Here is a 70,617-nt window from a genome sequence, read left to right on the forward strand (position 1 = left end):
AGGATGGGTTTGCAGGTTGCGCGTAAGCTTGGGTATGGAAAGGTGGATTTGGAGCTGATGCCCTTACAGTGACTAACCTGATAAGATCGGCAAAGGAAGGCATGGCTCCGTTGGATCTTGTTATTGATGATATCTGTTCTATGAGTAGGGAGTTTGATAGCTTCGATTGTGTTTATATTAAAAGGGTGGGAAACTGTGTTGCTCACCTTATGGCGAGGCAATATCCACCTGGTGGTTTTGAGCAATTATATGTTGATAACTTTCCGCAAGGGGTCGTCTCCCTTGCCGAGCTTGATGTTGGCTGATTATTAATACTAATTTATGCTGTTGGAGCCTTTCAAAATTTAAAAAAAAAGTCCTCAAATCTCTAATTTAGAAGTGAAGACATATCCACTAATTCTACCTACTCTCAACTTGATGAACTCCCTCTATTTCATGATAATTGAAACACTTTGACTGTTTTTATTATTATTCATATATAATAAATTTGATTATTGTGTTTGGGTAAGGTATATAAAGTAGTTTGTTTCATGTAAAACATTTTTTGATAGATATTAACGTGAAGTTTCGTAATACTAAATTTTTAATAACATTTAAGTATATTAATAGTCAAACTCACATTTTGACATGCGTGATAAATTTGACTGTATTTATTATTACTAGTACACGTGATCATCATTAAACCGGATTTTGTTTCCCGTGTCACTTGACTTTCTAGTTTAGTTATTTGGTCCCACAAATAAATTCCGAGGTTGGGAATTTTGGGATTGAGAAAATATACTACCTTTAAAGGTTTTTTCCAGTATTTATGTGTCGTATTGATGCACTTTGATCAATTATAATGATTTACACATATGGAAAAAAGCATTTACATGGATACGAATTAAAATTGTATCAATTTGTAGTTTTTTTTTTTTTTCTGACAAAATCAATTTATAGTTTTTGAACATTAACTTTTTGTGATTTACACTTATTGAAAATGTCTTTTGAAAAAAAAAATGTCTTTTGAATTTTTAAAACCCCCCAAAAAATGTAATGTGTAGTTATTGATCCTCTTTCAAAAAAAATTTAATTTTTTTACAAAATATAATATGTTGTTATCTAATTGGAGGTTATTGCAAATAATAAAATAAAAAAGTGCACAAAAGTGAAGAATTTGGGTTTTGAAGTGCTCTAGTAAGAAGTTAGAAATAAATAAATAAATAAAGGAAATTTGATTCTAATAATTCCACCTTTAGATTATTTTTTAATAATCCCACCTTTATAGGAAATCCTCTTCTATTGGTCCCTAACGTGTTGGTAACTAGTATTGATAGGTTAAGATGCTTCGTGTCGCTTTGTGATTGGTTGAAAAAATTATTTGGAAAAAAAAAACTAAAAAAAAAAAAACCAGCCCACCTCCAACCCCCACGCCACCACCCTCAACCCTCTCGGCAGCCCTCCCTCCCCACCCCCAACCTTCCGACAGGTCACGTCTCCACCCATACCGCCGGAACCCCTCATCCCCACCCCATCCAGCGAAAATCGGTCCCCCCTTCCCCTAAAACCACCCCGATTCCCACCCTCCACCCACAAAAATCACAAAGTTGGTTTCGGGTGGGGGGAAAGGGGACGGGGGTAGGAATTGGGGTGGTTTTAGGGGAAAGAGAAACCGGTTTTCGCTGGGTGGGGGTGGGAATGAGGGTGCCGACAATGGAGGTGGGGGAGGAGGGGCTGCCGGAGGGTGGGGGTTATGGTGGTCGTTGTGGGTTGGGGATGGGCTGGCTTTTTTCTTTTTAATTTTTAATTTTAAATTTTTTTGACCAATTATTTAGTAACACGTGTCACTCAAATAAAAAAAAAAAGTTTACCCAGAGAACTAATTACCGGTCATAAGGGATCAATAGATGAAGATGCCCAATAAAGGTGAGATTATTAAATAATAATCTAAATATGAGATTATTTACCGCGAACCGGTTAGAGTTGGAATTATTAGAATCAATTTTTCCAAAATAACAAATGTTAAATTATACTTCCTCTGTTTCAAATTGGATGACACGTTTTGACTTTTGACACTATTCATTAACTTTGCTTTGACTAACCTTTGTGATTTATAGGTATAAAAAATACACGGTGAGATCTTATTAGAGGAAATATAATAGATGGCACCGAGAGAAATGCAAGTCAACAAAAAAATGTTTATATAGAGACATTTCTATAAATAAGTAAACAACTCTTATTAAATGGAGTTACACTAAAATTGATTTATTTACACTGAGATATTTTTGCTTATTTTGATTGGGTGCATAAGCAGAGAGCCATTTGCATGGAATTGGAGATTACGGAGTACAGTACAAATTACAAATTCTTTCCTTACGCCCATAGTTAACCCAAACCTATAGATTTGGAATCAAAATTTAATTTGTAGAGATAGACAGAGATTGCTAGAAGTAGTAATCCAGGGTTTTCTATTCGATTCTTGTTACCACAATTCTCTGCAATTTTCAAAGAATCTCTCAAATGGCCATTCTTCTGAATCCCTTACGAAAACCCCATCAATTTCTTCTTCTCCACCCTTATAAACCCCCCTTAGCCAATTCACTTGCAATTATTCTTTATTCTCATCTTTCATAAATACTTCAAAGTTGAATTGGTACGTTTAGTTTTGTTAATTCAAGTTCTGAAATGACTATATAATCTTGAAATGCGGTGAATTTGCATTAATTTATTGGGTTAAAAACTTCTAATTTATCAAAAAAATATTGTTTTTTGTAGTTCAATTGCTGATTTATCATGACTGGGGTTTGAAATTTGGTTTTGTGGATTAAAGGGTATTTTAAATTTTGATTATGTGGTAGTCCCAGTTGCTGATTTTGATATTGGCTTTTCGCGGTATAGATGGTTGGGAGTTCATTTTTTTGTTGTTGTTTGGCAGCTGAAGAATTTGATTTGATATCGGGTTATTAATATTAATTGTTATATTATTTGATAATGTATATGGATTGCTTTTGTTCTTACTTATGATCTTGTTATCTAATTATATGTGACTATGAATTGTGGTGCTTATGATCTTGTTAGGTGATTCTTCTTGTTCATCTCTAAGTTTCAAAATTGAAGGACAAAATGTCTGATGGTAGATGTTAAATATGTGTTTTATGTTTTGTGTTTCAGAAATGGCTGTTCCTGAAGTAGACAAGAAATTGCTGGAACAATTGGAAGAAATGGGATTTTCATTAGCTCGAGCAATTCGGTCACTTCATTATTCTGGTGAGTTAGTTTTTCTTTTGTAACTTTGTTAACAATGTTAGGGAGCAAGTTTAGTCATGTGGACTTATGTCAATGAAGTTTTTGGCTATTTCAAAGTATAAATTTGTTGCTTCAAGTAAGAACATTTCGCATATATGTTCAATAATTTTTGTTAGTGGTTATGTTTTTGATTACTTAAGTCCTATCAAATTTGCAAATTAAGCTACAATACTATCATTTTCTCATCATTGTCACTTTTTTTTTACTGTAATGTTGCCTTTTGTTCTTTCTTGCTCTTGTTATGTTGGATGATTGCCTGCTTTATATAACAGTGGAAGGAAGTGGGTTTGATACTGTAACTCTAAAAGGGCAGTTGTAAAATCGACTTTAGAACTAGGAGTGTTGAGGATAGCTGTCTACTTAGTTTAGCTCACAGTTCTGGCATCAAAATATTTATCTTATTTATTCATCTTTTCTCAGGAAATTCTAGTCTGGAAGATGCTATAAATTGGATAGTTGAGCATGAAAATGACTCAGATATCGATGAGATTCCTTTGGTATGATATCAATTTTTAATTTTTGTTTTTGCTTAAGGATAATTCCCCTCACTTTCTATTTTATGAAGGTACAAGCTATGCTGAAATGCCTAATAGTTTAGTTGTGCTCTGTACTGCTGTATGTTTTCATGAGAAATATGTCCCCACCAATAAAATAAATAGCTATATCTGTTTCCTTGATTATGTGTATACGACTATACGTAGGGTTCGAATACTTTGTAGGACTCTAAGTTTCAACTTTATCATAGCGAGATATAATAAAGACCCTATCCACTTTTGGTGCCTATTCTTTCCCAAAGATGAGACTAGGAGAGTTGCATGCTAAAACATGAGAATTTTCAAACATGCTCTCAAGCTCTCACATTCTCTTGTAAATTTAGTAAGATATTCTTTTGTCATTTTTTCAAGGGTCCTTCCCTTGCATCTTATGTCAAGTTGTCAACTATTTACCTACAGAATTACAGATTTAATGTTTCTCGTCGATTGGCTTGTAAGAGAAAAATCATGTTGTTTGAGAGACCTATCTTGTGTCTGGTACCATAATAACTCCAAATTTCCCCCCTCAAAGCTTATTATCTTCGTTACAAGTGATCCACTCACCCTGAAATAACCTTGTTGAAATTCTCAATTGATGTTTTTTTTTTTTTTTTTTTTTTTTTTGCTACAATCAATAGGGATTTGATATTCAACGAGGCCGAACTGAATGATAAATGATTGGAAATTTTCTTTATCATTTGCCTATCTTGAGATCTTTCCCCTTCTTCTAGTTCTAGTTTATGTTTTTCAGAGGAAATATATGATCAAGGATTGAGGAAAGTCTATTATTATTATCCATATCTTTCTTACTGATTTCTATGATGAATGATAGAACAAGATTGATTAACTGAAAGGATATATTTATTAGAACATATTTGCTTGAAATCTCTAAACTTATGGCCAGATATTATATACAAGTCAGTGATGTACTTTGTACAAGTATAATTGTGCTTTGGGCCCTTTAATAGTAACTTCTCAAGTGCACCCAGGTACCTGTGGATATTAATTTGGATGCTACCAAACCATTTCCTATCACAGAAGAAGTGAAGATCAAGGCCCAAAATCTGAGGTTGTATGTTGGAATTTGGCTTAAATTCTTCTTCTCTGCTGTATGAATATTCTTTGAAGCTTTATTATAAGAAAAGATTTTATTCATGGGCAAAGACCTTATACTTTCATTACTATTTTGCATCTACTTAAGGATTGGAGCCAACCAATTGAGCAAAAGAAAAGAGAAGGAGCTGGAAAGACAAGGAGAAAAGGTATTATATTACTATGTTGCCTATTTATGTACTCTTCATTGACAGTGTCACAACTTGACACCCATGGTGGTCCTTATGTAATATGTAGATTTCCATTTCCTCAAGTTCCTATTTAAAGAAAGCATTGGCAAAAGGTTATTTTCATAATTGCTTAAATTATACGATAGAGCTAACTTGTATGGAAGATGGAACTATTGGTTGTGGAAGAAGCATGCTCTTGTAGGTTGCTGTAGTCTAATCTCTGGAGGATCATGCTGATAACTGATTTTTCCTTCAGTACCATGCAATTTTATATGCTCTGTGCATATCCTGATCTACATTGGTTCATCAATCACGTGTATTAATACAATGCTACTAATATGACATTACATGTATTACAAATTTACAGGAGTATACCATGGGCCTATCCTGATCTACTTAGATTTATGAAGGTTCCCATACATGTCTCTGGGATAATATTACTAGGTACTTGGTATAATTGTCATTTGGCTTAGGACATCAGAAATGTTGCTTATGAGGAACTCAGAAATTTAGTAAGCTTAATAGCCCCAATATTTTTATTTGCATCAACATTATGCATCGATGCTTGTTAAATATTTGGATGGGCCAGTTGAAATTTTTGTCAAACCTCAACTTAAGGTTTGTCATTTGATTGTTTACCTTATACACCCGTTAGAGTCCTGATTGGGTGGGTGAGATTAACTTACTCAGACATACGAACATGTATCATACATGGCTATGTGTCCTGGTGCCAGCTATACTATGAACCAGTCCCGCGAATTTGATCCAAAATGAAGTATCAAGTGTCCAATTGTCCATACCATATTACCATGTCTGAATGTTGATTGGTTACTTAAGGCAAAATGAAGATTTTGATTAACGTAGTTAAGATATAAGCCTAATGAGTAGTGACTTGTAGGTGTGTTCCATGCACCTTTTGAAGGTCATCATGTTGCTTATACAAGTTGTTGCTTGCCTAATGTATTTATGGACAAAAATTGTATGAGAGGTGTTATATAATGCTCAAAACTTATTAAAGTAATGGATAAAAGCTTTATAATTTTTTTTTTTTTTTTTTAAAGTTGAGGGAACTAGACCTTTAAGTGTTAACTGCTATCAATTTAATACAGAAAGAGGCTATTTGCTGTTATTTAATGTGTAAGTGACTGTTGTAGTGATTTTACTTACAGAAGCAGTGAAATGTTCTTTTTTGCTATTGGGGTATGCAAATTAACAGTTTGGTGCTGCAGGAGAGGATTCAAGCTGGGAAGAGAATCATGGAAGCAAAGAAAACTGCAGAAGAAAATGCAAGAAAAAGGTATCTTGTAAGCTAGTTGGTTTGTAAATAATCTGCTTGTGCCTACTATCTTGATATCGTCTTCCAAATGTCTATTTGAGACTGTCATTCTCTGCTTCAACAGAATGATAGCTTTACGTGAAGCAGAAAAAGAGGAGGAAAGTAAGGCAAGGGAGAAGATACGCCAAAAGTTAGAAGCAGATAAGGTCCTTTTCTGATTCCAGTCATCTTCCTGCTTTATCTTACACTTGTTACTAAGTTCAGTCTGATTAAGTCACACCTAAACCATCATCCTGCTTTCTATTAGTCTGCCTAGATCATGTGGACTCCACAAAGAATTGCATTTGATAGTGGTATCTTTTCTTTATGAGGATGGCTTGTATTAGTATGTTCACAATCTGAAGTTATTGACACGGCATATTCATTGCTTCATGTTAAATCTTGATACCTCTTGACAACTTGGTCAAAAACCACATTTAAATATTCAATGATCTGTTTACCTATACCAACTACCAAGTCCAGAAAACAGTTTTGTTTTGATGCCAAAGGCTTTATTGGTATAATTGACTACTTGTTAATGAGAATTTCTGTTGCAAATAGTGTCTAGTCATGGACATATATGATACTTTTGTTATTGGTAAGAGTTACAGGCAGAAAGAAGGTCAAGGCTTGGGATATCACCTGTAGTCACTTCATCAGTGCAATCAGCATCGACGGCATGTCATGTGGTACAGAAAAAATCCGCAGAGGTTTGCTTTACTTGCTCTCTCTTAATTTGGAGAGGAGTGCTGAGTAGGAGTTTGCAATTTCTTTATTTGTAGGTTTTGGCCTACAGTTAACGAATTCTTTCTAAAAGAATGCTATATTTCTTTATCATCTATGTGTAATTTCAAAAGTTCTCTACTGAATCATACTTAGGTTTCAAAGCCTGTTACATCTACTAAAAAGGCTAAAAAGGCGGAGCTTCTGTGTGACTGTTTAAGAAGTCTAAGGCGCTACCATAAGGTTAGTGGCTTGGTTTTCCAATTTTTAGTTAATGTGTTAGAAGCAGGATTAAGTGATTAACTGAGTAATTTCCTAAACCCTCCTTTCACTTTCACTATAAAGGGGTTATGTAATTCAAAACAAGACCAATTTCTTCTGTTCATGACTTCATTTATACCATGAATACTGTTTTATTTCAGATTCAGAGCCAGATATTTGGTATGGTAAAATGAAAAAATGAAAAGTGGCTAATATGATTTTCTTGAAATGGTTCTAGACTGATATCATAAGATAGTGCCTGATGTTGACATCTTGTCTAACTTGAAAAAACAGGCTTTGAATATGATCAGAATGATTTTATCTTTAATAAATTGAATTTTCTTATGGTTCAATTTTGTAAATTGTATGAGGTTCATATTTTGACATGCTTAGGTAAAGGTAGTATATTCAGTGAAAGATTGCTATTTCAGGCCTTTTAGGGATTGTGAGACTTTGTGACTTGCTTTCCAAAACCAAAATAAAAGCATGTGTGCCTAATGCCGTTTGAAAGGGATTTGAATTGCCATAGAGATCATGAAATTTTGAGTTGGAGGGAGGCAGGGCAGTGTTCGAAAACAAGCTTGGTAAAGGTTACCTCTGCAATATGCATGGTAGCACATTCCGACTAATTAGGGACATGTGTTTCATATAGGCATCACATGTTTGTTGGATGTTGCCGAAGCTTACACCTCCAATCTTCAGATTCAATTCTAAAAAAGCTTCTTGCTCAGTTTTGATAATTTTATGGCTAGTCAAATTTCTCTTGAACTGAAAATGAAACCACTAAAAGTGCTCTTTTCTTTCATTAGAAAGTTAAATGAATACCACAAGCAATACTTATTTGAGTTTCCTTCTCCAAAACTGAATTGCTTCAAGCCACTAGTTCAAAAGCAATATTTAATCTGCCTAGTCAGGAAAAAACTTAAGCATTTCAAACTTAATTCAAACCCCTTATGTTTAGCTCCATTATGTGCCAGTTCTTTAATTGGTAAGCTTATCCTTCTTTAACAACCGGATATAGCTCACTCATCATGCCAGATCAAGTATAATTTTTTTACTGTTGATTCTCAATATTGATTATCTTGAAGAATATCATTTAAAACCACAGTATTTTCTCGATAACTTTTGTTGAGTTGGAAGCAGTGAACCTGTGATTACTGAAATTCTTCATGTTACACATTTCCATAATGTTTTCTTTTATACATAGTATTAAGTCTGGCTATAGAAACATAAACCCTTTTCTATTTTTTCTATGATTGTAGGATGAAGATGCTAGAGTAAAGAAGGCTTTCCAAATTCTCCTAATATACATTAGAAATGTCGTGAAGAATCCTGATGTAGAAAAATACAGGAAGATACGGCTCAGTAACCCAATTTTCCAGGTATGCACTTCACATATCATATGAAAACTCTTTGGACCCTTTCAGACTGCCTTGGGAGTTTTAAATTTTAATGCATCATAGCCTCAACTAGAATGGTTTACATAAAGTTGGGAAATATGGTACTTGTAAAGGAAATGGTAAAGAAATTGCAGAAGCTTAGATAATTAAAAACATATTTTAAACTGTTTTGCGAGGCTTGCGACAGTTCCTGTAGTTGTATGGAAGAAAAATGATTGGAATCCTGGAGTTCTATCAAAAGTTATGAACTACTATCAGCTCAATTAACCCAATATATGCCGTGAGGCATGTATCAACTTATGTTCTTGCCATATGTATGATTTAGCTAATAGTAACCCTTTTTTGTTCCAAAAAAAAAAAAAAAAAAAAATCAGGAAAGTGTTGGCAGTCTGATTGGAGGTGTCAGATTTCTGGAACTCTGTGGATTCGAGAAAACCAACAGGGGGCAGTTCTTATATCTTCCTCGGGAAAAGGTTGACAGGGTGACACTAAATTCAGCCTTGTCTGCATTGCACTCCGCAATAACAAATCCCTATTTTGGACTATTCTCTGTTGATAGTGTTGAACTGCCTTAAGTGCATCGACGAGGATATCTAGGCAGACAAAAACTTGATTCAGAGCAGAGTTGATCATTGTGGCATAAGCTGTGAGTGACCAAGTGTAAATATAGTTCAGGAGCTATGTTACATATTCGTCCATGTCTTATTTCCGGAAGCTTGGAAAGAGAGGCTTAGCTTTGTTGTTCAGAAACCTTTCATCACTTCTTAATCATTTGGCAGTCATTTCTCACTTATCATTGTAATATATTTTCTTCTTACAATACATTATACAACAAGAATCCATCGTCAGTTGACTACTTGTATTACATATATATATCAAAATGAACATTAATGGACGAGATCTTCATTAGCGTGTATAACGTATTGTTTAATAACATATATGAATGCACATTCCTACTTTCTTGTTCAAGCTTAATTGTAAACAAATTATAAATTTTTTTAAACACAATTCTTTAATTTAATTATTAAACATAATCGTGTTTTTTTCAAGCTCAATCTCCATATTCACTAATCACTAGTCTTAGTTCATTAAGTATGAGATTGATAACTATAAGAGATATCAAGAGATCATATATCTCTTGGTATCATTGTTATCATCATATCTTGTTATCTTGATGGCTTGATGCAAACTCATAATGGCTTGAATGCAAACTACAAGTAGATTGGTACACTTTTTACAACTTACACATGTAACTTTACTTAGACTTTTATATAACATAAATTGTCCTTCGTTATTTTTTTCATTGCCACAAAAGTTACAACAATCTTAGCGTTATTATCAAAACACATTGTTGCAGTGTTCACACTATTTTTCTTGAGTATGTTCACAATCATCTTCACAAATTCATCATCTTCTACCTCTACAAAACATAAAACATGTACTTGACAAACGATTTGCCTAATATGGACGGGAAGGTTTTTAAGTTACAAAAACAAAGTAACTCTTATCAATATAAATCATTTAAGTATGGGAAGGTTTTCATTTTAGGTGTTACATATGGCTTTTCAGAATAACCTTACTCTGGCTCTCTTGTAGTGTATATTAGAAGTGAATAAAACAAGACGAAGAATTAGACAATTTGTGGGAGGTATATTTATTTCTAATCCTAATTTGGCATATCCATCATATTTTCTTTTTGTCTTTTGTAATAGGTACACGCTCCTGACGCTTGTGTCTGAGTCTATATGTCATCTAATCTATCCATTTCAGTGGCAGGTATGTTTTACAATGCTTTGGTCATTATTTGATATTCACCTTTAAAGGAGTTGATATGTAACCTTGCCTGTGTTTTATTGGTGCCATTCTAGCATTTCTTGTCGAGAAGATAACAACACAACTCTCTCTCTTTGACCGTCAAAAGTTAAATGGTTGTACTGTTGTTTTAGAAATGTCACTTGCTCATAAACATTTTAGAGATAAAAATTTGCTGTTGATTATAGTGAATGCATTCCTCATCATTATTGATAAGTAGATGGTAAGCTGTTCACAAAGAAAAAATGGAAACTTAAGCTTATTAACAGTTTATTTTCATAGACAAATACTAATTTATCATTGTTATTATTATTTTTTTATATACTTAATTTTAATTATAGGTATCACAACTACCTGCTACATTGTGTTAGAACTTAGAAGAACTGGGCTGATGTTGATATTGGTATATGTTGTTTTCTTAAAAATTATGTCAGACGTTTCCTTTGAATTTAATAGAACTCACCCATTTTTCATTTTATAATGACTGACTTATGGGTTATGAGTGTAAGGTGGATCTGTTAATACACCCATTTGCGAGGCTCCATGGCCTCATGGGTCCTGGAAAAAGGGTTTCTATTCCTTAACTTGTTTAACTTCTTTCTCAGAGACTGTTCTTTTTATAAAGGAACTTTTTTTTTTTTTTTTTTAATTTTTTTTATATATATAAAGTCTTCTACTTTTCTTAGTGCTAGTTGAATGGGATTTGTGTTTTCTTGTTGTTGAGAAGTGAGTACTCAAACTATAAAGCCTTCAATTATGCTTAGTGTAACCTTTCTAATATAAAATATCATAATCACTGATTTCTAGTTTCTCTTATAAAGAATGTCTACATTCCGTTACTCTTCTCAAAAGGAGTGGACTACATTGATGCTCCAACTCCATATATCATCGGCCTTCATTCAAATGTTGATACATCTGGACTTTCAATGGATGGTGTAAGTTGTTATTATCGAATGCAGTTCCTTTTCTCTACTACAATTACCCCAATGCCTCTGTTTTTCTTGACTTATTAGTGACTTTAAACAGTTCAGTACTAAATATTTCTTTTCTGAGGAAAATTTAAAGCAGATTTCAGTTTCTTGTATAGGTTGTTACCGTTGATATTGATCATAACTGTATCTCTACGTCAGAGGAGATACCTCCTGTTTCGGGTGAAAACAATGGGACCTTGCCGAAGGTCCGCTGAAATGGAGAAGGCTGGATTCGGTCCAAGTTATGTTGGGCCGAAGGTTTCCTGCACAGTAAACACACGTAAACTAGCCTCGGGGGTGTTGCCGAGGAAGGCCCCTCCGATGCTAAAGTCAGTACAATGTGTAAGAAGAGGACACTATGCAAGAGAGTTTGGTGCTTGAGGCTTTTATGGAATATATCAGAATATATGAATGAACATTGAATCTATATCTGAATAAAAATATGAATGTATCAATAATGATGGCTTTTATACCTCATCATACATGGAGAGGTTGGGCCTTAGCCCAATTGGCTTGCTTTGTGGGCTGACCTTTGACTTTAGCACAATTGGAGAGTTGAACCTTGACCTTGGGCTTTTAATTGGATCATTTAGTGCTTAGGCCCAATTGGACTAAATTGGACCCAAACACCTCCAATACCGAACCAGAGTTAAGCTTGTTGCATGCTGGTATAAAAAAGCTATTGTATCCAGATATGATGAGTATAGACGAGGTAAATACTGGCTTTGGAGAACTATATATGAGAAGCCCTAAAGTTGGTGCCAAACCTTGGGGAAAGGACCATGACCTTCAACTAAGGTGATATTACCATTCCCAATATGGTGCTTATTAAATAAAATGAATCTAGAAAACTTTCTTTGGTAGTGTTGATTTGTTGAACTCTTGAGTTTCCTCTGTAATTTTATTATATCTTATCATTATCAAATCAAAGCTTCTCAACCCTGGAAACAAGTTCCTTTCAATACTATATTTTCATGATTAAGAAGCTTTAATATGATAATAGTAAGATATCATACTGTAAATTTGCAACTTGATTTACAGATGTTAATACTTTTGACATATAATCTGAGTTTGAAGCATCAGTTCTGCAAATGTCTGCTTGTTTTTGTCTCATTTCTCAAACATGCCCACTTGACTGTGTCTCTAAAGAATAGAGTTTTAGTGTGGAAATGTCTTATATACTGTATGTGAATTGTTCCTGATGCTTCATTATTTGATGAGATCAGTGTAAGATGTTGGGTTGAAGAGCATTTTTATAGCTTATGCAAGAGTTGTTTTCCCATCTTGTTCTGACTATTCTACCCTTCTTTGGTCTTCCTTTTTCAATTGGAGCCTCACTTTTTCATTTAAAAAAATATATAGTACACTACTAATCTAGATTTTAGATGTAAGAATAGTGAGGAGAGTGATTGCTAATGTTGAAGATGAGTTTTGTTTGATAATAGCTTAGATCTTTGAAAGTGAAATTAAGGGTGTGGAATAAGGAAGCTTTTTCTGCATGGACTTGACGATTTCATGAACTTTAGATGTTAAATATGACCGTTAGAGCATCATTATTGGTGAACAAAAAAAAATGGTTCATGGGTCACTATCACCATTTCTCTCTCATCCACATCAACCCAACAAACCATTTACAATATTCACTCTTAACAATGAACACTAAACAATGGTTCATCATCAATACTCCCTACCCCACCTTATTTTATTTTTGTAAATATAATCTATTTAATTCATAATTATAATTTATTAACTCGATGTCAATGTAATTAATTGACGTATTTAATTTTTTAATCGTGATTACTAATTAAGAAATTATCGCTTTTTTTTATCAGCTTTTTTAAAAACTAATTCTTGTGATCAATATTTTTAAACAACAACGCAGCTAATTTTAATTAACATAATTAAAAAAAAAAGAGGTACAAATCGTGATTATAGTACTACAACTATAATCAAGTACATTTTTTTTTAAAAAAAAAGAACTACTACACATCGTTTTGTAAGATGTCCTTAGGGATAACCATTTGTTGTAAACCTAATTGCGTAAGTTCTCGTTGTTACCAAATTTATTCCATATATGTGCGACCAAGTCGTTTTTTAGCTGCAAATGAGTCTGTTGATCCTCAATCTCTGTTCTACGAGTCAAGTATAAGTCGATATCCACAATACGATCAGTACGGTACTCGGTAATGTCCTCATTAGCGTTGCCTCCAGCATTCATAAACTCATTGGTATTAACGTTATTTTGATACGTCTCTCGTTCATCTTCAACGATCATATTATGTAATATAATGCAGGCGAGCATGATATTGTGGAGTATGTCGGTATCCCACGCCAAAGACGGCTTTTTAATAATGGCAAAACGAGCTTGAAGGACCCCAAATGCGTGTTCAACGTCTTTCCTTGCAGCTTCCTGGTGTTTTGCGAATAAACGATCCTTACGAGCTTGTGGACTCGTAATGGATTTCACAAAAGTAGCCCATCTAGGGTAGATTCCATCAGTAAGATAATACCCATTCGTATAATGATGACCAATGACTACGAAGTTCACAGAAGGTGTTCGACCCTCTAAGACGTCTTCGAACACAGGGGATCGATGAAGCACATTAATATCGTTGCAGCTACCTGGCATCCCAAAGAACGAATGCCATATCCATAGATCTCTGTCCGCAACTGCCTCCAGTACGAGAGTTGCAACTCCTGCTCTTCCTTGATACTGCCCCTTCCATGCGTGTGGACAGTTCTTCCACTCCCAGTGCATACAATCAATGCTGCCTATCATGCCAGGAAATCCACGTTCTTCCCCAATACGTAGCAATCTTTCCATATCTGCGATGTTTGGACGGCGTAGGTACTGATCACCGAACTGGTTGATGACACCTTCTGTAAACTTTTGGAGTGCCAATCGTGAAGTAGCCTCACTTATACGGACATACTCATCACAAGCGTCTGAAGCACACCCGTAAGCTAGTTGTCTAACGGCCGCAGTGCACTTTTGAAGTGGAGACAACCCAAGACGACCTGCCGCATCTCGCCTTTGTTGAAACAAAGGTCATGTTGGGTCACTGCGTTGAGAAGGCGCTCAAACACATGTTTACGCATTCGAAACCGGCGCCGGAACAAGGAACTTGGATAAACTGGGACTTCCGCGAAATAGTCATTGTATAACCGTGCATGACCTTCTTCGCGTCCCCTATCCTTTCGGGGCTCAGTAGATTTGCGTCGGCGTTGCTGAGCGGCAGGTTGAATAATTGGTGGAATGTACTCATGCATTACGTGTTGTATCATAAGACACACTTCATTACGTTGTTGAACTCTAAGCTCCCTTCCCTCATCATCCGAGTTAGATGAAGATGAAGAGGAATCGGTTGAGCTTAAGTTGAAACTGTTTGAATTCATTTTCTACGTAAGAAATGTAAGATAGAGTGAGGTTTTCTAATATTAACTGCAAACGATTTATGTGTTTGTGTGTAAAATAAATGAAAGAATGGTGTTTATTTATAGTGAACTAATTTGTAATTCTTCTTCAGAAATAACTGAATATAAAGAGACAAAGATCACATGGGCTATGACAAATACTGGATTAGAACCACACAGAAATTGAATGGACAAGAAGGGTTTCACATGGGCTAACAAAGGGGAAATTAAGATACTGACACAATTATATATAAAGAGACAAATTGATATAATTGAATAAAGAGACAAAGATCACATGGGCTATGAAAATGGGATAGTGGAAAAGATCCATTTTAGTGATTAATTGATAAAGTACAAATAATTGGAAATGAGTACAAGAGGTTGAACTGGAATTGAAAACTTATCACTACTGAAAATGAAGATTACAATGCCTAAGCATCATTAGTGAAACTTTTAATTTTGTTCTGAAGTATTACTATCATTTCGTCTTCCCAATGTTCTCGGTTTACTTTCTGTTCTAGACGAGCTAGTTGCTCCCAGTGGATCCTATGTTGTTCTAGCTCAATTTTCCGTTGTTTCCTTGCCTCCTTGCGCTACTGTATTTCAAGACTCTTCATTTCTGCTTCGTTTGACACATTCATCGAATCCCCAAATAGCTGCAATCGGGTGTTGAATGTTTCTAATTCCTTAAATGCTTCACTTGATGGAGCTTTACCCTTCAACCTCGACTTAGCCTTTTTAATTCCTTCAGCACGAGCTACTCTCTCATCACCAACACCCACGCTGGTCGGTGTGGTAGGTGAGGAATTGTCACCCTCATCCCGTGTCCTCTTCCCACTACTTCCGCTCCCTACAGACTCATCCGTCAGTGGATTTGAATGTGGATGTCCCACCGAAGGCTTGAATGTTTGTTGGTCCAAGAAAGACCGGAATTTGTCAAACTTCCTAAGTTGGATCCATTCCTCGTAGAAGGTGAATCGTTCGAACGAGTTCTCATGGATTTTGTGGGCCTCTTGGATAACATCATCTTCGTTATAGCCACTTCCCTTTCGCTTCCGGGCCTTATCATAGCTTCCGCACCACTTTAACACGGCTTCAGAGATTCGCATCCACCTTCCCTTCAAACTACTAATAGTTCGTAGGGATATTTCAACTGGATTCGATACCCTGGTAGCATCGTATGCGTCCAAGACTCTGTTCCAAAATTGACCCTTCTTTTGATTTGTGCCGATAATTATGTTGGTGCTGATGTTCATGTAGGCGGATATAAGAGCCGCAGTTTCTGATCGCGACCAACTTCTATTGTTTGAACAACCAACACAAAATTCCGGAGTTGATTGGAGTGGTTGCTTTAACATTTGAGTGAAGTTTTGATGGGGGGAAGGAGTTTCATTTCCCTCACCATCATCCTCGCATTCTTCATTTGCCTCATCTTCTTCAGATAAGACATTGCTCGATTCCCAAATATTGGGATTCGGTTGTTGTGACGGAAAATAACCAGATGCAGCACCATATTCACCGTAACCCATTGGTGTCATGGATGGATGTGGGAAATTTGAAATGCTTTGAGAAAAATTAAAATTCTGAGGGAAATTTGGTGGATTATATGGGAAACTTGACTGGGGTCTTTGAGGATAAACACTAGAAAAAATATGGGGAATATTTGTGGGTGTTTGTGAAAAATTAGGGGGATTTGGATAGAAATTGGCTTGATTTGGGATAATATTTTGACCCAAAATTTTTTTTTCTGCTTTCTATTTGTATTGGGGTTGGTATTAGCATCCATAATTATAATTTATAATTGGAAAAAAAAAATTAATATTAATAGTAATAATAATAATAATAATAATAATAATAATAATCTTAATAAACAGAAATAATAATAATAATAATAATAATAATAATAATAGTAATAATAATAATAACGATAATAATAATAATAATAATAATAATAATAATAATAATCTTAACAATCTTAATAAACAGAAATAATAATAATAATAATAATAATGATAATAATAATAATAATAATAATAACGATAATAATAATAATAACAATAATATAATAATAATAATAATAATAATAATAATAATAACGATAATAATAATAATAATAATAGTAACGATAATAATAATATTAATGATAATAAATAAAAATAATAATAACAATAATAATATTAATATTGGTAAAAATAATAATAATATTGGTAATTAGTGAGGGGATTTTTGAAGAGAAAAATATAGTAGAAAAGAAAATGGATTTTTAAAGTTGAAGAAAGTATATCAATATGGGTGTCTATTTATAGAGGGGAAAAAAGAAAGCCGTTGGTAATTTTTTTTTTTTTTGGATTTGTATTTTGTAAAATATATCCGTTGTAAAATTACAACGAATATATTTAAAACTGACAACACGTGTCAAGCAGCGGCGCGCTCCCTTGAACAAAATTGAATTTGTTCCTCTGACTAATTGCAGCAACAATCGAACTTGCAACCACTCAAGATGAACAAACTTAGAGTTTGCCATTAAGCCAACCATTTTATTGTTCACTCATTGTGAACCATTTAATTGTTCACCCTTAAGGGTCCTCTTAAAAACAAGTTACTTCCCTTTTTCCCTTACTTCGATGCAACATAGTGTTTGAATAATACTAAGTTAGATTGTTAGCCAACTAAGTTTTGATTCTCCCCCTCCCCTCTCAAATTGTTTGCTTATCACTTAGTATTTCTTACTGACTCTACCTTTCCCTGTAAATTGTTTTAACGCTTCAATGTAATGTTTTGATGTTCATTAAACTATAGTAGTATGTAATACTCTACTGAACAGGGGTGAATCCAATGTGGGTCATTGAACTCACTAATTTTTTGAAAAAAATTGAAAAGTTTTTTTTAAAAAAACAAAATAAAAACCGAAAAAGGGTTAAATAGAATACTTGTGAAATGTATGACAAGAAGTAAAGTTGCAGTCCAGTAGTTATTTTTACTTCCCATCAAACACGAGATCGTGGGTTCAAAACCCGTACCTCACATTTTTTTTCCCTTTTTATCCTACATCCTCACTTCCTGCCTTCCTCAATCCTCAAGACAACAGAACATACACTTCCTCATTCTCCCAAATCGTAAAACCCTAACCCTGTCCCGACTGTCCGCCACTCCACCGTTCCTCTGTCCCGCAGCCGACGCGTCACCAGCCAGCCATCAGGTCCTCCGACACCGACAGTCCGATGGTCCGATTTCGCTGAGGTAGTGTCGTAGTGAGGTCAGTCATCACTCATCAGTGAATTTCATATTTTCATTCGCTAATTGCCTAATTTAATTTACGATTTGGGGATTTTTGATGTGGGTTTTCTGTATATGATTTAATTATGTCATTTTTGTTTAAATTTGTGTTTTTGTGCCAGTTTTTGCTCGGAATGTTGATGGGGTTTTGTTATCTACTAATGGGTAATCAGTATTAGCTGAGTTTTGTGTGCATGTGGATTGTTTTGAAGTTTAATTGGCTTAATTTATGTGGAATTTGTGCTCAAATAAACTACTTGCTATCTGTATAATCGTTTTGTTTGCTTAAACAGAACAATCTCGTCTAGAAAAGTAGAAATTGAAGATTGGTTTTGAGTCTTTTGATTGTGTTTAGTTATAGTTTTGTCTAATTGTCTTCATTATAATTTATAAGTCCCAAATGATTTTTTAGAATATGATTAGTCGATTAGAAACTGGAGATTTGTTTTGATTAGCCGATTTTGGGAATTTTCCTCTGGAAACTGAAGTTGTGACCGGATATTTGACTATTTGAGTTGAGTATTTGAGTCCTATAATTTTTGTTTAATTGATATTGATTATCTGATTTTCTGTTTAACTGATATTGATTATTGAATTTATTATCATTCATTCATTCTGCATTTATCATGTATGTGTAGCAGTAACTGGTGTCGTGCGTTGTGGACTCGTGGTGGTAGTACCTTTGGCTATCTTCTTCACCGTTAATTAGGTAAATTATGAACGCTTGATAGTTATTTTATAATTCTCCAATCAAAATTTTACTTCTATTATATGTAATGTTGAATGATCAAGTACTTGAATTTTCAATTCTGCTCTGTCATTGTTGGTATATGATTTTTATTTACTACCATTAAACCTATTAGGAGCTCTATTTTTGGCTTTGGCTAATTATGAACTATATTATGTTTGAGTTTTGTTGCTTGTGGTAAATCAAATCTCTTCTAGTGAAGAATTTTCTTGGGTAGTTTGGTTCTCTGTGTTTAACCAGCTTTATAAAATATAAATACCAAATGATATGTTCAATTTGCATGTTTATTATGAACCTTTGAAGTATTGACAAGGTCAGAATATATGGGGTTTTTAATCTTTTGTTTAGCGTCGATTAATTTGGTAACTAGTATGTTACTATGTTTGGTGACTTATGAATCTTAAAAATGATATGAGTTGCCGATCTTTCCATGAGCTGAATTTGTTGAATACTTGAATTGACTTGATTTGCTTTTGCTTTTGAATTGTTGAATTTTTCATTTTTCTTATGTGTAATCTATTTGTAATCCATAATTTGAACTTATATTTTTCATTCCTTTGTGAATTACAATTCTGAACTTCCGAAGTTTTGAACCCACACTTCGGATATCCCGGAGACGCCACTGATCGACACACTCCCACCAACATCAACCAAAAATGGCAGCATCGCTACTCAAAGCCCGGCACTCCAACCACCACATCACCACCATTTTCTGCCATTCCTCCACTCTCTCCACCATCACCACTGCCAAACCATCGCATCACAAAGAGCATAGCCAAAACCAAGTATACCTCAAACCCAGCAACATTATCGGAAGCTGGGAACCCCCGAAAAACCCTAAGGAAGCACAAGCCAAACTCGCCTTCCTTCGCCGCGACTATGCTAAGCAAGTCAAGGAGCTCCGCAAGGAGTATATCCATGAGATAGAGTTGCAGAGAGAGGAGCAGCTGCGCAAAGATGAAGCGCAGAAAGTTGAGATTCTTCAGCAAAGGGAAGAGCGGAATAAGTCTAAGGCTGCTGCTGCTCAGGCTCGTGCTGCCGAGCGTAAGGCTTTCGAGGAGGAGTTTCGCAATACTTTGGTAATGTTGTTTGGTTCTTAGTCTCCTTGATTGTGTTGTGATTTTTGTTGTTTGTGGAATTTTAGGTGTGAGAATTAGGGTTTTGTGTGTTATTGATTAATTGATTGTTGGGGAATTGTCTTTTGAGGATGATTTTTAGGTTAGTGATAAGAAAATGTTGTGAAATTAGGAGGATCATCACCGTTTTCCTATGATTTTGAGGATGAATTTTAGGTTAGTGATGTGAAAATGGAAGGATCATCACTATTTTTCTATGATTTTTAGGTTAATGATGCAGAAATGCCTTTAAATTGGGAGGATCATCACTGTGTTTCTATGATTTTGAGGATGAATTTTAGGTTAGTGATGTGAAAATGCCGTGAAAATCAGAGTATCATCACTGGTTTCCTATGATTATGTGAATGTGTTGAAGTGGTACACGACCTCAATGATGGGCTTTAAAGGTTTGATTACTTAGTTTGCCAAGCAGCGTAAATTTGGTAACAAAATTTTTATTTGGTATTGTTGTTGCACAAATGAATTGAATGAATGTAAGCGAATGACAAAATAGGAAAACATAGCTAGGGAGTAGAGACTATGGATTTGGACTCTATATTTTAAGTATGGGTTTTGATAAACATGTTTGAAATCTAATACGGAGTAGCTTAGGTTAAAATTTCGTAAAAATTACTGCTCGTACTACTAGGGCAGACATAGTCAGTTTGATACATGCCTCCTTGAGATGTACAGGCAACTTATGATGTCGTTATGAAAACTACAGTTATTTGTGTTTTTTATTCTAATCCTTGACTTTCAGCTTAGGCTCTCCAAGGTTCATGCTGGATCTAATTGGTTGGAACAGTGCTCAAGTAGACTGTAAGGTCTAATCGTGGTTATTAGCCCATAATATTTAATGTGATATGACCGTCACTACACCTCAATAACATAGCAACGAGCAATCTGTTAGCAACCCCCTTCATAAGTAAAGTGAACATTCTACCCAATGAGGCAATGACATTGCAGCGAGCAATCCATTTAAGGTCTAAGGTAAAACCCTTCATATGTCATTTGCTAGACCTTTAAACCTAGAATTGTAAAGATTACAGAAAAGGGTTGAAGACTTAAAGGAGAACATGAAGTTGGAGGTGTTGGTCACCTTAGCGCAGTAGAAGATGTTTTAGACTGGGTTGAAAATTTAGGCTACCTATCTTTGAAAACAATGTTTGTGAGGTCATTGATCTGTTTCTTGTAGTGATAGTAAAAATTGTAGTAATTGGATTTCGTTTAAATGTATTGATGATGGATTGCTTTCTGAGAACTTTGGCTTTACCATGTCAGCCTACCAATGAACTTTGGCTTTTTAAAGGAAGCAAAACAGAGTATTGGATTAGATTATTTGAAAACAATTAATGATTATAGTGGAAATTTTTTGAAGGGGGTGAAAGGTTCTCTTGTTAATCTAGGTCAAAGTGTTTAATGTGGGAAACAACCATAATTTACAAGCCAATGCTTATTTATACTATACTCTCAATCTATATACTAAATTAACAGGTTTAAAGATATACCCTTATATGTTGTTACTTAGTATCATGATTTAATGTATATACAAGCTTCTAATGAGTTTAAAGATCCTAGCATCATTGCTAGCTAATCAAAAGATAATAACAATAAGTTGGATGGTAAAAGTGACATTTATGAATTATGAGAACGCTTTTATGATATAAAGACTTCTTCAATCTAAAGTTAGTTGTTTTCCATAACCAGAAGTATGAATGTTGGTGTATGGAGTTTACTGTTAAACTTTGTTTAGTTTCATGTAATAGATCACTTTTTGATGCATGAAAGTTCTCGTGATACTTCCTAAGATGGTAAAGAAAAAAGAGCTACATGTTCCATCACAGTTTTGTTGCTAGTTAAATGGCCCCGTTTTCAAGTACAGTGATGAATTTCTATAACTAGAAGTTGCTTTCCACTAGGAAAAAGTAAGTTCCACCATGACTGATGGATAGACCAGAGCGAAATAAAATGTTGCCAACATTGAAGCATGTTCACATAGAGAGTAAGAGAGTAGTTGTGCATTATAGTTCCTTAAAACCTGTATGAGTATTCTAATTTATCATATTGATGGTCTCATTTACGATAATTACATAAGCATTGCATTCTGTATTGGAATTGCATTCAATGAAAATTGAATTGAGGGATTAGGTGGATGTATATTCTTCTACCTAGCTTGTTATTGTTCAACTGACTTGATAATACTTCGTTGAATGTGTTTAACTGTATTTTATATATCTAATTTTAGACTTGAACTTCTGTAGATGAAAGAAAGAACAGAGAAGCTTGAATACTGGAGAAAGAGAGAAAAATCAATAGAGGAAAAAAGGAACAGTAAAAAGGAACTTATCCATAGGCAAAGTGGGAAGTGGATTGAGGAAGGAAATATGGAGGCAATGATAATGCGAGCAATAGTTGATCATCCCACCCAACTATAGATGCTGGCTGGTTTATGGGGTCATTCATGCAGGGCTGGCAGCTGTTCAACATTTCAAACTGTGCTCTCATTGGTTTCGAGTCGATTGATACAGTTTGGAGTTGTGTATGTTGTCCCATAAAATTTGCACAGTGCTACCCACACTGTTGTGATCTTGTAATCCATCTTATTACTGAGGTGTTTCGAATCTATCTCTGATCTAGGGACACAAATTTTCCTATAGCTATGCTGTTACAGCCTTAACTAGAGTGGCAGTCTGTCATAGAGTTTGAGCTTTTGGTGTATTTCTTTCTCCTATGATGAAAATGGTAATTTTGACTTGGTGCTGTTGTAATAGACGTAGTTGGTATTGGTAATGACAATTTTTTGTGTAGCTTGTGCTGATAATAATTTTCCAGTTTGGTTACAAGTAAAAATTATTCTGACTTACGGTGTTTTCAATGATGATTATAGTGATGAAAAATTATTCTGACTTCCGGTGTTTTCAATGTATTACCAAAATGTACCACCTCTAGGTACTAGCGGGATTTTCATTGCATAATATTAGGTACATACACATAAGTGAGTAACACTTGGTATTAAATAAGGACAGTAGGGTATTTCAATGGTATTGTTTTGGGAAAGCCTCGACATTCATGTCAACTTGTATAGTAGAGGACTTCACAAAATCACAAGTTTTTATCCCTTGGTATGTGTGTTTGTCCTAATTAAAAATCGTCTTAAGCAGTAACTACCATGATTGAGTACACCCTATATGAACACCTATTGTATGTCATATTTGTAATTGCTGTATTATTTTCAATAAAAAACACAATGAGCATCTTGCAGATATCTATGCTGCTTTATCTGTCTCTTGAATTTATCTTTTTGACCATAAGATAAACACCAAATTCTACATGAATTGGGTATTCTTTTTAAGATGAAATATGTTTATGAGGGTGAAATGGTTAAAATGTCATTCTTTCTATTATGTGTGATTCAATTTTATTAATTTATGTTATCGGGATAAGTCATGGCGTGTACGCTATATGGTTGCAAATCAACTTTATGAGCTGTGTGAAGCAGTTGGACCTGAACCTACGAGGTATCTATTGACTATTTTGCTACTATCATCCTTTTTATGTCCATCATTTGCCTCAATATATCTTGTTGGTTATTATTATCCTGTTTAGGTCGGAATTGGTGCCTGCATATGTTCGGCTGCTTCGTGACAATGAAGCAGAAGTACGTATAGCTGCTGCTGGGAAAGTGACCAAATTTTGCTGTATCTTGAATCCCGAACTTGCAGTTCAGCATATTCTCCCATGTGTCAAGGTATATTTGGATAGATGTCAATGTAGGTCGTTTAAATGATTTTATATTATTCAATTGAAGTTGTTGCCTTGTGTGTCTTATACATTGGTTGTTGAGCTTCCTGATGTACAAGCTTTTATCTATGCAGGAGTTGTCATCAGATTCTTCTCAGCATGTTCGTTCTGCTCTGGCTTCAGTTATAATGGGAATGGCACCAATTCTAGGAAAGGTGAGAAATCAATTTACTTGTGCTCTATATTATTTTACATAAGTATTATTTTGTAAATGACGTGTCACCATTAATTGCAAGAAGTGAACAAATATCTGAAAACACAATATCGAGTAAAAATATTTCATATGAACTTGGATGAGGTCAATGATTATACAAACTCATTTACATGCATCTCAGCAGCTGTGTATAGCTGCATACCCAATCAAACACAGTTAAATATAGCTGCATATACTGAAGGGTTCTTATTAGGACAATTGCTGATAAAGATTGGGGAATTTCCATATTCATTTTTTAACATAAACTCAAAGAAAACCTAACAATTAGGTCATATCTACTAGTTGAAACTAATTCGGATAATAGCAAACTACCTTAAACATGATCAATCTATCAAATTGATAAATTCATGACCAAAATTCTGTCATTTGATTTAACCATATTTATTTGTTATCGTAGAATTAATTGACCCCTCTACTAGTTGCCTTTCTTCCAAATCAATTTACTCTCGATTGAGGGAAATTCAATTACTGACCATTGGATCCTATTTGGAATTTGCTTCTTACAGAGGAATTTAGCTTTCTTGTTCTAACTAATAGAAGTAAAAGGTTTACATTGGAGTTCCAAACATGGATAAATGATTCAAATTGAATTTTGGAAGAATATGAACTAAACAATAGAAAAATGAGTTTATCTGCTCAGAATTTAGCTAATTGAAAATCCATTACTTAATCTGAATATGAGGTGTAATATGAACCTTGGTAAGTGCACTCGCAATCTCATGTCTGACACAATTTGTGCTGTACAAAGGGGGTGATTATACATTTGTGAGGTATGTATTTGTTACAAAAAGGTTTATGCTGTCTGGGAGTCAGATAATGATTTGGCAATTTTTGTAGAATTTTTGTTTGCTGGTTATTGCTGTTTGATTGGTTTTCTACTTGTCTTCATTTCATTAATTCGATGTGGCTGTAATGCCCTTTCATCCTTGAAAGTTGTGCATACGTTATCTTAATTGATCGTGCCTTTGGAAAGAAGCCAATTGAGAATATGCTATTAGTTTTTCCTATGGTGTTCAGTTGATCTCCTTTGCTTTTTTTTCTTCCAGGATTCTGTTGCTAAGATCTGCCTCATATAATTTATGTTTTCTTTTATTCTGCAAGCTTTTTGGAGCTGTTTTATTGTTAATTATTCAATAGGAATTCCATTGATTGTCCTTCAATTGACTCGACCTTCTTGTACCTGGTCACAGGATGCTACAATTGAGCAGCTTCTTCCCATCTTTCTCTCTCTTCTGAAAGATGAATTTCCTGATGTACGCCTGAACATAATCAGCAAGCTTGATCAAGTGAATCAGGTTTGTACAAAGCGTTTATATATCTATTTGTTTTTTCTGTTTCTATATTTGGTTAGACCATTTTCTCTCAACTCATTTGCTTTGCTGTGTGCTTTTCTTTTCCCTTGATTTTTTTATGCGTCGTAATTTTCTTGTAACTTAATTCACAATGCTTCATAGTGCAGGTCATTGGAATAGATTTGTTATCACAGTCATTACTCCCAGCAATTGTTGAGCTTGCTGAAGATAGACATTGGAGAGTTCGATTGGCCATTATTGAATACATACCTTTGTTGGCCAGTCAGTTGGGCGTTGGATTCTTCGATAACAAACTTGGTGCTCTATGCATGCAGTGGTTGAATGACAAGGTTTGTGAAACTAGCACCCTTTTAAAAAAAAAATTGACATGACTTATTCTTTTCTTTCTTTCTTTTTTTTTTTTTGATTTAAAAAAAAAATGTAAACAGCTCAACATAATGCAAGTCAAATGCCTAGTATAAAATCACATGAGCCGATAAAGGCTTCCTTAATAGTTTGCAAATTGGGAATTGTGGACCCTGAAATTCTTTATATTGATATACAATGGCATGATACTTGGAGTGGATACTGTTTTTTATTCAATTTGTTGAAACATTAGGCATTTGCTTTTCAGGTCTATTCAATTCGTGATGCTGCAGCAAATAATGTTAAGCGCCTTGCTGAAGAATTTGGCCCAGAATGGGCAATGCAACACATAATCCCACAAATGTGCTATTTTTTTTCTGTTGATTGGTATAACATTTAACTTTTGACTTCATGAAGAAAATTTAAGTTTTAAAGTGCTGTTCTCATTTAGTTATCTTCCTGTATGTCTACATGTCATTGCTAGAGTTTTCTCTGGCCTGCACTTATCTTTTCTGCTCTGCAAATAGATGATAAGAGAAGGAAACATTATGTTATGAAGTTAAACCTGCACACAAAGTCACTCTTAAATTTGCACCTGGAAATTGACTTCAAAAAAAAAAAAAAAAGGTTATAAAAAAGTAAATGCAGATCTATATTTGATTTTATAATGTTTATATGATATTCTGTATAATACCATGACTCCATGAGTGACAAAATATATTATTCTAAATTTCTAATTACCTTATTTGAATATGGAATGTATATAGAAAGTCTCTTGAAGTATTCTAATATTATAAAAAGAAATATGATTCACTGTGAACCTGTGACCACTCAAGTATGTTGTAAATATCTTAGCGACGTGATGTAATATTTTTCAACAGGTTCTAGACATGGCTACGAACCCGCACTATCTGTATCGGATGACAATTGTACAAGCAATTTCCCTGCTTGGCCCTGTCATGGGTGCAGAAATTACATGTTCCAAATTGTTACCAGTAGTTGTAACTGCATCAAAGGACAGGTATCTTGCTTTACTGCTCTCTTAATTATCTAAAATATTATCTAGCAGACTGCCTTTTTTTTTTTTCAATGCACAAACGGTTTGCTAATCTGAATTTTACACACTTCAGGGTACCAAACATAAAGTTTAATGTTGCAAAAGTGTTGCAGTCGCTCATTCCCATAGTTGATCAATCAGTAAGTAATTTCTTCTCTGGAAAATAATGTTCTTTGGTAATTAAAATTTCTGTTTGGCTTCTGCTTCTCACCCTATCTTCCATTCAGGAAGAAAGGGTACTGTAAGATTTTCAGTTAAATATAGTGTGATTTGTTGTGTTAGTTGTTTGAATATACTTCCATATTCAAGGACTAAAGGGCAGCAGAAGTAAAAATTATTTGCTCTTTTGAGTATTTATGTACTAGTCTACTAGATGCGCTGTATATCATTGGACAGAAAGGTCTTTCTGATTGCAGTTTATTTATGGATTGGGTTTGCTAGGTTAAAAAGTATATCTTTTCTCACTTTCACTAACATAATTAGGGTTAATGGCGTAATGCTGTGCCATATTGACGCAGTGGACGGCGCAGTTTGATTTTGGGATCTTGTTTTGCTATTCCATATTCCTATTATGCTATTCCATGTTGTATATGATCCTTCTTCCCAAGTCTGAGCAAATTCGCTGATTGACTCATCAAGTTGATGACAACTTCCTCAGCGACCCCTCCCTCAATGCAGAGGGTAAAAAGGCTCAATCATTTTAAGAATTGAAAATGCTCATGATTATATGGCAAGGTTGATAGTCATTGTTGTAAATGTAGCAGTCAGCTAGTCACATCATCTATTTGATTCCGCGTTATATAAGATCTTCCTTCAAGTCTAAGCAGCATAGCTAGTTAGCTTATCTAATTGGTGATAACTTTCTCACTGGCCTCCTATCCTTTCTGATGTAGAGGGAAATAATAATAAAGGCCCATATTTTTAGCAACCCAAAGATTTGTGCGTGCTTCCATATATTTTGCTTTCATCATCCCCAAACAATCCACCAACAAGTCATTTGCTGCAAAGCTACTTTGAAATGCGTTGAGTTCTTACACTAACTTCCTTTTTTCAGGTGGTTGAGAAAACTAATTAAGCCTTGTTTAATTGAGCTAAGTGAAGACCCAGATGTTGATGTCAGGTACACAAGCTCTGCAGTTGACAGATCAGGCTGTTATGGCTAGCTAGATTTTCTTTTTCCTTTATTCTTTTTTGGGACCCAGGTGTGTAGCGATCTTTGTGGTATGTTATAGGCATTCTTTACCCCATCTTTTTAATGTTAACCCTCCCCTCTGCAAAACTCAGCAGACGAAAATCTGCCTCCAGTGTTGTAATTTTGCTGGAATTCAATTCAGACTGATCAGTTTTGTTCCCATTAAATGTCAGCGAATGTTAAACACGGGTTTGGGCCACACCCGCAAGTCAAGAGAGAGAGAGTCCACTTCACAAGTCCAAAGGAGGTTCCATCCCAAAACCATATGGCAATAAGAGGAGTAGTCTCTTAGCCTTATAAAGTGATTAACTCTCTCTTCTTCAACCAATATGGGACACTTACATGTGGTGATATTTGGGATGTCTATTCTTCAACACTCCCCCTCACATGTAAGGTCCCTTTTTTTTTTGAACTTTGTTTCATGTGATTTGTAGAGTGTTTTTTCACTCCCCCTCACATGAACCTATTTTTGGCCCAATGGACTTTAGCCATTTAGGATCCCATATCGTGAGCCTGCTCTGATACCATGTTAAAATTTAAAGACAGTTTTGGTTTTTAATTTTCTGTATCTCTTTTATTTACCCATTTACAGCAACATTTATAGGGAAGGTTTTAGTACAATAAATTAACAACTACCACCCTAGTAAATTATCAACTACCAAGTGATACTGCCTAATTAATATATAGTTATAATATTTTCTAACAACGAACAGATTTTTAGAGGCCAAACTGAACTTAAGCTATCGTTGTTATATAATAATGTTTATTGCATTTTACTGCATCTGCCTATTTGAGTCTCATAACAAGTAATGAAAAACAAAATGTAAGCCACCATGGACGTCACAAGTATAGCCATAAAAGCCACATAACACGCCTAAATAGATTTATATCTCTGTATTGTTAAAAAGATGAGTGAAAAGGGAATAGAAAAATAGCCTTCGGTTTGAGTTGTTTCCTAACAGCATCATTAGAATAATTATGTGAATAAGGAATCTTACAGGTTTTTATTTTGTCCCATGGTATGCGTTAGAAAAACCCAATAATAACTAATTAGTTACAAATACTTAATCATTAAAATAACTAAGCAAATAAAATAAAAAAACTCTAAAAAATTCTCTCTTCTCAAATCTAGTCACCATAGTAAAATTTAGGGGCTATTATCGATTTTATCGATGGTAAGCCCCAAATTCTTCTTTAATTTAATGTTTTTAGCCCATAAAGATCACCAACAGTATGGTGATTATAGTCAGTTCCTCTATGCAGGATTTAGTGAGTTTCCTAATGGTGGGATTTTTAGTATTGTTCGTTTGTTTTTTCGTGTGTGCGGGAATACAAGTTTGGAAGATTCGTCTTGCAAATTTGTGGAATTGCGGGTCTGTTGGTTTAGGGTGCAGATTTAGAAGATTCGTCTTGCAAATTTGCCGATCTTGATGATCAATCAAGTTTTATCACTTTCGCGACTATACATCAATGAAGCTTTGTCAAGAACGATGCAAAGACATCTAAAATTATTCAGGAGCAGTTAAGAAGCGATTCCATTAGTTTAGAGGTGTTAAATACTTGTATTGAGAATTTAGATCTCTTAAGGGATGATTGTAAGTGTCGAATGACTTTTATTATTTAATGAAATCACCCCTCCCTATTCCATTAAAAAAAAAATACTTAATCATTCATTTTCATAATTACGTACTTTGTTTATAAAATAAAATGTAACAATATCTTTAATTTCTATGGAAAATTTGTCATACAAAATCTTTTAAAAGCACCATTATGCGAAAAAAAAAATCTTTTTAAAAGCTTTTTGGTTAAAAATAACCACCACATTCACTTTTTTTTCGAGAGGAAACTTATTTCCTTAATTTTTTTTTACAGAAACCTATTACCTTAATTAACTTTAATTTCCTCCCATTTATTCTAATTAACCTTTAACCCACCACATTACTAAATAATTAGATTTAATTTATAATATACAATATATAAAGGAAAAACCACCACCCCAACCACCAACCAACCAATCACCCCCTCCCCTTCCCCCTTGGCAGCAACCCCCTCCCCTATCGGACCCACCGCCTAGATCCCCCACCTCCGACGACCTACCTCCACCGACGGCTGACCATCCCTTTCCTCTTTATCCGTCTGCAACCACCATTCAATAATCAACTGTTAGTTTTACTCTGTATCATACTAAAAATAAAGTCAAAATCAGACTATAGTCGTTACAACGACACTAGACAAGTTGATTCAAACAACCAATTAACCCATTAAATTTAATTGCTAAGAACCAATAACCAACCGCCAAACGAGGTGGAGTTTTTACATTCCACCCCAATCTCCCACATCTTTGTAGCCTAATTTTCTTCCCTTAATCACGAGCCCAGCAAAATCGTTCGCTCAGAAAAATATCTCGGCTGTTTAAATTCCCCTCTCACTTTTTCTCTTTGTTTCTCTCTCTAATAAACTCGAATCTCCAGTATCCTGTCACTAACCTCGCTCCACCAAAACTCCCAGAAAATCTAGGGTTAGGGTTTTCGAACTCCGACATCATCTGCGATTCTCGAGAAGATGTATGCTGATAAATTGGAGGGAGATTCCAAGGCGTCAATCACAGAAAGGCTTAATGGCTCCGTCGCCAGTAATTCTATTCGCCGGCGAACTGTCACCGGAAAAAGGTTGGTTTTTTGTTTTTTCTGCGAGGTAATCTATGATTTATCTGTAATAATCATGATTTTTTTTTTTTTTTGAAATTCTTTTGCATTAAGCTTAGTTCAATTTGCTGAATTGGTGAATATTGTAGTTATGGCGTATAATTGTGAATAGAAAATTCGATTTATTTGGCGGCGATTAGTACGAGTATTTAGGAATGCATGAATTTGAGCGAGCGGTTTCGAAAGGTGAATAGAATTCGAGGCTTTTGGTTAGGGGATTGAGGAAGGTATGGATTGATTGCTCATTCTGGATTACACAGGCTAAGTTGGGATAATCTCTACCGAGAATGTCGGTGCCGGAGGATAGATGACTGAATCATAGCTTTAATCTGTGTATATGGGAGTGTAGGACATGGCTAGCAGTCCTTTTGTCTTTCTCGTTTGTATGAGAATTTGTTTTCTGTTTTTCAGAGGTTTGAGGGTGCTGAGTTGCCGACTGTATTTGAGGACTAGAAAGTGAGTGAAGGGTGTGTGAAATGTAGGATACGAACTTCGTTAGGGCACCTGCTTTTCTGAACACTGGATTGACTCTCTCTAATTGCTGCCTGTTTTGTCGAGCCTGGCTTTGGTCTCTGGTTTGATGGTTGTCATGCTAAAAAAATGGTGTATTCCTCTTTGTTTCCTATCCAAGTCTTTCGCAACACTTCAGGTTTACTTCTTTTGTTAGGTCGTGAATTTCTGCTACGGTTGTGCTCTTTCTTGGATCCGTAGTGCTACAATTACATCTTCTTTCTTCAATTGTATGTAAGTATGTTAAGGGGATAGCAAATTGGTAACTGGTGCTATATGAAATTGTATATGATATTGAACTCTTTTTTAACATCTTGATCCTCCCATCATCACTTATGGTTCGGCTCCACTAAAATATTCTCTTAAACTGTTAACTGTAGAAGCTGTCTTATATAAGTTACCCTCTTTTCCTTAACTAATTATGTCATAGTCAGATACTCTTGACAATGAATTTCTTCTGGTTATTTATTTTTTTTACTTTTTTTTCTAAAAATGTTGATTCCCACCCTTTTTAGGTCATAGAGATTGTTCATGGAATCTAGTGTTGGATTTTTTTTTTCTCCCGTAATTTAATACTGCTTATGGTCTTTATTTGTCAATATATAGACTGGTACTTTTGGGACTAGGGATGGTGACATTTAATATAGTACTGAAAAAGTCATGTTTTTTGCCTTTGCTGCTTTCAAGAATTCTCCAACTCATCTAGGCTTGCTTCTGGGAGATAAAGGATCCTTTACCTTCCCTTGTAGATTATTGGCTGTTAAATAGGAAACCAAAATTTGTTTGATCCGCTTATCTTTCCTAAAAATAAATAGCATAGGAAAAGAAATTTGGTGGATTCCTAGTATCGCGTAAACTTGAAGATTTATAGTCTAGATCATTTGACTCTAGAGTGATGATTTACTCTCTTGTGATGATTTGGTATTTCCACCCTTTTCACTAAAGATAGGTTTCAATAATTTAGAAATTTGGTGGACTCTTTGTAGGATCTAATGGACTCTTGTCTCTTTCTATACTTTTGTTGTTTGTTGCATCTTTGCTCCCCCTTTTTTTCCGGTTAGTTTATCTCAGTTAGTATGTTCTAGATTTGAAGGCATATGAGGAAAGGTTATGTTGTTCTTTGGAACCATTAAGACTACAAGTCTTCTTCATATTTTACCTTATTTAGGGAATGAACCATTGGTGGAGGTTCAGAAGAATAATTAATGTAAATGCATAAAATATTACGCTGTCTATGGTAATGGACTGAAATTTGAATGTTATGTAATTGGAGTAAGTACAGGAATACAGGGTTTTTTGGGTCTTCGCTCTTGGGCTTGATACATGCGAAGCCTTTCAAACATAATGATTATGTCTAAACTCTAAACCCTCCTTTATTATTTCTTCTTCAATCTGTCTTTGTAACTTAAAAAACTTTTGAGCTGATATTCGTTCTTTTTATTTGCTATGTTAGAGGTTTACTTTGAAGCTTGATGTCCTGGTTTTGCTTCAAAATGTTGCCTTTAAACAGAGTTTATCAGTTGCTTTACCTCTTAACATGATCTTGAAAGCCACAGCTTCTCTTTCTATCTATTTTTTGAGCACAGAAATACCAACTTGGATGATGCCTCTTGTTCATCTTTGCATGTTACTCCTATTGTAACTTCAATAAGGATTGTGATTTTAGGGTTCAATATTGCTTCCATGCATGAGTGATAGTGACAGTGGGCGTTGGTAGTGGCAAACAGTTTTTGGTGACAGATATTCTTGTGGTACTGCTGTGTTTAATACCATTAATTTAAGGCTCTGATGATTAATTAAGAGAAATTTGGTGGAGAGCTATTGCTGGCAGAACTGGTGACTATATGCTCTTGAGAAGTGTCTAATTTCCATTTTATAAGAGTAATTACATACTTTCTCATTAGTAATAATAATATAGATGGGAAGCAAAAGAGAGGGGAGGGGAGGGAATTGTTTATTGTTTTTTCTTTTGATATACAGAAAATGGAGGAATAAAGTCGAAGGTTGTCACTTTGAGACTTTTCATTGTCATGGTTAGGTTGATCCATTGGGTTCCACTGGGATAACTATCTTTATTGTCTCAATTGTACCGAATTTTTAAGCTCAGAAGGATCCCCTTATCCACCCCATCCCCTTTCTGGTCTTACTTAATCCCTCCTGATAAGGGAAATTTGATCCGTTACTATTTTCATCTTCCTGTTCCTCCATCCTCAGATTCCAAACATACTGTGAGGTTTATTTTATTTTATTTTTATTTTTATTATTATTTTTTTTCCATTGATGCAGTCTGTGGATTGTGTGGACTTTAAATTCTTGACCCTTTGCCCTTGGGATCAACTTTTACTGGATAACCCTAGTGTCTTGTACACTTTGTTAGCATGCTTGTGGTATCTTTTTATCATGTGCCGCAACCTGATAATGAGTTCTCTATCTTCTTTCTATTGATTAAAAAGCACTTATCTTAGTAAGTTTAAGAAGCACCTGATCCATTCATCTTGTCACTTGTCTTGTAGATGTAAAAGAAAATTTTTGTTGGCAAAAACAGAACTGAAGACTTCCTTGGCATTTCTCTTACCTTGCAGCTGTAGTTAAGGTTTCAACCAATTTATGGATCCAAGAATGAAGATGTGGATTATGTGCATCAGAGAACTGTTGTGTGCTTAGCTAAGTAATTTGTAACAGAAGTATATAATGTTACTAAATTGCCCCATGTGTTAAATTATAATTTTACTGCACCTATGCTTTGAACAGAACTCTGATGAATTACTGATATTTTGTCTACATTTATGTATATATATATGGCATGGATGATGAGGACTCGTTCAGTTATGCTGTTGGTCTTAATGTATGGCATGCCATTTTGCATGTAATATTAGCATTAACGTATTATTAGTGAGTGTTTCCCTGAAAGTTTTTGTCCATATTTGCAGGCAAAGGCAGGATGACAAATGGGAACATGATCTTTTCCAAGATGAGCGACCTCAATTATGTATGGATCAGCTGAGACATTTAAATAGTACTAAGTTTCCTTTTTGTTTTATAGACGACATTGGGATTGACACTATCAATTGGCTTTGAAGCGCGCAAGCTTGGTGGAGGTGATCTTCGTCTGAAGCTTCAGAGGAGGAGCAGCCAGCAAGAAACCCAAGGTGGAGGTGTTCGAGATCTTCGTGAAAAGTTGTCTGGCTCAATGCATTCTCAGCCAGTAAATAAGGATTCCCAGAAGCCTAAACCTGAACACGAGGCTGTTAAACCTGCTAGAAGAAGTGTCATTGTTGCCACACCTGTAGCGGAGCCTAAAAAAGTCTCAAACCCGACTTCGAGGAAGAAAACTCAGCAGAAGGTCTACAATCTTTCCCTAATGGACTTCATATGTGCACTGCTTAAAATTATTCCTTTTAACAATTTTATTTGATTATATGAGGGTAATCACAATTAATCATCATTTATCTTTCTATTAATATTGGGTTTAAGGTACCTGTTTTTTTTTTTTTTTTTTTTTTTTTTTTTTTTGGTAAACAACTGCTTTACTGTTTTTAGGTCATTTGCCTACTGCTTTGCTGTTAGGGAGAATATTTTCTTTTTAATGAGAATTGTTATTTTCATTCTCTTGATTGATATTTGTATTTCTTTCAGGCTGATGCATCAGTTGATGGGTTTCTTCAGTCCTTGGGTCTTGAAAAGTATCTTATTACATTTCAGGCAGAGGAAGTAAGCTACACATGCATGTGATTGTGGACCTTTTACTTTTTGAGGACTCTTTGTGGCTAACTTAGCTTTTTTTTTTTTTTTTTTTTTTGTTTTTTCTTTGTTAGGTTGACATGACAGCACTTGAGCACATGACCGACGAGGATCTTAAGGCAATAGGAATACCAATGGTAAGATTTGAAATGAATATTGAGATGTTAACCCGTAATGGATACCTTTAATGGCCATTTTCTTTCCGTAGTGATGGCGTGACGTAACAATGTTTATTAAACTTTCAATAATGGATACCTTTAATTCCCATTTTCATTTCGTAGTGACGGCGTGACATAATAATGCCTGAGAGAGATTATTTTCTGCTAATTCATGCTAAAAAATGTTGTACTTATAGCCCTCTTCTTGCTATCATTCTTCCTATTTTTCTTCCCATGTCATATCAAAGGCAATTTCATTGTATTGAGAAACATACTAGCAACAATGGGGCAATTTTTGTTGATTTCTTATAATTTAGTTGTTTGGTATTGAAAAACATACTAGCAACAGGCCAACAGTGGGGTAATTTCATCTTAGAGCTGGTTGTGGCTATTGTGATGAGGGGTGCTTGGATTGAATGCCATTCCCAGGTGATTTTAGTAATTTTACCGTTGATTGTTACTGCTAGGGCCATGGCCGTTATTTGAACACTACCTTTAGGAGTGGAACAAGGACATCCCCCCTCCCTTTTCTTGGAGGTCTTTGATTTTCAGTGTGCATTGCTACTGGTCTTCTGTTCTTTTTGCTACTTCTGTTTCGTCTTTTAAACTCTCTTCATCCCTGAATGTTCTTCATATTTTTTGTTTGGCTTGTCCCAGAATTTTATATACTTATCTTGTTAGGCTGTCCCTATACTTACTTTACATATTCGTTTTGGGTTGAAAACAGCATTTACTCTTTATTTTATGTGTTCCTATTATTCTTCTCTCTTTCTTAACACTTTATTTTTTTTATTTGCTCTCTTTTCTCACTTCCAAATTTTCCTTTGCTTCACTACTACCCTTAATCTCTGTAATCTCTGCGTGAAACCCTCTCGTAAAGATAATTTTGGGATTGGTGTGTATTTATTTGCGTAATTCATAGTTTTATACACATTAGTCACAATCAGTTACTGTAATTATGGTGTATTAATCATCATAACCTGTAAGAAAAATTGTGATTAACTTTTGTGGTCCCTTATTTCTATAAAGGGGCGTTTGGTGTAGGGTAATAAGAAAAGAGAAAAGGAATAAGATAGCTTGATCCCCTTTGTTGTTTGTAATGTCAGTTTAATTATTCCCTTTATCCTCTTCAGACCCCCCCAAACTCCTCTACTTTGATTTCCCATTACCTCCACACCAACCAACACCACCACTACCACCCAAACCGTCACCGCCCCACCACTGCCCCACCAGCATTCTTACCTGTACTTCCCCAGAACCACCACCTTCAACAACACTCAAAACCCACTTGAAACCACCTATTCACCTAGGAAAAAAACCCTACCATACATAACCACCAACATCCACCCAAAAGCCCATAGCCCTAACAATTAGGGAAAAAATTAAGAGAAAAAAAATGGAAAAAAAAACCCTTTTTTATATCATCAATAGTGGCTTTTAAAGGTTACTAGAGTATTTTTGCTCGAATATAACCTTTAAAACTTCAATATAACTGTGGTGGTGGAAATCAATAATTTAAGAAGGACGAGAGAAAGGGTGATGGCGTCGACAGTGACGCAACTGCAAGGGCGGGGGTGTGGTGGCAAGGACTGTATATAAAGGCGTGCCTTGGTGCTGAGGCACTAGGCGATTAGGGTAGAGCGTGGGGGAGGCTTATTTACAGAGGCAAAGATGCGCACATAAGCAGTTTTCATTAAATGTTTAATATTGTGCTCCTTACTTCAAAGAGTTGTATCTTGGTCGTGCCTAGGCACAACTGGACCTTCATCGCCTCATTTCACCTAGAGCCTTTTTATACATTGAGCAAGAAGGGGGGTGGTGGTGATGGTCTGATGGCAACAACCATGAGTGATTGTCAATGTGGGGTAGAATGGTGGGGGAAGGAAGAGATTTTGAATGCCAAATAACATACTATATTAATGGGAGTAGTTTTTCATTCTCCTCCTTTCCCTTTCTTAAACTCTTTCCTTTTATTGAACCAAATGCCCACTAAATTTGTAGTAGTAACATTAATTATCAAAAACAATTTTTATTGTTACTCGGGTTTTTTTTTTTCACCGCTTTATGGAGTATATTATTATACTTCCTTCGTCCCATAATATAGTACATGAATTTGTTTGCACGGTCTTCGAGACCTACAGTTGACCATCAATATCTTTTTTTTTTTTTATTAAAATAAATAAGAATTTGATATCATAAAACTATATATCTGTACGAATCATACAATATCTCATTTGACTATATTTTTGTATATATAATTTTTAGTTTAAGTTTTTTAAGTTTGACCATGTGGAATGAGCACTATATTATGGGACAAGGAGAGCATATTGTTAAGTTGTACCTATTTTCATTTCCAATAAGTCTCTCGTACATTATATAGATTTGGTTGTGGGTTAGGGATGGATAGAAATTATGCCTATTTTTGGATAGTTGCTTGTTGACGAAATAAAACTCAAAACTTTTGAATGTTGTATACAAGCTATAATCTATCTTTACACTCCATAATTTTTAACTTATTGACGAACGTGTACTTAGAGCAAATCTGGTTCTCCCAAGGTTTATTGCAGATTTCATTTTCCTGTTCTCTGAGATATAGTTTAACCTTTTCTCTGCTGCCTTCTGCCTCATATTGAAAGGTCAAAGTACTTGAATTAATGGATGTTCCTTGGGATTGTTGGGAATGAAAACCAAGCTCAACTAGGAACTCCTATCTGCTAAGAAACACTTTATTATAATTAATGACATGTTTAACTTTCTTCCCAATAATCTTGTGTTCAGATTTTAGGAGAGAGAGAGGAAAAGAACTACCTGAGGAGACACTTCCATTAAGTTTTCTTGTTTCCCTTAGGTTTACAGGGAATTAAGATAGAAGAGTGAGAATTAGGAGAGTGGTGGTGCTATATATAGGTCAATTTTGATGCTTTTATTTTGGAGTGACCGGAGTCTTATTATTGTTACTTTACCATACTGAAACAGTCATAATATTGCACTGATCCTGTGTGCTAACAAACTCTAGCTGTTGTATTCCTTTGCTGCTCCACTTTTATACACAAAACAAAGCCCATATATAAATAAAGCCTGTGAAATTGATGCTCTCTCTTGTTTGTTTCAGGGTCCCAGAAAGAAGATATTATTGGCATTGAGTTCAAGGGGTTAAGATGGGGAGTAAAGCTGATTGTTATTTTTCTTTCTGTCAGCTTTGTTGCCAATCCCATCTCTGCAGTCCACTGTTGGTGGCCCTGTGTTTTACTTGGTATATATATATGCCTGCTGTCTGAATGTTTACATTTTAATTTTGACAAATTGGTTTGTATTGAAGAAGCGTTAGGGCACCAGGGAGCTTCGTTTTGATTTAGGTTATATTGTAGGAAGGGTAGGTTGAAACTAATTCAGGGATTTGTCTGTAATGTTACTTCAACTTATTTTAGTTGGATTTTTCCCCCCCCGTCAAATGTGTAGGTTTCTCACGATTTATGGTTCTCTTCTGTTCTGATTAATCATTTGCATAAAGTATTTGACCACTTCACTTTGCTTAAACTGTATGTAATCACCAAAAGAATTGAAATCTTTTGTGGGATGAGATGTAGCATGTGGTTTCTTAAGAATGATATTAAGGAGGTTTTAACCAAGTATGTTTCTCAATGGTTATCGTCTTTTAAAGGAATAAAAGTGTTCGTGCCGAATAGTGTTCATGCCAAATATCCATTAGACTCAGTTTAATGCCTTGCTAACATAAATTAGGTGCATCTGGACCATTGTACATCCGTGTGTGTGCATGAGGAAAAACCTGGAGTGGGAAGATAATTTTTGTATCCCCCTCATGTCTTCACCTGTAATTGTCAGCTGCGCTGTGATACCTGTCTTTGGTGCAATCATGTATGATAACTGTATAAGATTGTGGGGCACATCTTTGGTGCGACCATGTTGTATAAAAGCATATGATGTTTGAGGCATGCTTTTCTGCTGGACTATGAATATTGCCGAGTGAGAGGGCGTGCTAAGATTTATTTTCTTGTCACGCAAATTGTAAAATTTGAGTTGGTTCAATGAGTCAAAAATCATTGTTTTTTTAACAAAGAAATTTTTTTTGGAATACAAGGATGCAAAAAACACCGTAATAAATAAACTAACTACCATTTGATTAGCTGCAAAAAAAAAAAAAAAAAAAAAGAAAAAAAACAGACAGATCCTTGGGCCAGTAAGTAATAAACATGAAGTTTCTACAAAAAATACAGCTTGCCCAAGTTCTTTCAGAATTCTTTAATTTAACATTTGTAGAAAAAAAACACTACTTACCCTTTGTTTCCTTAACTCTTCTACAAAACTAGTTAGCTTAGCATGCCATCACGACAAATAAATTAAACTGTCAGAAGCAGGATGTCCTCAGATCTGGGAGCAACCATGATGATTGAAAAGGGAGTAAGCTCCAATATTTCTACTTCGCCTCAGTGCTCAGAAAAGTGGCATACGAGCCTTTTCCAACCCATTGCACAACAAGGCTCAAAAGAGGGCTTCAAAAATTCCATGAACGAAGCAATGGGCAATTTTTCTGCTCATCACAGTTTTCTGGGAGCAGTTGAGTCTACATTCTGCTCATTCTTGAGGTTTAAGATGCAACTTCTTTCGCTTTCCATGTCAAGTACTTCAGCTTTTCTTGCTTGTATCGTTTCCATTCCTTGAAAGCTGCAAGGAGAACATGCAGTGCTACTGGTAGGAAGAAGGGCTGTCATAGTGAAGACACATGAAGATTTCAGTATATGGTACCAAACAACCTTCCGTTAACTACTACAGTTGTTTCTGGTTCAATAATAGAATTCTACTATAGCTTGCAAATTGTACTCTTAAGCTACAAACGATCCTCAATACAATCCAGCATTTTTTATCTGGCCATATTCCAGAAAAATATCAATTCAATATTCAATTTTGAACATGGGAAAAACACATTTCTAATTGACTACAGGTCTAATCTAAAGGATCAGATGTGCAAGAATGCTTCCATGCAACCAAGTGTAACAGGAAAATGACCAGCAAATGAGGTCTAAGCAAATTCTGATCTGATACAAGTCATACAACAAAAGTCCAAATGAGACAGACATGTAGGATTGCATCAAGCATATCACACCACCTACTCCTCAACTTCACAAGCAGCATTGAATAAAATGATCTAGTGTCTTTACCTAAAATGCCCTGAAAGTCTAGCAGATGTGCAAGGACTTCCAACTTTGAAGACAGGGCACCATGCCACATCTTTCACCATCTATTTTTGTTATATTTAGATCTCATAAACATTGTAAATAAAACAAAGTTAAGTGACTAACCGAGTAGACTGCAAAGCAGTGCTCAAATGAGTAATAGCTCACAGACATGATAGAAGGATGAAAAAAGGCATCTTCGGCCAAAGATCTTGCTTGCCGTGACAACACTGATAGTGAGGATGTACATATTTGTTAGCACAACACATATCTGAGAAGTACAAGGTAGTCAAACAAAAGTCACATTCTAAACGGAAATACCAGCAGAATCATCATAGGCACCAAGAGTAGCATTGCTTCGCGCAAAATTTGCAGCATGAAGAGAGTATTGTACCTGCACAAAATGATAACCTCTGATATTTATATGTAAATATATGTGTGTGTGCGTACATATATCTGTGTGAGTGTGCATGTATGTACACGTGAGTACGGGTGTGCCTGTGTGTAGCTAGCACATAGAAAAAAGTAGTTGTACCTTGGAATGACATTGTGAGATGGCTCTCAAAAGATTCAACACATAAGAACTGGTCAAATTATCTATGATATACTAAAATGTTGTATAACCCCAAATCCCCAAAAATGATTTACCTTGAACACAGATTCTTTATATTTAAAAAAAAAAAAAATTAAAAAACTCCTTTTTTATAAAGATCCTTCATAGGACTCGGAAACACCACAACATAAATAGCAACAACAAAGCCTTAATCCCAAAAGGATGTGGGGATGGCTAACATGAATAGTCATTTGAAATCGTCTGTGAAAAGTGGAGCAGGAAAATTCAGTTTAGAAAGTAAACTAAGTAGAGTGCAAAAGCGAAAGACTGAAATAGGGCAAGTCAGACAAGAGAAACCGTGAGTTAAAGAAAAGAAATACCAAGCATGACAAATGAAACTCAAAAAGTAGGGTATTGCATCCCTAAGGGTTGCATATAATAACCTATAAAGGAAGGTATTAAGAATAACTAATCATAAATTACAGCAATTGGTGCATGTATTCGTCATAAATCCCCAAACTTATGCGGAGTTTTTAGGAAATACTTTTAATGCTAAAATGCAGGCCTTAATATTGTAAAGAGAATAAATGGAAAGGTTTGGAAAAAGAAAGAGTTATAAAATATGAGTGACATCAAAAAGTTAGTAAAACACAAGGATTTTGATAAAGGGAAAGAAAAACTGAAAGTATATGAGTGTCGTGTCATGTCATGTCCTTAGCACATATTCTATCCCTCCACAGTCGAGAAATAACTTTTAAGTAATGAAAGACAATAGTCTGAGACAGAAATCCAATCAATTTAAACAAGGCAGTCATGTGAAAAATGGCGTATGGGAAACATTAAAGCTCTCTATTGCTGCCAAGTGTCTTCTGTCAGACTTATAGTAAACACAGGCAGCTTTCATATATCCTTCCATGATGTAGATTAAGGTGACTACCTTAGTCAGGATTGTGCTCTAGTGAACTCCATGACGACATTTAGTGACAGGCTAGTGGGCCAAAATGGTGTTGCCAGGATGTGGAACATTCAAATATATTAAACAAATGTGGAAGTTTGCTACAAATAATTCTTTGGGACCAGCCATTTTGCAAGGAAGACAAGAATAGAATGAGAAGACAGCTTTTAAGCACAAGTTCATTGACTCAAGTCTACTTCCCAAGTGATCAATGCCATACGAAGTTTAAACAAGTGTGAAGTGTGATGTCTAGTATCTTAGGTGTCCAAAAGACTCATATTCTAGCAGATCTAGCTAGAAGTGACAGGCCTCAGGGAATTTCATTAGTTTGTCTCCTTGTTTATCCCGTGCTAAAAAATTTGTGGGAACACATTGCGTCTAAAGGGTGTTATGAGATGAGACAACTCTGAAGCTAGTTGACCCTTTTGCAGAGCAAAGATAAAATCCCAACAGTAAAAGGAAAAATGATCACCAGGAGTGGAGCCCAAGATCAATGAAATAATACTCTTAGCGGTCTCACACCCAATTAATGCCTACATCAAGCTTCAGGGTATAAAATGAACCTAGAAAATCAGATACACCCACAACTCCCTCAAAATGAAACTGTTAATTGGATTTGAACTTGAAACATGTTTGGTTTACATGGATACAGAACTAGTAATCTTTGAGTTTTAGGGGAGAAACTTCTTGATCAAATCTCATAATTTCCAGCTAATACAAATGCAACCAAAAAAGTAAGGATCAATGACAGGCCTTCAAATTGGCAACTGACCTGTTTTCCTATTTCATCCTTTATGATCATCCTTGGCAGTGATTGAACCTACAAGAAAAATAAATTTACATTAACTGAAGTCCGAACTCTGAAGATCTTACTACATGCAAGAAGTAAAAACAATGGGAAGATTTATATGAAAATTCTGTAGTTAGTTTTGAAAATTCAGTTGGTTGAAAAATAAATGAAATTCATATGGTACCCTTTTATTCTGGACCAGTTTATATACTAACATTCTGTTGGTTTTTCAGTTTAGACTTTAGAGTTTTGTGGCATAATTGAAATTTTCAGTATTTACTTTAAATATCAGAAACAGGGTAGGGAAACCAATGTTGATTTACTTTGCCGTCTTTACAAAAACAATGAAATCCAAGATTCTCATTCCTTAATAGGTATTAATTATTAAAGATAACCACAATTCTGTAAATCATTTAGATATACCACCCAGCAAAAAAAATGGAATTTCATCACAAATTAGATATTACAGTAAAGTAAAGAACCCTCACAAAAGATATAATTCTCACCAAAGGGATATGGAAGAAGGAAAGGTGTGGTTTATCATTTGCTTGGTTTTATTTATGATGTGGCGTATTTTGAGATATTTTTAATATGCCCATAAGCACCAACATAATGTTACGGTGTAAAATCGGTCAAAAAGTGAATTTCAAAAATATTCCAAACATTTTTATGCTACTTCTAGATTCTACATTCAAGTAGCATACCAATCTGGAAAGAGATCCAAGCGTGGTTGCACATGACTGAAGATTGAAGCATGTATGTTGCCGGGCCAACAGATCCAATTCCCTAAACATTGTCAAAAGGTAAAGGATGGAGAAATTTTAGTAATTGAAAAAAAAATGACTAAGCTCAGTCCACTTGTGGAAAAGACTAAGTAACAGACCACGACAGAATTTCAAAATGTATCCTAAATTACAAAGATTTTAATTCTGATGAAAATGATTTTGTTGTGTCCTAATTAATATCGATATCATGTCAGGATCAACTAGTTTTTATTTTCTTTCTTCAGTTTGGACTTTGGAGTGCCTTAGTTATTATATCCTGCAGGATGTTATATGGATGTGTCTAGCTGTAGCTGAGTAGTTTTCTTTATAGCATCTTAATTGTTGCCTGTTCTTAGTTTTACGCAATATCTAACATGTTATACATTCCTGCCTGACAGAAACCAGAACAGAATAATAGATTTCACAACGAAATGCAAATTAAAGATTCTAAGCAAGATAGACCACCGAAGTTCGGACTATAATGGAGTAGTATTTTTCACACCAAAATTTTATGCCGAAAATTGAAATTTGGATCAGTCATACGTAATTGTTCTAAATGAGTAAGTTACTGGTTAATTACTTCTTAAAGGGGCCTCACCATTCTGTGAAGCCTCTTTCACTTGCCAGAAGATTGACTATTCCTGAAGAACCAGCATAAAGGCTCTCAGACTTAAGACCAAAAAGCTGCCGCAATTGCCCCATAAAAACATCAACAATATTTTCAAGATCCTATCACCAAAAAAGACAATATTGTTAGAAATTAAGAGGGAAAACTGCTTCAGAAACAAAGACTTGAATGGAAACACACAAAAAGAAGGGGAAATAAGAGGGCCGTTCAACAGTATCAGTAGGTTATGCTGTTCTTACCTTGAAGGAGATTGTATGCCTAGCCTCACGCAAAGTTTCAGAATGACCAGAACAGCCAGAAGGGTTCCAGACAATGACACCTCCCCACATCTAAAAGCAAGAGATTAGTGTTTAACAGTTTTTAATTCAAAAAAGGAAAGAAAAAAGAGAAAGAAATTGAACTAGAAAATGAGAACCTACAGGAGATATAAAGCCATTTGTCATGGAGATCTCTCCATTAGGAAGTTGCAGTAAAAGAGGGCACTCCTTTGCAGATGGTATGTATCTGAAACACGCAGAGGATCAAAAATGAGCTCCAAGAAGTCAAGAACCAGAGTAAAAGTAGAATAAAAAAATCTTCTTAATAGACTCTGCATACTACAGAACAGACTCAGGGAAAAAAAGTGGTATAATTTCAGATATTATGCTAGAAAAAATAAATACAAACTAAAGCCCAATGAACCCAACACACAACTAGCTTGTCAAATGTAACTGGAAGCTCTGAAGCTCTAATGGAAATGAATCCACCATTGCATTTTGTTTGTCAAAGGTCACAGGAACCCCTCATGTTCATGAAGGTTTAGTCCCTTAAAACCTATGTTACTTGGACTCGGGTACCCATGTCCGACACGGATACGTGTTTGCAACAATTAACTGTAAAACAGATAATACCCAACGCCATGTAGTTTAGATATTACTTTTCGTATCTTGTACTCTTAGATTTAGACCTCTTAAAATGAGAGCTCCTACAATGTAACCATGTTAAGTTAGTACTATCGTATAAAAATCTATTGTAGTAGTACATTTACTGTTTTACAGGTTCTTCCACATGTTTTCCTCCATGTAGCTTGAGAAATGCACACACACAATCACACAAGCCAAGATACAAGTATACAGCTGAGAGTTTTCCACACACATCAGTGTTTTTGTTTTCTATAACACAAAACTTCTATATCAGATAAGAATATATCACATGGTAATTTAAGAGCATCATGAAAATATGATGGGAGGTTGGACCACAGTAAGCTAAAATAATAAGATATGCAATATAATTAAAATCTTGACATACAACTGAACTATAATACAGCTATGAAGTTCAGGAGTTTACACAACAATGTGAAGGATTTTTGAACGTCCTCCAGCCGCAATAGAAGTATCCAAATGCCATTCATTTGAATTTACCTATTATATGTTGAGACCAAGTTAGCAAAACATTTAGGACAACAGCTCATAAAAAGCCAAAAAGGTTAGAAAGTTGCGCATGAAGAGATTCTAATAGGTTTTTAATTTTAGCAGAAAATACACACAAATTAATGAGGAAAAGAGAGAATATGTAGCCATGTAAAGGTTATAATAGAGATGCTACAGAAATAAGATGTTAATGGTTTCCTGCAAATTTAGGAAACATTAAATGACACAAAAACAAAGACAGACATAATCTCTAGCCACAATGACTATAGAAGTGAGATCTTGCAGATAAAGAAAATGGAACATAAATCTGCTTACAAAAAAAGGGAGGTCCTTAGAGTCATAAATGTAGGCGTCTCTTTGGTAATCCCAATAAGAGGAAAAGGATTTTGGAGTATGGTACAAAATCTGCAAAGAGGAGTCCAGTCAGCATTATCCAAATGAAGCAAAAGCTGTCTCTTATATCTCCATGCTTGATAGAAAATGGGAATGAACATAACTCAAGACAAGTCTCAATTTACAGACAAAGAGCCAAACCTGACTTTCTACGCTTATATTAGCTATCGGTGCCAAAGCCTCAACAATAGGAGTCAGTTGAATCTCATTTACTCTCTGGAAATCCCTGCATGCACAATGTATATTAACACATTACATGACACTAACTGAAAATACATCCATAAGATAATCACAATGCTTATCAAAGTGTGATGATAATCTGATGTATCAAAATAAATATTTAGAGGCCTAAGACATCAACCAAAATGGAGAAATTTAACTTCCACCATTCAGGACTAACTTTGGCAATAGTATGTATTGATGTAAAGTGCAATTTGCTTAAGCAATGTTTCAGAAAGATTGCGTTCTTATCCCGCAAATTCAGAAGGGGAAAAAAAACCTGTAGACAGTAAGGGGGCGTTTGGTTTAGGGGTTTCAGGAATGGGAAAGGCAATCAACTACCCTAATTCCTTTTGATGTTGTTTGTTTGTCCATTTCAATCATTCCCTTTACCCCTTTGAATACCCAACTTTCTTCTAGGATTCCCCACCCCCACCAAGGGAATGACCCATTCCCCCAAAGTCATCTTCACCTAACTACCATAACTAACCTTGACCACCATAACACACCACCACCTAAGGCTACATGACCCACTCCACCGGCAACCCCACCACCACAACACCAGTCGCCTTGCCGACAACCTTACCGCCACCACCTCCAACACCCACCCACCATACCAATGACCCTAAACTACCCGACCACCTAACCACCCTCCGCCACCTTAACCACCTTCCAATCACCCTCCAGCCACCTCGAAACCATCGTAAGACTACCTCTCAACAGCCTCCATTTTACCGGAAAATCCACCACCACCAAAAATCCAGCAAAACTCTCCCAAAAATTAACAACCCTAAAATTTTGAAAAGAAAAAAAAAAGAATAAAAATGAAAAATTTACCTTTTTATATTATCAAATATAGTTTAAGATAGTCAGAATAGACCAAGAAAAGTTAGATCTAAAGTTTTTTGGTTCCAAACTGACCTCTAAAACTACTTATTAGGGTTGAAAACATTAGAGGAGAGAGAAGATGGCAGCTGCAGGGTAGGGGTGAAGGCGAGAAGAGGGTGGTGGTGGCAGAAAGGGGGTGACGGAAGCAAAAATGGGAAGGGGGTGACGGCAGTGGTAGTGGTGGAAGGGGTTGGTACGATGGTCCTTTATTAATAATGAGGAAGTTGGTGGAGCATTTGTGAGAAGAGGAAGATTTAAGAGTAACTAAAAATACACCCAAAAAACACATTACATCAAAGGGTATCACTTTCCTTTCCCCCCAATCTCTTTCCTGATTGCATTCCGTTCACCCCATGTGAACCAAACTCCCCCTAACACTATTCAGAAAGTTGACTATCTTAAATTTAAGACTGCTGCAACATGTTCAGGTATACATGACTGAACATTTGTTGAAAGGGAAACAACAGAGAAGGCTCCACAAGAGAAAATAATCTTTCAATATGTCAAAATGTAGTGATAGATTTACAGGATAATACAAAAAAGCATCCCCCCTTAATACCGAGGATAAAGCACCAAAGGTGGTAAAAATTATACTCCAAGGGACATCAACCTATAATGGATTTCCTCGAAAGGTGCAACCACAACTATGGAATTTACTTCTTTTATTAATATTGGAGTTGTTAGCTCCATTAAAATACACCTAAAAACCATTAAATCATTTAGGATACCACTAGACAATTAATAGTCCACTCATCAGCTTTAAACTTCAGAATTTAAAATTTCAAGTTACTGTTCCCTTTTACCAAAGAAAAGAGGCACAAGTCAAGTGCGTATATTCAAATGATCAACAAAGCATGACTAATAAACGCGAGAAATGATCGTTAGCAAACTATATTGAAGCAAACCACGAGGAAAAAGGCAATACCAGTCATAAATCCAGTCATGTGGATTAGAATTTAACAAGCTAAAAGATAGTACAACCCGACCATCAGCACCAACAGGCATAAACTCCCCATGAATCGAGCCTTCATCTTTCCCTCCGTTCATAAATACCCTAACAAAAATTTCAGCAATCCTCTCCACAGCCTCTGCCTCGGACACCTTACCAATGATCCATCCATGCCTATGCTTTCCTGCCACTGCCCTGACCTCCTCATCATTTTTCACCACAACAACGCTGTAAACCTTTCCCTTAGAACCTGCACATTTCTGACTGCCTGATACTGCATTTTCCAACAATCCATCAACATATTCATCATCCTTCCACTTTGCATCAAAATCATTATCTTTCAACAACTCACATTGCCAAGAGCACCCAATCTTGCCATTATTACTCTGCACACAACCCTTCTCCGTCTCCAAAGAAATTGAAACAGTAAAATTACTCCGGCAACTTCCACAAGCTTGATCATTACCCACCACTTCCCTCATACGCTCCACAATCGAAATCCCCAGTTTATCCGCATCATTTAATTCATCCCTAAAACCTAAAAAAACTGCTTGAAATTGACACGGAAAGAGCAAAGGTTCCGATTCAATAACACTAGAAAGCGAATCCATGTACTTAAATGGAAGCGGCGATCGATAAATTTCCACAGACTTCAGCAGAAAAGGAAATCCTTCATACAGTAAGAATCAAATTAACAATACAAACAAACTATTCCAATCAAATCATTACACTGCTAATCAATCAGCAGTTCTAGCAAAAAGCGTCAATCATATTCAACTACATTAGTGAATTTTAAGCAGAAAAATCAGCATTTTTTTAGCATTTAGAAATTAAATTAGCTAATTTACAACTTCAATCAGATAATTGAACTAGTTAAAAAGCTGAATTTGATTAAATTGAAGTCAACAAAATCGAGGAGAAAGAAAAAATACCTAAGATGAAAGAGAAAAGGACGGAAAGTGTAAGGGAAAGACGCTTGATTCCAGGCTTGGTCTTTCGCATTTTGGAGGAATCAAAGGATTCCGATTGATTTTCCGGCGAAGATTGCGATTCTCCGGCGGAAATTCCGGTGGTTTCACCGGGATCATTGGTCGGAGATCCTGACGGAGGTTTCTCTCTCCTCGAACTCTCCGGCATGTTTTCGACGACTAACAAAAATGACTCGTCTATAACTCCCTCCCTTTTTGTCCTTCCCAAATGATCGAAGGACTTTTAACTTTTTAAGCATGTGGTTATGGGTTCGAATCCAATATAAGGTCTAAACTTTTTTTTTTTTTTTTGACTAGGTGTTCACTATTCTTAACTTTTTATGGACAACCTAACAAGCACCTACAACTAGAGTTGGGCACGGGTCGGGGTGGCCCATGTGCCGCCTGACACGGCCCGCCCTTCGACGGGGCACGGCACGAGCCCGCCGGCGTGCCGTGGGTCGTGCCACGGACAGGAGCTGCACTTTTCGGCACGGCACGGCACGAGCCCGCCCCTTGGCCCGCTGTGCCGGCCCGCCCAGGCACACCCTAAATATATATATTAATATATATATACTAGATGGGAAGCCCGTGCGATGCACGGTTTTTAATACATAAATCTCATGAAAAAGATTTTTTTCTTAATTTAACCCTATAATTTTTTTATTATTTTGCTTGTTAAAAAACGGATAATTTGTTTTATTTTTATGCAACTTATAATGCAACCTTAATTTACTAATATTAGTTATATGAAAATTATAAGTATGATAGATATTAGAATAAAATCATAATTCTATTCGTATTTTTTTAACCTATGATTCGTTTGTATAACGAAAACACGTTGTTCCACTATACATATATAGTTATAGAATTACTATTTTTCTTTCACAAACAATAACTTAGACCACCATTATTCTTTTACTCCGTATCAACTTTATATAATGAAAAATTAATAGAGTAAACCCAAAACTATAGGGTTAAAATAAAGACGGTGGGAGTAATAGTAAAAGATATGACTTTATAAATTTTTAAATAGTTAAATGAAATATATATATACTACCAAGAGTGTTGCATTACTAAAATTAATCTAATTGAATAAAATTAAATCTTTATAATGAAATTTCATTATCTTATGTCTTAATAATAGAGTTATACATATACACTACTACAATGATTTTTACAATAATAATATAGATATTCTACCAGAAACTATAATACACAAAAAATAAAAATTATCAAAAACATCTCTAACAATATTTAATTTTTTTTTCCCTACTATTATAACATTATAGTGGACTTAGGGTCTGTTCTAATTTACTGAACTGAACTGAAGTGAACTGAACTGATTGAAACTGAACTGAACTGAATATTTTATAAGAGAAGGAAATTAGGAACTGAACTGAACTGAAAATAAGCTGAAGAGACCCTTACTTTTCCAACAATTTCTTTCAATTGGCGCATGGACATAATCCCTTCAAATACAGAATAATTAATATTAAGTTACAATTAAGTTGTTTAACAAATTTTAATACCCGATAAGTAACATAATTAGATTAGGTAAAATAAAACAAAACATACATCTTATAAAATAATGAATAACAATCAATTTATTTTGTTTACCATCAGAAAGCCTTGATATACTTACATTATTTCCAATATTTTTTATTAATCAACGAATTAGACCTGAAAAAAATTCACACCATGGAAAAGTGTAGATAAATAATATTCACATGTTTGTGTTTTTTGTTTAGTATATACGTAGTATATATTGTCTATTTACAATTGAAAAAAAATTAAAATTATATTTTTGAGAGGATGTATACAAATCTTTAATATCATCCTATCTTATATATTTGTGGAGTAGCAAATAAATCTCTATAAAAATTTTATCTAATCATGACATGGGTTGCTAGATAAGATAAAAATTGAATATTATTGTTTTTTTTTTTTTTTTTTTTGAAGAATATTGATTTTTTTGAAAAAAATTGAAGAATATTAGTTAATTATTAATAATTTATATTTCTTTTAAATTTTTTTTTAAAAGAAAAATTGATTGAACGTTTTCTTAAAAACAAAATGAACATATAGTTTCCTTTTTCAAGTATTTAATTTTAAAGTGTTTGTATATAATAATTGTATAATTTATATATATTTTTTAATTTAAATCCTAATATCAAAAGATCATCTTTTAAAAAAGATAAGTTTAGTTTTAAAATAATTTAAATAATAAATCCTTATTCACCATTTTTACCTACGTGGCAAAAATTTTAACATTCGTCACTTTGCTTATGTGGCGAGTGAATTTTTTAATTCTAAAATAATATACAAATCTAACTTTTAATTGGTTGAAATAATACCGGGCGATGCACGAATTGTCATACATATATCTCAAGATAAGATATTTTCCTATATACTCTAATTTTTTATTTTTTATTTTTTTATAATTATTTGATTTATTTTACAATTTAATAATTTCAGACAATATAAAAAACAAATAATAATTTAATTAAAATGATATTGCCAATTACAAAAGTAATTTTTTTTAATGTTATTTATAATGCCACTTAATTTATTGCATGTTTTGTATTTTATTCGTTGTTGTTGGTTATATGACAATAATATGATATCTTTAAAAAAAAAATTGTAAATATGATATATCATTGATTACATATTAGCATAAAATCTTTAATGTGAAAAGACAATAATTTTTATTTTTAAAATAATTTAAATCCTAATCGTTATTCGTAGAATAAAATCAAAAATAAAAATAAAATTATAATAATCAATTTTGAAAAAAATTGTAGAACAAAGTTGACTTTAATTGATGGAACGTAATCACCCTGTAATTAAAAATAAAAAATTAAGTTAATTTTATGACTTAATTAAGCTACCCAAACCACAAAAAAATTGTTTTAATCATAAAATTAATTGATAAAAACTAAAATGTTCATTAAAAGATTTAATAAATGTAAGCGATTTATAAAGAGATAATACCTTCTCATCCAATAAGATTATGAAGCGAGAAATTCGTACTTTGATATTCCAAAGATTTTTGCTCGAATTTAATTCTCTGATTAAATTAGATCTGCATGTAAAAACAAAATTCAGTAAACAAAACATAAATATATAATCATTAAGTATCCTAAATAAACACAATTTAATCAATAATCACAAATATACATTTAAACATGGGTTTTAAAAATTAGGCTAAGAATTACGCAGCCATTGATGATCTAATAAAACTGACACAAATTAATGACACAAAATTTGCTTGGTTTGGTTTTGTATTGATACGAAATTTTGTTGGTGTGATATGATACATCAATTTATAATGGTAAATATCACAAATTTTAATTTAATTTATAATTATAGAATAATTTTTATTTCTTATCATAAACATTATCAAAATTTATCTTATAATAGTAGGTATATAAATCCTATATCTAAAGATGATTAGTTTAAAAGATAACTTTTAGTTTTTTAAATAAATTAAATCCTAATAAATCAATATTCGTTGTTTTTACTTACGTGGCAAAATTCTTAAATCTCATTCGTCACTTTTACTTAGGTGGCAAACGAATTTTTTAATTCTAAAATAAAATAGAAACCTAATTTTTAATTGGTCGAAATAATGCCTTTGCTTATGTGGCGCGCCGAATGCTCTCCAAAAATGCCTACTTTATTTATATATATATATTAGATTAATATATATATATATAAATATAAATATATATATGTATATTTATATATTTATATATAAATATATAAATTATATATTTATATAGTGTAAACATTAAAAAAAGAAAAAGAAAAAAAAAAATCTGGAAACTGCCCAGCTCGCAGCCAGCTCGCCAGGCCGGCACGTGGCAGGCACTGCACAAGCCGCCAGGCACGAGGGTCGTGCCAAGCCGTGGGCTGGCATGTGAAAATGGCCGGCATGGCACGGCACGAGGTTAAGGGCACGGTGGCACGACCGGCACGGCACGCCGTTGACTGTGGCCCGCCAGACACGGCCCGCGGCGGCCCGACACGGCACGATGCCCACCTTTACCTACAACTACTCCATATGAGTGGTCAAAATTGTATACCCCTGTTTTGGGTACCCGAAAATGCGAGTGCTTGGTTTATCGTTTAGTTAAATTGTCATTTCATATTGTGACCTATATAATTCTAGTAATTGATAATAAGGTATTTGGATTTTCCTTAATACAATCGATGACATACATGATGACTTTGCGGATTTTGCTTTGGGTGATAATAGTTGTGTGGGGGTCGTTGATGAGAATGTAGGGAGGTATTGAATACAATATTTGGATATAATTGATGTTGATTGTGTGATTAAATTGCTGGCAGTTTATTGTCTAGCATGAATTGGATAAATTAACCATGGTTGTTTAGGTAATATGTTGATTAGTTTAGCATGGGAATATGAACTAGAATTAGCGTAATTGTTTGCAATTGATTTATTTTTCTTATGATTTGAATCATAGTGATGAGAACTAGATTTGAGTGTTACATACATTAATCACTCTTAAATTGCAATGTAATAATTCACCATTGCATGTAGTCTTTGCAAGATCATTCTATAGCTAGCAATTGAATCTACCTAAAGGTATATTTTGATTAGTTGGATTAATTATCCCCTAACTCTTTGATTGATTTTTACTTACCTTATTTTATTTACTTGTTTTTCAATTAGGAACTTTTTTTTTTTGGAGATCGAGTATTGCTCGAGTTATCATATTAATGTCATGGTTCAAATTTTATATTAATTTATGAAAGAATGCATGAAATATGTAATAGCTTAGTGGTTAAAATGTAAGTTTTTGAACTTGAGGCTATGGGTTACTACAAATTTAGAAAATAATTTACAACCATTGCCAAAATAAAGCATTCACATAGTATGCTCAAATCACATGAAAAATGACTCAATTACTTACTTAACTCTCCATGACTTTGATGTTTATAGAATAATGGGTGCCTGGATGGTTTGGTGTTTTAAGGGTCATGATAATAATTTCATTTCCCTTTAGGCAGTAGAATTTGAACTTACATGTATTGACAGGAAAGATCAAACTGCTAGGTACATTTTTAAGCCATCGGAGGGATAATAATTATGAGTATCTACAAAGGCGTTGTAGTGATTGGGCCGCATGGACCACCGCCCGTAGAACATATCTATCCAAAGTCTCAACCACGTTCTACCTGTATATCATAAGTACCACAACATTTATGGCATTATTGTAGCAATGGGATGTAGTATTATATCTCAGTGGTATTCGTTCTAATTGAGGTAATATATATATTTGTTTCCCTTTTTTGGGACACTAATAAATACGAGTATTGTCTTCTTCTTTAATTATTCATTCATACGGAACCAAAAACACAAACCTATCCTTTAAGATCTGAACAGTTCTTGAGCAATTCCAACCTTCGAGTTCGGGTACAAGAATTGCGGAGGTCGTTGTGTAAAACTTGGGGGGCGTGAGTCACTGGAGAATTTGTACCGGTGGTGGCGTATTTCGCTTCTAAGACGATGGGTTCCAAACCACGACACAACAGAAGGAGGTCGGATCTTGATTGATTGTAACATGTTGCTTGTCTTTGTTCTTGATTTCAACAGGTATTTTTCCAACAAGTATAACCCCTACGAGAATTAGCAAGGTGTGAAATCAAACCTTAAACATAGGACTACTATGAGAGTTATTAAAGTGTGAAATCGAACTTCAAACAAAGTTTAAGGCATTCAGTTGATCTCCTTCACATTCAAGAGACTCATGACACATCAAGAATTTTACAATTGTCTACTCATATTAAAAACAATGGTAATTTCAATTGTATATCTTATCTTTATTCTAATTACAAATTTGTCACTTGATATGTAGAATTTCCCGGGTTTGTACCACGTAATAAATCCCCCGCAAAAGTTGAAATTTGTTATATATACCCGGGTGCACCGTACACCCAACTAACCCAAGGTCTGTACGGTATACGGTGCACCGGGTGTATATAACGATATCTCACCAAGATTTGTTAGGACGTTATGCGTAAGATCAAACCTTAAAACCAATAGATGTGGTTAACTAAACACCTTAAAACCTTACTATCATCCTGCAGAGACAAATCTACGCTTTCAAAAATACATGCCCTTCTCATTACAAGTGGTCTGATCAATCAGAGAAACCCAGCTACCAAGCTCATTTCATCGTATGCACAAATTGGCGATATCAAAGTTGCACGCCAAGTGTTCGATAAATTGCCTCAAAGAGGCATTGATGCTTGGAATGCTGTTGTGCGACAGCGGAAGCAAAGGTCGTAAACAAACAAGAAAACAATAAAGAAATTCAATGCAAACAATAAGAACAACACCAAGAATTTACGTGGTTCACTATCGATGTGATAGCTACGTCCACGGGCACCGAGATCGAATGATTTCACTATAAACTGACAAAGATTACAAAGATTACAATGAAGAACTTAATCACTCAAAGTATTCTCTCTCTTGTGTTTCTCTCAGCGTAACCCTAATAATGATAATAGGAAGTTTATATAGTATTGATTCCTAGTTAGGATATACTTAGGTTACAATATCACAATATGATAAATATTAAATTCGTAACCGCTGAAAAGTCCAGATCGCCCGGTCGGGCGAAGGCCCGCCCGATCGGGCGCAAGAACACGTCTTTTCCAACAACCGAAGTACTCCAAGAAACCCCTTCCGCCCGGTCAGACCGGGCAATGTCCGCCCGGTCGGGCGAAGGCTCGCCCGGTCGGGCGAAAGCTCGCCCGATCGGGCGCGCGAGAGCAGCTTCTTCAACGAATTTGCCAGGCACCTCTTCTTCTTCCGCCCGGTCAGACCGGGCAATGTCCGCCCGACCGGGCGGACAAAGTAACGAAGTACGAGTCACCTAATACTTATCAACAATCTCCACCTTGACGAGAACTCGTAGTCAGCAAACGACCCCATCAAGACATAGTGAAAAAACATCTCAAGCCAAACCCGATGCAGGACTCATGCATAAGCCATACATCCCGATAAGTCTTCAACCAAGACCCATCACATACTCGTCTCCAAGTATAACAACTCATAATGCTCCACCTGCATCACAAGCCCCGGGCAAGCTCCACCTTAATGCCAACACACCTACACCAGGAGCTCCCCAACTTCGCCCCTCAGGGCCTACTACATCACGTAGTAATCAATATTTAGCAAGTCTAAGCAATGTTTAAACTTGCTAAACGGAACAGGCTTAGTGAAGAAATCAGCCGGGTTGTCAGCAGTCCCAATCTTCTTCACCTTAATCCTCTTGTCAGTACGCAAGAAATGATACCTGACATCAATGTGCTTCGTCCGATCATGGTGTACTTGATCTTTAGCTAAGCAAATCGCACTTAGACTATCACAATACACTGTAGCAAAATCCTGTGCAATACCCAGTTCACCTACTAGGCCTTTGAGCCAAATAGACTCCTTAGCTGCAGAAGTTAAAGCCATATACTCAGCTTCAGTAGTTGACAACGTAACTGATGACTGCAATGTAGACTTCCAACTAACCACAGAACCACCCAAAGTGAACACATAACCAGTCACAGACCTCCTGGTATCCACATCAGCTGCATAATCAGAATCACTGTACCCAGTGACCAAGCATTCCTTACCATTCCCGTACACAAGACCAATATCAGCTGTCCCTCTCAGGTAGCGAAAAATCCTTTTCACCCCTTGCCAGTGTTCCCTCCCAGGTCGAGCCATAAACCTGCTTACAACACTAACAGCATGCGCAATATCCGGCCTAGTACAGACCATAGCATACATCAAACAACCAACCGCGTTTGCATATGGAACTCTAGACATATAAGACAACTCCTCCTCTGATTGAGGTGACATAGACAAAGACAACTTACAACTAACAGTAGTTGGCGTACTTATAGGCTTCGATTTTTCCATCCCAAAACGAGACAGAATCTTTTCAATGTAGCTTTTCTGAGTCAAGAAAAGCTTACCTCTAGCCCGATCCCTGTAGATCTCCATACCCAAAATCTTCCTAGCTGCACCCAAGTCTTTCATGTCAAACTCCGAGTTAAGCATCTCCTTTAATCTTTTGTACCACTGTCGGGGGGATTGCTTAAGTCCATACAATGACTTTAGCAATCTGCAGGCATAGTGTTCCTTTCCAGGAGCTTCGAATCCTTCGGGCTGCTTCATCAGAATCTCCTCCTCCAAATCGCCATGAAGGAAGGCCGTTTTAACATCCAACTGCTCCAGCTCAAGATCAAAATGTGCTACAATTGACAATAACACACGGATAGAAGTATGTCGAACCACAGGTGAGAATATCTCAACAAAGTCAACCCCTTCTACCTGACTGAACCCCTTAGCAACTAGCCTAGCCTTAAAACGTATTTGCTCAGTTTCCGACAACCCTTCTTTCTTCTTGTAAATCCATTTACAACCCACAAGCTTCCTCCCTTCCGGTACCTTTACCAGTTCCCACACTCTGTTCTTGTAAAGAGACTGCATCTCTTCACCCATTGCGGCAAGCCATTGCGCAGACTCACTACAACTAATTGCTTGTTTATATGTGGCAGGTTCAAATGACTCTACATCATCAGCTACACTCAATGCATAACCTGTCATCGCATCAACACAGCAATTTCTTCCCTCCATCTCTTCAATCAATCTAACAGGCTTCTTGATAACTCGTTTAGGCATCTCAAGAATGGTGTCAGGTTGACTAGATGACCCCTGATTAGATTGCTCCACCTCATCCCCAGAGTTAGAATGAGTAGGAGTAATCTCAGGTTCAGGAGTACCCGGCACTGGAACATCAGCATCATCATCAATATATTGTACCCGAGGTAAATCAGCAATGGTAGACTGATGTACCTCAAGTACCCCATCTGTCTGTAATAAATTGTCTCCTTCCCTTCTCAAATCTGAAATCTCTGCATTTTTAATTGAATACATGGTGTTTTCATCGAAAGTAACATCCCTACTAAGAATGACCCGACCCTCCGAAGGTGAAAAAATTCTAAACCCCTTCACACCATCCCCGTACCCAACAAAACACCCCTTCTTGGCTCGTGGATCCAGCTTACCCTCAATAACATGATAATAAGCAACACAACCAAAAATCTTCAAATTCGAAAAATTAGGCAACTTACCACTCCAGATCTCAAACGGAATCTTGGAATCAATTCCAGAATGAGGACCCCTATTAATGACATAACAAGCTGTTAACACAGCTTCACTCCAGTACCTCCTCCCAAGCCCTGCATTAGAGAGCATGCATCGAACTCTCTCTAGCAGTGTCTGATTAACCCGTTCTGCTACACCGTTCTGCTGTGGTGTCTTCCTGACAGTATGATGCCGACCTATACCCTCATCTGCACAGAACTGATTAAACTCGTCTTTGCAAAACTCTAGCCCATTGTCCGTTCGTAGCTTCTTGATCTTCCTTCCTTGTCGATTTTCCACCAAAGCTTTCCATTGCTTGAAAACTTTGAAGGCCTCATCCTTTGACTTAAGCAACCTAAGCCATGTGTATCGGGACTTGTCATCAACAAATGACACAAAATAGTGGTAACCTCCCATACCTTCAACTCTAGATGGACCCCAGCAATCTGAATGGATGTAATCGAGCACTGCATCAGTAATGTGAGCACTCTTGCTGAACTTTGACCTGTGTTTCTTACCAAACACACAATGCTCACAAAATTCAAGGTTGGCAACCTTGACCCCGGATAGAAGACCCCTCTTGGACAATAGCTGCATCCCCTTCTCCCCCATATGACCAAGCCTCATGTGCCAAATCTTAGTCATCTCCTGGTGAGATACAGATGCGCAAACCGCAGAACTAGGCAGTGTAACACCCTCAAAAACATAGAGGGTGTTCCTTTTGATACCCTTAAGTACCAACTCAGAACCTCTGAAAATACACAACTCCCCATCTGAAAACACACCATTGTACCCCAATTCATCCAGGGTACCCAATGAAATCAGATTCTTTCCTAAAGCAGGAACATGCCGTACATTAGTCAAAGTTAACCTCCGCCCATCAACAGTCCTCAACCTCATGGAACCAATACCTGTGACCTTACATGGAGCATTGTTACCGACTATAACCATACCCCCATTGCGAGGTTCATATGTATCAAACCAATCTCGACGTGGACACATATGGAACGAACACCCCGAATCTAGAACCCAGTTATCAGATAAATCATCAGACCTAGCAGAACTGACTAATGCTAAATCTTCCTCTGAATTATAGCTCTCATTCGGTTTCTCTTCAACTACAGCAGCCTGGGACTTGTTTTTCCTCACCGGACAATTATTCCTAAAGTGACCCGGTTCTTTACAGTAATAACATGTTTTAGTAGTAGTTTTACTAGATCCATCCTTGCCGTTTCCAGCACCCGACCCAGCATTGTTCCCCTTGTTAAACCCCTTATTCTTTTTAGACTTTCCGGACTTAACAAATAACCCACTACCATTATCCCCATTATCACTCGTAGCTTTCATTCTGAGTTCCCTAGTATGAAGTGCTGCCTTCACTTCTTCTAAGGTTATAGAATCCTTACCAACAACAAAAGACTCTACAAAATTCTCAAAGCTAGACGGTAGAGATACAAGTAAAATCAACGCAGCATCCTCATCATCAATTTTAACATCTAAATTACGTAAATCAAGCAAAATAGAGTTAAGTTTTTCTAGATGTTCCCGTAAGGAAGTACCTGACTGCATCCGGAGGCTAAACAACCGCTGTTTCAGTAATAATTTGTTGGTCAACGACTTAGTCATATACAATGACTCCAGCTTCAGCCACAATCCAGCCGCCGTTTCCTGATCAGCAACCTCCGTGATGATTTGATCATCAAGACTAAGTAATATGGTAGAGTGTGCCTTCTCTTCCATAACTTCTAACTGCGAGTCAGTCGGTCCGTCTCCTGACTCCGAAGTAGTACTCTTTGGAGCCAACGGACGCCATATCTGCTGTTGTTTTAACAGAGCCTTCATCTTAATTTGCCATAGCCCGAAACTATTTTTCCCGGTAAACTTCTCAATTCTTATTGTTGAATCTCCTGCCATTGTTATCTTCAAGAAACTCTCCAAGGATTGAACCTGAGCTCTGATACCAATTGTTGTGCGACAGCGGAAGCAAAGGTCGTAAACAAACAAGAAAACAATAAAGAAATTCAATGCAAACAATAAGAACAACACCAAGAATTTACGTGGTTCACTATCGATGTGATAGCTACGTCCACGGGCACCGAGATCGAATGATTTCACTATAAACTGACAAAGATTACAAAGATTACAATGAAGAACTTAATCACTCAAAGTATTCTCTCTCTTGTGTTTCTCTCAGCGTAACCCTAATAATGATAATAGGAAGTTTATATAGTATTGATTCCTAGTTAGGATATACTTAGGTTACAATATCACAATATGATAAATATTAAATTCGTAACCGCTGAAAAGTCCAGATCGCCCGGTCGGGCGAAGGCCCGCCCGATCGGGCGCAAGAACACGTCTTTTCCAACAACCGAAGTACTCCAAGAAACCCCTTCCGCCCGGTCAGACCGGGCAATGTCCGCCCGGTCGGGCGAAGGCTCGCCCGGTCGGGCGAAAGCTCGCCCGATCGGGCGCGCGAGAGCAGCTTCTTCAACGAATTTGCCAGGCACCTCTTCTTCTTCCGCCCGGTCAGACCGGGCAATGTCCGCCCGACCGGGCGGACAAAGTAACGAAGTACGAGTCACCTAATACTTATCAACAAATGCAATGATTGTTGCATATTCAAGAATGGGTTTTCCTAATGAGGTTGTGGGTGTTTATATTGAGATGATTAATGAAGGAATAAAGCCTGATAGTTCATCTTTTACAATGGCTATTAAGGCGTGTGCGAGTTTGTGTGATTTTGAGATGGGAGAAGAGATTTGGCATCAGGCTGTTGGGTTTGGTTATAAGGATGATGATTTTGTTGGGTGTTCTGTTTTGAATTTGTTGTCCAAGGGTGGGAGGATGGTGGAAGCGAAAGCGGTTTTTGAAGGGATGAAGAGGAAAGATCTTGTTTGTTGGACGACTATGGTGACTGGGTTTGCAAGGATTGGACAGGGGATGGAGGCGGTTGGAGTGTTTCGAGAGATGCAAGAACAAGGGATGGTAGGAGATGGGATTGTTATGTTGGGATTGATTCAGGCTTGCACTGATATTGGTGATATGAAGATGTGTCTTTCTGTCCATGGGCATTTGATAAGAAGAAATCTTCCAATGGATGTTGTTATATATACTAGTCTTGTGGACATGTACGCGAAAAATGGTCATTTGAGCCTAGCATATAGAATATTTTGTAACATGCCTCAGAAGAATGTTGTTTCTTGGAGTGCTTTGGTTTCAGGCTATGCTCAAAATGGTTTAGCAGGGGAAGCTCTTGAGTTGTTGATAGAGATGCAGAGAGTTGGATGCAGACCAGATTTAGCCTCTCTTGTGAGTGCTCTTTTAGCGTGTTCACATGTTGGCTACTTGAAAATGGGTAGATCAATACATGCATATATACTTCGTAGGCAAGAGTTTGAACATGTTTCTGCCACTGCTGTGATTGACATGTATTCCAAATGTGGGGCTCTATCATATGCTCGTGTACTCTTTGATATGATAAGTTGTAAGGATGTTATCTTATGGAATACTATGATAGCGAGTTATGGAATTCATGGCCATGGAGAGGCTGCTCTTTCAGTATTCCATGAGATGATCAAGACCAACTCAAATCCCGATGATGCTACATTCGCATCTCTTCTTTCAGCTTTAGGCCATTCAGGTCTTGTAGAGCAAGGCCAGTACTGGTTCAATGAAATGATCAAAAGATTCAGGATTGAACCTAGCGAGAAACATTATGCTTGTGTTGTTGATCTGTTAGCTCGTGCAGGTAAAGTAGAAGAAGCTCTTGATTTAATAAATTCCATGAAAGAACCTGTTTCTGGGATGTCCATCTGGGCCGCTCTTTTGTCTGGCTGTCATAACCACAGAAAGTTTTCTGTTGGGGAGTTGGCTGCAAAGAGAGTTCTTGAATTACAGCCAGATGATTCTGGCATTTATTCTTTAGTTGCAAATTTTTTTGCATCAGCGAAAAAGTGGAAAGAAGTGGCTGAGGTGAGGAAAGCAATGAGGATGGCAGGTATGAAGAAAGTCCCTGGTTACAGCATGGTGGAGGTGAAAGGTCAGCTCCATGCTTTCCTTATGGAAGATAAGAGCCATTACCAATATGAGCACATGGTCATAATAATAGAGAAATTGGACAGTGAGATGAGAGCCATGGGTTATACGCCAAAAACCGAGTTTGTTTTCCATGATCTTGAGGAGGAAGTAAAGGTGAAAATGTTAAGTTTTCATAGTGAAAGACTGGCTATTGCATTTGGCCTCTTGAACACTGAACCTGGGACTAAGTTAGTTATTACTAAAAATCTTAGAGTTTGTGGAGATTGCCATGAGGCGATCAAATATATATCAAAAATTGTCAACAGAGAGATTGTTGTAAGGGATGTAAAACGATTTCATCATTTCAAGCACGGTGTCTGCTCATGCGGAGATTATTGGTGAATAATGACTTCAAGTCCTCAAGCGTGTCAGTGCTAAAGCTAGAGAAGGTTCAGTCCTTTACCAACTGATCCTTCTTACAGCCTTGAACTTGCTGTGGAACTAAAAAGAACAGCTCCTGGCAGAAAGCAGAGGAACTATTGTTGTCTGAAGTAGCTTTGTTTTGAAAAGCACCTCAAAGTTTTGTTTGTTAATAAAAGGATTCATTTGGTAGTAGCCTTGGGAAGATTATATGCTGTCCTCTGACCGAACTCCTGAAACCAATACTATCCGAAGGTGGCTTCTGAAATTGTATTAATTGTTTGCTGAGAAATAAGCCACATTATCAAGAGGTTTTAGTGTTTTACATTGATCGCAGAGGCAACAGAGGGTTGATCCATCATTCCTTTATAGATCTCATTGATGAAATTGCAGTGTTACAAGAATCTGGGATTTCCCTGAAACAATTCAATGCACATTCAAAATAGTTGACAGAAAACTTCGAGAGATTTTGGAGCAATTTCCATCACTTGACACGTGGTTTCCATTCCTGTGGTTCTGGAGACGTTGCTTAGACATGAGTTCTGCTGTTGAAAAACCACGGATAATTCGATAACAGTACAAGTGATAATTCCCCCATAAAGTGATTAGTGCTTTGTGGTTGAGAATCGTAATTATTTCTTGTGAATTTGCATGAGTTTGAAAGTATGTTGTAAGTAATACCTATAAATTGAAAGAAGTAAATCACTTTTACCATAATAACCAGCTTTCAGAAACGTGGTTTTTAATTAATTCAACTAGTTCATGACTTCATGCATCACCATTCATCAGTCGGGTACTCAGGTAACACTTGAAGGTTTAGGGGGCGTTTGGTATGACTAATGAAGATGGAGTGGAAAGGAAACAAATAAGTGGGAAGAAATGAATCATTTAACTCTTACCTTTCTATTTGTTTGGTTTAATCATGAAAAAGAATCACTTAAATCTATCTTTCTTTATTTTTGTTTGAGGAGAGTAAGGATAATTGTTACATTCGGTTTTAGAGAAGTAACAAATGGGTGGAAACCATTATTTGAGTAATGGTAATTGTTACCCAAACCTTCCAACCAAACACTTAGTAACGATAATAATTTATTTGAATCCGTTTCCAATCATAAAACACTCCAACCAAACATGCTCTTAGTATGGAAATGTGGTTGCTTCCAAGCATTAACATATATTTCGTATGAATGGAAAGAAAGATCTGTTTTCATCATACAAAACATATATTTGCAAAAAAAAATTAGCACCGTTGACACCGAGCTCTGCCCATCTATTAACCAGGATCCATCCCTTCATTCTAACCCCCAAACACCATACCCCAAAAGAAGAGATACCCTTAATTGTTTCTGTCCAGTTGAATATAGAAATACAGGTTTTGGCACTGGAATCCTTAACCATATAAATCACAAAATCAAAATGTTTGTATGGACTTAAAATCTAAATCTTGTCAAATTCCTTCAGTCACCTTTTTTGAACTTGGTTCTGAAGGTTTTGATTATCTTCTAGCAGACGGTCATACTCGAGAAGCAAATCAGCCGCCTGTTTCTGGAGGGCGACTACATGAGCGTCAGCAGTCTCGATCGTCTTGTCTTTCTCTTGTGATTCCACTTTTAGCTTCTTTATTTCTTCAGTCAGCTTTGATAGTTCGTTCTGTAGCTTTGTTATTTCTTTTGAAGCCTTCTCCTCCTTCTCCTTGAGCTGTTGCTTTTCTTTTTCAATCTTCTCCAATTCCTCTTTTGATGCTCCAACCTTGCTTCTGATATTGATGATTTTCCGGAGATAGTGGTGCATACGTTCAATTAAGAAGCCAAGAAATAAAGTGAAGCCTGTAAAGAAAATAAACAAATCTTTGTTAGATGTCTAATTAGGTATATGCAAGAAATCAAAATGATATAAGCTATTGCACTCTGGCTATATTAGAGCAAATTTAAGTCAAGGCAGCAGATGGCCAATATCTCATATTTAAAAAGTAAACAACAGATTAGGAATCCATAAGAACTCACAAGGGTGGAAAAATTTTCCATCTAACATACAAGATACATACAACATGAGTGACCTCGAGCAAGGAAGAGAATTATGAGTAGATATACAGCTGGTAGCATCCAAATAAGAAACAAATTAAATACCTAGGAAAGGCAGGGAGGAAAGAATGAAACAAATTCCAAATTCATTAACGCCAGCTGGGGAATATATATACATTATGGTTACCACACATGCTCGGATTAGTTTGTAAGGGGGTTGTAGCAGCTTAACGGCTTAACCTCTCAGGTTCAAGCCCTAAGTATGTAGAAGCATTGGAAGGGAGAATTTTGCCCCTGTTTAGGGTCTAATCCAACTCGAATCTTAATCCATGGCTTCGGAGACCAGGTAGTTTCTCTCAAACAATACATTATGATTTTATTGATTTATATGTATAATGGTTACCACAACATGCTTGGATAAGCTGGTATGGGGGTAAGTAGCAGCTTAACCAAAGGCCTAAGGTGTAAGCCCTGAGAATGTAGAAGCATTGGTAGGGAGAGTTTTGCCCCCGTTTAGGGCCTAACCCAACTCAAGTCCAAACCCAAGGCTCCAAGTACCAGGTAGTTTCTCTCAACATTGCATTATGATTGACCAACTTCTTATTCTAAGCCAGGACTATGTTGCTACAGTAACCGTTGAGGAAATAAGATCAATCAACAAATTCACACAAATCCAAATGGAGGAGATTATTATTGGGTACTTATGTTTGGAGCTCAAGGAATAACATATTGTTGCATGTGTACTCCCTTTTACCTCAAGTGTCAGACTCAAATTCTGGCATAGGTACATTAATTTGGCCAAAATCAACCAAAAACTTTCTGGAAATGGGTGTCGAGTGAAGAAAGCACAGAAGCAGCATAAGCACTTTCTTTCACCAGGTAAGTAGTCCTAAAGAGAGTTCATATTCATCACTAGATGGTCGATTCACCCAAAATTTTCCAAAAGAACAGCTAGTTTCAGCCTTTCTTCAGGACCACAGATATTCTAGAACAATTATGTCTAAATATGCATTTTCTGTAACCATCATATCTATCCTCATAATGAGCATATCACTGGAATCTTGTGTCCATATTGATTCATTGATTGTAAGTGTTATATCTTCAGTAGCATGCATTAACTGATCCACACCCTAATCCCCGCCCCCCCCCCCCCCCCCCCCCCCCCCCCACCCCCAAACATAAAAATAAAATTCCAATGACGAGGCAGAATAATGGTAAACAGCCATCAGACATTCAATTGTTTTATGTTCAACTTTCACCAAATAGTCTTTTCTAAAAAAGGTAAGTCAGTCAACTAACCCAAAAGAGCTGGATGGTGCAAGGTCCATGAGACAATGTCAATTCTAAAATTATGGAACTATGTACAGTCTCAAACTCTCGATACTAAAATATCTCAACATGCCATTACTGCAACCAAATAACCAAACTCATTTAAATTGCCATCCAACCTATCAAAAAGTCCTTTGAAGCAGTGAGGAGTACAGATGAAAATATGTAGACAAGTTTACTTGGCTGTATATGAAAACCTCACACCAACTGTTATTCAACATCAGGGTCATATGACTTTCTACTAATGAGAAAGCATCTGGGATATAACATGTTGAGACTGCAAATGGATAGATCACCAACATTTAACACCTATAGACTATCCACATAAAGCAGTTGAGAAGTCATGCGCATATCATTTCCACTTAAAGAAACTTCAGAAAATCAACCTCATTTACACTTGCCACTAAGTAAAACTCAGAGATCTGCAAAATAAACAAACAGTCTAGGTCCATTTCAGATATAAAACTCAGAAATTCCATCCCCTCAAGTCTCTGCACTGTTTAACAGAAACTACTAGGTAACAAAGACTTTTCCATCTTAAACAACAGATGTTAACTCGAATTAATGCTTACCAATCTCAACCTATAAGAGCCTTAAACCTTTAGCCACATGCAGCTTTTGAAACCATAACAAAGGCTATGCACTTCACATTATGAAGATTTACTGCAAACACCGTATTCATATGAAGTATATATTCTCCCATAAACAGACACCAACCTTTTTAAGCCAAACAAACAATACACCAGAACCTCATTAATAGAAATTCCCAAATTCAAATTTCCTAGAGTGTCCCAAGATGCTAAATATCAACGATACAAGTGCTCCATGTTAACTATATATCACCGACCCCCCATACCATACCACGGACATAGACATTGGCTTTTATGGTAAATATCCATGAACAATATGTAGATTTCAGGATATTTGGATTGAATGATATTGACCAAATCAATTTATAATCCCATCATTTAATAAAGAGCATGTAATCAGCATACTGGTCTTATTATTTCACTATTTCATCCTATGTTTCAAGTAGCATATTAGGTCTCACCACAAAACTTGCCAAATTACTAACTTCAAATACAACTTCACAAATTGCCATCATTACAAGCTACTAAACCTCCCAAGTCCTAACCAATAAGTTGCTAATACCCAAACAAGCCTACTCATCGCCCTCCACAAAATTATAGCATTTCCACATCATAGAAACAAATGAATGTAAAATCCAATTCAGAAACATTTCCTAAACCACAAACCCTAATATGTCCCAATTAAATCACAATTGACTACTCCCTTCCAAAATGCCAAATATTAGCATCACATAACTATATAATCTTCACTATCACACAATCCAATCCTTATCATTCAAATTACTAATAACATCAAAGGTTTGTACAATTTCCACATTAACAAATTCCTTATCACTCATATCACACATTACAACATACAACATCAACACAAACAACGAAATCAAGCGAAACGGCCTGAAACAAAAATAACCACAATAACACAAACCAAACCAAATCAAACAAACAAGAAATTCACAATAGAGAATTGAAGATCATTCATACCCATAAGTGAAGCCTCAAGCAAATGAGTCCTCCACAAAACTTGATCCATAGGTGACATAGTACCAAGCTTATTACCCTTATTTTGGATCTTCAAAATATTCATCAAATGAAACATAAATATCACAGACATTGTACCAGCAATTGTCTTCACTGTTGCTGGTCCTCTCCCTAATTTCACCTGGTCCAAGCTTTTCATTACAAGCTCTCTTAATGGCCCCACTTTCACTAACAAGAAGAAAGCTACCCCAATTTCTACACAGAGAACAAGGAACAAAAGCTGAATCATCTTCCACTTTTGAACTTTTTCTTCTAGTCTGAGTTTTTCTGTGAAAATCCACCTTCATGTAAATTAATTCCACTCTTATGGAGGAAGATTAACTTCAGAAAACAAGTAATTTTCTTTCGAATTTTATGGAATTAGCATGATTTACAAATTTTGAAGGAGTTTTCAACATTTTGCTAAAATTGGCAAATAAATTGTAAAAAACCCCAATGTGAAAAACCCACCAACATCAAAATTAAATACTAATATAAGAGAAAAATAAAGGGTTCATAAAAAAAAATTCCAATCTTTACAAAAGGGAAGCTGCTAAAACCCTTTTAAAGAAAGCAGGGTTCTATATTAGATCTGTGAAATTTGCAATTTTAGCAAAGAAAAACTGTTTTTCAAAGTTAAATTAATATTAAGAGCATAAAATTATGTTTTAGGGATTAATAGAAGGGTTTTTAGCTTAAAGGGTTGCCTTTTTTTTTTTTTTTTTTTTTTTGGGGAAAGGTGCAAAAAAAACAAAGATGATAAGCCAAAGGGTTTTAGCAATTAACAGTAGATATTAAAAAAAGGAAGTAATTAAGGAGTGAATTACAAGAAAAAATGGAGAATTATAGTAAGAATGTGAATAAAATGATGCGTAAAAATGGATTCCAAGACTAAAAAGGAGAGTGAGCCAGTGAGGAAGACAGAGTGTCAGAAAGAGTGAAGAGAGAGAAAAGCAAGTGTTTTTTGGAGCAAATTGTACTCTCACTTTTAACATTTGAACTAAACTCGCCATCTATTTTATGTTTGGTCTCCTTAATTAAACGTGTCTTAATTACAGATTACGGAGTACTTTCTTTTTTTAATAAGTACAATTACAACACAGATAATTAGGGATATAAGGAGTAAACGTTTAAACTTTGATGAGGTATATGTGCTTTTAGATTTTTGAATGTATTTGGTGAGATTTACTCGAATCGATTATACTTAAATTTAGATTATTCGAAACTAAATTAAGTCGAAAATAATTTAATTTGAACTCGAATAATATTTGGAATTAACTAAAAATGAAATTGATTTGAAGCAAATCGACTACACTAAGGAGTCGTTCACTTCACCTTATTTTTGCTGATCTGAAATTAATTTACTGAATTGAAATTATTTTAGCTTAAATTATTTTTACAGAACTGAAATTATTTTTGTTGAACTGAAATTATTTTCACTAATTTTCTATAATATTTTTTTATAGTTACTGAATATTACTGAACTAAAATTATTTTTACTGAATTGAACTGAAATTATTTTTATTTAATATTAATATATTAATTTTTAAGATGAAGTGAACAGGGAGTAGTTATAATAATTGTTTTGCACAATTCAACTTAGATTTTTATACTTGACCCAAAAGCTCAGTTATTATGCCAAAGCCTCCATGCATAAATGCATTAATATGTCCATAATTATATGGACTTCAGGACTTGACTCAAAGCCTTCTTATTAGGATATGAGTCGATTTGAAGAGTCTCAACTCGTATCTTAACAAAACAACTTGTTTGCTAACTCTAATGCATGTTGAGTAAGTTCTTTTCAAGTAAATTTGACTTATCAAAGTTATTATCAAAGTTTATTATAATTAAATTGTAAATTAAACTTCAGTAGCTTTTATTGAAACTTATTTGTACCTTATATCTTTATATGTAAGTTTAATAAAAAATAAAAAGAGAGCAAGGCGTTTAGGGAGGGGCCAAGGGGGAAGAGAAAGGGGTTGGTCGGCGTTTAGTGGGGAAAGAAAGTAGAGGTGATCACAAATTCGGGCCGAACAATGCCTTACCAAAAAATCTCATGCCAAATCCGCAAAAAGTGGTGAGCTTAATTGTCATCGAGCCTAAGCGGTTTTTAACAATAAAATAGTTTCTTTTAGCTTGTCTAAACCCACCCTATTTTCTGGGCGGGCCATACTTGATCACCTCTTACAGAAGGGGTTAGGGTGGGGTGAGCTGGTGATGGCTGATGGGAGGGGAGATAAAGAAAGGGGTAGGTTTTATTATTATTATTATTATTATTATTTTTTTATATAGAAAACTACACAGTAAAATCAACCACAAAAATTAATTTTCAATCAGTTTTCAATATCACAATTCACAACAAGATCATTATTCTAATATTCTCTTATTGCCGTATTGGTACAATTAATTAATTTTAATTCATGATTCCAACTCATATGACCGGCAAAATCATAAAACCAAAAATTGATTGTGATTTTTAATGAGCTACGGATATCAAATTAGTAGCTTACGTAAGGACAAAACTACTAATGAATTTCCCTCAAACTACTTCCTACTATTAGATTAATCTTAGTAATGCTTTTCAATATACTTATTGCTCAGCGGCATTAGATTGTGGAGTAATAATGCTTCTAAGCTATTATTGTAAATGTTTAAAAAAAAAAAATCCGTATTATTATTATATAGTAGTAAATGAAAATATTACCTCCATTTATTAAAAAAACAAAGAAACAAAGTTATATCTAATATAAACAGTAGTAATTACATCAAACTAAATTGCTTTTTAAATGCCAAACCACGGGCTAGGAGAATAAAAAATACCCGAGGACAAGTATAATAATAATAATAATAACAACAATAATAATAATAATAATTTGTACCTGTATTTTACGTATAGCCACCATTTAGAAACTGGTTCTCTTTCAACATTTCTCATTGAATTGGTCAAAATTGAGACGCCCATTACTTAATCTCCACGATCACCTAGCAATAATTTTTAAGATCTAAATATTGCCATACGATTTTTTATTTTTTTTTTCTTTTTCTTCCCCTATTAGTTAAACAACAAAAAAAGTGTCATTTGCAATCAAAAACTTTTTAAATGTTTAGATTATACATGGAGACAACATGAATGTGATTTTAGACATGAGTCAACTGTAT

General features: G+C 35.5%; 8 protein-coding genes and 2 pseudogenes across 10 annotated transcripts in view; 6 read left to right on the top strand and 4 right to left on the bottom strand.

The window, feature by feature from the left end:
• Positions 1-305, top strand: part of LOC110687662 — a 2,585-nt gene extending 2,280 nt beyond the window's left edge. The window contains exons 4-5 of the mRNA XM_021864290.1: positions 1-32; positions 149-305. The exon at positions 1-32 is cut by the window's left edge and continues 181 nt beyond it. Coding sequence (XP_021719982.1) covers positions 1-32; positions 149-305 — 189 coding nt within the window. The remainder of the gene's footprint in view (positions 33-148) is intronic.
• Positions 306-2,242: 1,937 nt separating this feature from the next.
• LOC110687746 (UBX domain-containing protein 1-like) lies at positions 2,243-9,716 on the top strand. Its single transcript, XM_021864373.1, has 11 exons — positions 2,243-2,632; positions 3,151-3,246; positions 3,706-3,782; positions 4,808-4,887; positions 5,020-5,080; positions 6,331-6,398; positions 6,502-6,583; positions 7,028-7,126; positions 7,296-7,382; positions 8,663-8,782; positions 9,175-9,716. Exons 2-11 carry the CDS (start codon positions 3,153-3,155, stop codon positions 9,373-9,375), a joined length of 969 nt encoding a protein of 322 aa, XP_021720065.1. The 5' UTR covers positions 2,243-2,632; positions 3,151-3,152; the 3' UTR covers positions 9,376-9,716.
• Positions 9,717-13,560: 3,844 nt separating this feature from the next.
• On the bottom strand, positions 13,561-14,979 carry LOC110687663 (annotated as a pseudogene).
• A 611-nt stretch (positions 14,980-15,590) lies between these two features.
• On the bottom strand, positions 15,591-16,526 carry LOC110687664 (glutathione S-transferase T3-like). Its single transcript, XM_021864291.1, has one exon. It carries the CDS (start codon positions 16,524-16,526, stop codon positions 15,591-15,593), a length of 936 nt encoding a protein of 311 aa, XP_021719983.1.
• A 1,505-nt stretch (positions 16,527-18,031) lies between these two features.
• Positions 18,032-23,011, top strand: LOC110687747 (chromatin assembly factor 1 subunit A-like). 2 transcript variants are annotated; one of them, XM_021864375.1, is made up of 4 exons: positions 18,032-18,253; positions 18,912-18,982; positions 19,608-20,100; positions 22,398-23,011. In XM_021864375.1, exons 3-4 carry the CDS (start codon positions 19,678-19,680, stop codon positions 22,569-22,571), a joined length of 597 nt encoding a protein of 198 aa, XP_021720067.1. In that variant the 5' UTR covers positions 18,032-18,253; positions 18,912-18,982; positions 19,608-19,677; the 3' UTR covers positions 22,572-23,011. The 2 variants fall into 2 exon arrangements, with proteins under 2 accessions (XP_021720067.1, XP_021720066.1); XM_021864374.1 differs by having other exon boundaries at positions 18,915-18,982.
• A 547-nt stretch (positions 23,012-23,558) lies between these two features.
• LOC110687748 lies at positions 23,559-28,263 on the top strand (annotated as a pseudogene).
• A 2,065-nt stretch (positions 28,264-30,328) lies between these two features.
• Positions 30,329-38,693, top strand: LOC110687750 (ankyrin repeat and SAM domain-containing protein 6-like). 2 transcript variants are annotated; one of them, XM_021864378.1, is made up of 7 exons: positions 30,641-30,727; positions 33,787-34,118; positions 34,204-34,262; positions 34,354-34,616; positions 34,910-34,984; positions 35,089-35,151; positions 38,285-38,693. In XM_021864378.1, the coding sequence occupies exons 2-7, from the start codon at positions 34,060-34,062 to the stop codon at positions 38,327-38,329; spliced, it is 564 nt and encodes a 187-aa protein (XP_021720070.1). In that variant the 5' UTR covers positions 30,641-30,727; positions 33,787-34,059; the 3' UTR covers positions 38,330-38,693. The 2 variants fall into 2 exon arrangements, with proteins under 2 accessions (XP_021720069.1, XP_021720070.1); XM_021864377.1 differs by lacking the exon at positions 33,787-34,118 and having other exon boundaries at positions 30,329-30,727.
• A 187-nt stretch (positions 38,694-38,880) lies between these two features.
• Positions 38,881-49,131, bottom strand: LOC110687749 (GPI transamidase component PIG-S-like). The gene is made up of 13 exons (XM_021864376.1): positions 48,845-49,131; positions 47,889-48,582; positions 45,998-46,082; positions 45,779-45,868; positions 45,381-45,454; positions 44,474-44,558; positions 44,294-44,383; positions 44,025-44,155; positions 43,367-43,448; positions 42,645-42,692; positions 40,686-40,758; positions 40,491-40,594; positions 38,881-39,895 (listed from the first exon to the last, which is right to left on the bottom strand). The coding sequence occupies exons 1-13, from the start codon at positions 49,047-49,049 to the stop codon at positions 39,779-39,781; spliced, it is 1,878 nt and encodes a 625-aa protein (XP_021720068.1). The 5' UTR covers positions 49,050-49,131; the 3' UTR covers positions 38,881-39,778.
• A 5,444-nt stretch (positions 49,132-54,575) lies between these two features.
• LOC110687751 (putative pentatricopeptide repeat-containing protein At3g25060, mitochondrial) lies at positions 54,576-63,216 on the top strand. The gene is made up of 2 exons (XM_021864379.1): positions 54,576-55,163; positions 60,660-63,216. Exons 1-2 carry the CDS (start codon positions 54,954-54,956, stop codon positions 62,478-62,480), a joined length of 2,031 nt encoding a protein of 676 aa, XP_021720071.1. The 5' UTR covers positions 54,576-54,953; the 3' UTR covers positions 62,481-63,216.
• Positions 63,217-63,643: 427 nt separating this feature from the next.
• LOC110687752 (B-cell receptor-associated protein 31-like) lies at positions 63,644-68,457 on the bottom strand. Its single transcript, XM_021864380.1, has 2 exons — positions 67,420-68,457; positions 63,644-64,324 (listed from the first exon to the last, which is right to left on the bottom strand). The coding sequence occupies exons 1-2, from the start codon at positions 67,703-67,705 to the stop codon at positions 63,960-63,962; spliced, it is 651 nt and encodes a 216-aa protein (XP_021720072.1). The 5' UTR covers positions 67,706-68,457; the 3' UTR covers positions 63,644-63,959.
• Between the last annotated feature and the right edge of the window lie 2,160 nt (positions 68,458-70,617).

Source organism: Chenopodium quinoa, unplaced genomic scaffold (genome assembly GCF_001683475.1).
Source record: "Chenopodium quinoa cultivar QQ74 unplaced genomic scaffold, ASM168347v1, whole genome shotgun sequence".
Lineage (NCBI taxonomy): Eukaryota > Viridiplantae > Streptophyta > Magnoliopsida > Caryophyllales > Amaranthaceae > Chenopodium > Chenopodium quinoa.

What these genes read in the sequence shown, in the direction of transcription:
- LOC110687750 (XM_021864377.1), top strand. Translation starts at nt 30,621, where the DNA reads ATGTATGCTGATAAATTGGAGGGAGATTCCAAGGCGTCAATCACAGAA. An exon ending in AGATGAGCGACCTCAATTAT is followed by an intron (nt 34,263 to 34,353) that starts GTATGGATCAGC and finishes TTGGCTTTGAAG; the next exon opens with CGCGCAAGCTTGGTGGAGGT. An exon ending in AGGCAATAGGAATACCAATG is followed by an intron (nt 35,152 to 38,284) that starts GTAAGATTTGAA and finishes TGTTTGTTTCAG; the next exon opens with GGTCCCAGAAAGAAGATATT.
- LOC110687664 (XM_021864291.1), bottom strand. Translation starts at nt 16,526, where the DNA reads ATGGGTTACGGTGAATATGGTGCTGCATCTGGTTATTTTCCGTCACAA.
- LOC110687752 (XM_021864380.1), bottom strand. Translation starts at nt 67,705, where the DNA reads ATGATTCAGCTTTTGTTCCTTGTTCTCTGTGTAGAAATTGGGGTAGCT. An exon ending in GCTTGAGGCTTCACTTATGG is followed by an intron (nt 64,325 to 67,419) that starts GTATGAATGATC and finishes TTTTCTTTACAG; the next exon opens with GCTTCACTTTATTTCTTGGC.
- LOC110687749 (XM_021864376.1), bottom strand. Translation starts at nt 49,049, where the DNA reads ATGCCGGAGAGTTCGAGGAGAGAGAAACCTCCGTCAGGATCTCCGACC. An exon ending in GGCATACAATCTCCTTCAAG is followed by an intron (nt 44,156 to 44,293) that starts GTAAGAACAGCA and finishes TTTTGGTGATAG; the next exon opens with GATCTTGAAAATATTGTTGA. An exon ending in TGCCTATGATGATTCTGCTG is followed by an intron (nt 40,595 to 40,685) that starts GTATTTCCGTTT and finishes CCTCACTATCAG; the next exon opens with TGTTGTCACGGCAAGCAAGA.
- LOC110687746 (XM_021864373.1), top strand. Translation starts at nt 3,153, where the DNA reads ATGGCTGTTCCTGAAGTAGACAAGAAATTGCTGGAACAATTGGAAGAA. An exon ending in TGGAAAGACAAGGAGAAAAG is followed by an intron (nt 5,081 to 6,330) that starts GTATTATATTAC and finishes TTGGTGCTGCAG; the next exon opens with GAGAGGATTCAAGCTGGGAA. An exon ending in TACAGAAAAAATCCGCAGAG is followed by an intron (nt 7,127 to 7,295) that starts GTTTGCTTTACT and finishes AATCATACTTAG; the next exon opens with GTTTCAAAGCCTGTTACATC.
- LOC110687751 (XM_021864379.1), top strand. Translation starts at nt 54,954, where the DNA reads ATGTGGTTAACTAAACACCTTAAAACCTTACTATCATCCTGCAGAGAC. An exon ending in AAAGAGGCATTGATGCTTGG is followed by an intron (nt 55,164 to 60,659) that starts AATGCTGTTGTG and finishes TACTTATCAACA; the next exon opens with AATGCAATGATTGTTGCATA.
- LOC110687747 (XM_021864375.1), top strand. Translation starts at nt 19,678, where the DNA reads ATGGCAGCATCGCTACTCAAAGCCCGGCACTCCAACCACCACATCACC. An exon ending in AGGAGTTTCGCAATACTTTG is followed by an intron (nt 20,101 to 22,397) that starts GTAATGTTGTTT and finishes GAACTTCTGTAG; the next exon opens with ATGAAAGAAAGAACAGAGAA.